Source organism: Cucumis melo, chromosome 8 (genome assembly GCF_025177605.1).
Source record: "Cucumis melo cultivar AY chromosome 8, USDA_Cmelo_AY_1.0, whole genome shotgun sequence".
Lineage (NCBI taxonomy): Eukaryota > Viridiplantae > Streptophyta > Magnoliopsida > Cucurbitales > Cucurbitaceae > Cucumis > Cucumis melo.
The window spans coordinates 31,439,014-31,511,102 of record NC_066864.1 but is presented as its reverse complement, the minus strand read 5'-3'; the positions used below and the strand labels follow the sequence as shown (position 1 = coordinate 31,511,102).

The 72,089-nt window shown below is 32.1% G+C and overlaps 8 protein-coding genes and 1 non-coding gene across 12 annotated transcripts; 8 read left to right on the top strand and 1 right to left on the bottom strand.

Annotated features, from left to right (window-relative positions):
- The first annotated feature begins 15,590 nt into the window (after positions 1 to 15,590).
- TRNAV-CAC (transfer RNA valine (anticodon CAC)) lies at positions 15,591 to 15,664 on the top strand. The gene has a single exon. It is a non-coding gene; the product is annotated as a tRNA-Val (tRNA).
- A 3,684-nt stretch (positions 15,665 to 19,348) lies between these two features.
- LOC103491744 (uncharacterized) lies at positions 19,349 to 20,978 on the top strand. The gene is made up of 2 exons (XM_051089235.1): positions 19,349 to 19,491; positions 20,756 to 20,978. Exons 1-2 carry the CDS (start codon positions 19,349 to 19,351, stop codon positions 20,976 to 20,978), a joined length of 366 nt encoding a protein of 121 aa, XP_050945192.1.
- A 3,234-nt stretch (positions 20,979 to 24,212) lies between these two features.
- On the top strand, positions 24,213 to 24,638 carry LOC103491739 (uncharacterized). The gene has a single exon (XM_008451804.2). The coding sequence runs from the start codon at positions 24,213 to 24,215 to the stop codon at positions 24,636 to 24,638; it is 426 nt and encodes a 141-aa protein (XP_008450026.2).
- Positions 24,639 to 24,964: 326 nt separating this feature from the next.
- On the bottom strand, positions 24,965 to 35,255 carry LOC103490577 (uracil phosphoribosyltransferase). 4 transcript variants are annotated; one of them, XM_008450156.3, is made up of 13 exons: positions 35,009 to 35,236; positions 34,819 to 34,914; positions 34,526 to 34,604; positions 33,902 to 33,960; positions 33,557 to 33,634; positions 27,947 to 28,028; positions 27,774 to 27,822; positions 27,461 to 27,522; positions 26,852 to 26,919; positions 26,520 to 26,575; positions 26,385 to 26,432; positions 26,209 to 26,281; positions 24,965 to 25,525 (listed from the first exon to the last, which is right to left on the bottom strand). In XM_008450156.3, exons 1-12 carry the CDS (start codon positions 35,147 to 35,149, stop codon positions 26,230 to 26,232), a joined length of 870 nt encoding a protein of 289 aa, XP_008448378.2. In that variant the 5' UTR covers positions 35,150 to 35,236; the 3' UTR covers positions 24,965 to 25,525; positions 26,209 to 26,229. The 4 variants fall into 4 exon arrangements, with proteins under 4 accessions (XP_008448378.2, XP_008448370.2, XP_008448394.1 ...); XM_008450148.3 differs by lacking the exon at positions 24,965 to 25,525 and having other exon boundaries at positions 25,993 to 26,281; positions 35,009 to 35,255; XM_008450172.3 differs by lacking the exon at positions 24,965 to 25,525 and having other exon boundaries at positions 25,993 to 26,281; positions 34,819 to 34,900; positions 35,009 to 35,158.
- A 2,198-nt stretch (positions 35,256 to 37,453) lies between these two features.
- LOC103490570 (uncharacterized) lies at positions 37,454 to 38,543 on the top strand. Its single transcript, XM_008450134.3, has one exon. The coding sequence runs from the start codon at positions 37,677 to 37,679 to the stop codon at positions 38,457 to 38,459; it is 783 nt and encodes a 260-aa protein (XP_008448356.2). The 5' UTR covers positions 37,454 to 37,676; the 3' UTR covers positions 38,460 to 38,543.
- A 1,984-nt stretch (positions 38,544 to 40,527) lies between these two features.
- Positions 40,528 to 41,154, top strand: LOC103490565 (uncharacterized). The gene has a single exon (XM_008450121.2). It carries the CDS (start codon positions 40,528 to 40,530, stop codon positions 41,152 to 41,154), a length of 627 nt encoding a protein of 208 aa, XP_008448343.2.
- Positions 41,155 to 45,304: 4,150 nt separating this feature from the next.
- On the top strand, positions 45,305 to 46,479 carry LOC103490554 (uncharacterized). The gene has a single exon (XM_017045079.2). It carries the CDS (start codon positions 45,464 to 45,466, stop codon positions 46,355 to 46,357), a length of 894 nt encoding a protein of 297 aa, XP_016900568.2. The 5' UTR covers positions 45,305 to 45,463; the 3' UTR covers positions 46,358 to 46,479.
- A 5,075-nt stretch (positions 46,480 to 51,554) lies between these two features.
- On the top strand, positions 51,555 to 51,965 carry LOC103491729 (early nodulin-75-like). Its single transcript, XM_008451794.2, has one exon. The coding sequence runs from the start codon at positions 51,555 to 51,557 to the stop codon at positions 51,963 to 51,965; it is 411 nt and encodes a 136-aa protein (XP_008450016.2).
- A 6,017-nt stretch (positions 51,966 to 57,982) lies between these two features.
- On the top strand, positions 57,983 to 58,585 carry LOC103490537 (uncharacterized). Its single transcript, XM_008450084.3, has one exon. It carries the CDS (start codon positions 57,983 to 57,985, stop codon positions 58,583 to 58,585), a length of 603 nt encoding a protein of 200 aa, XP_008448306.2.
- Positions 58,586 to 72,089: the final 13,504 nt, after the last annotated feature.

Below are 72,089 nucleotides of genomic sequence, written 5' to 3'. Positions count from 1 at the left end.
AAAATAAAATTCAATTTTCAATTTAACTATAACCCCCCCTCTCTCTCTCCCAATTCAATTTTCAATTTAACTATAAACCCCCTCCCTCAATTCAATTTTCAATTTAACTATAAACTCCCCCCAATTCAATTTTCGATTTAATTATAAATAACCCTAAACCATTCGAATTTCAATTTAACTACATTAACCCTCCCAATTAAATTTTGAAATTAACTATAAATCATAAACCCTAAACTCTTCAAATTTAAATTCAACCACAAATTACACACATTCTATACAAAAATACATTTAACAAACAAAAATATATTCCAAAAGAAAATCCTAAAACAATTTTCCTAAAAAAAAATCCTAAAACATAAATTTAAACTAAACAAATTTTAATTTTTCACTTACCTAAAGTGGTAGACGGTGGCGGAACGACGGCGAGGGACGGTGGCGACGAAAACGCTTCGATCTCCTCTCTTTTCCCCTCTCGGTTTCAGTTTTGTATTTTACAGAATTGAAACGATTATAAAGGAGATTTCCCGACGCAATGTCGCGACGTTGGGAAAAAGGGAATTCCCGACGCTCATTAAACGGTTTTCCCGACGCGTTACCGTGCGTCGAGAAAACTCCCTATTCCCGACGCCGTTCCCGACGCACTGTGCACGACGTCGAGAATAATGTGTTTTTTAAAAGTGTATTCCCGACGCCTCTCCTGATGCAGTGTTCATAGCATCGGGAATACACTTATTCCCGACGTTCTTTATGCCGACGTCTTTTGTGACGTCGGGAATCCTTCGTTTTCTTCTAGTGATCGTGTAACAAATTAAACGATAACAATAGTCAAATCTAAACGATCATACACCAAATCGCGTTACCAAATATATTACGCGCATTATTGACAGGACATTTTTAGTATTTTACACGTTGGGCCTCTGGACTTTTTCCATTTTCGAAATTGTTCTATATAGTGTAAATAATTTGTCGTTTTTTTATATTTTTGAGAAAAACCCTAAATAAAACTAACATATACAAAATATGAAAAATCATAATTAAAATTAATGCTTTGAAAACTAGAAAAGCTCATATTTTCATCCACAGATTGCATTATTTTTAAACTATTAAGTACCTTAATTATCAATTAACCCCTAGAGATACCTTCTACTCATAAATAATTAAAATTCATATTTTCAAACACAAATTAAAACCAACTTAAAATCTTCATTAGAATAAGTTATGCCAATACCCTTTGATAGCTAGAATGTTTATTTTAAATATCAATACTATGTTGTAATAGCTAAAATCTTTGAGAAATTGGGTTATTCAAATAATGCAAATACTACATGTATTAAAAATCAAGAAAGATGAAATTTACGGTAATTGATACTCTTGGTTTAAATTCTTCCTCCTTGGGCTGCTGCTTTGTCTTTGACCCTTTGTGTGTGAAATTTATGACTATTGCTATCTGAATTTGACTCTTTCTCTTCTCCTCTGAATCCGAGTGTTGTTTTTATTATTATAATTAATTAAGATAAAGAAGACAGAATTTGATCAATTAATTATTACATCAATTCATTAATCTCAATTGCTTTTCCTTTTCTCTCTCACTTTTTCTTAAGTTTCAAAAAGATTAGGCTATACGGTCGGTGACACTCAAACTTTTACGGTAAGAATTTTCTTTAATTAATTATATTTATACTATTTTCTTTCGCCTTTATTATTATTCAAACAATATTTTAAAATATAACAAAATATTTATAATATGAGAATTTGAATATAATTGATTTTTAAATATTTACGTTGTGGTTTATAGTTTAATGGAGTTCGTCTCTATATTATACTAAATACGGTTAAACTCATAAATATGTAGACTAGTCAAGGATTGGAATTCCATATTACTAAACAGTTGACTTGACTTAAACAATGTGAGATTAGATTAGATTTAAAAAGTTTCTTGTCTAGCAATCGACCATCGATAATGTTTTGGTGAAAATATAGCTAAGGAAAACATCATATACTATACTTTACTTAATACTTGAGATGTGAAGATTTTCTAAACAACATGCCTTTCATAAATGTTAAAAAGTGAAAATTCAAACATTATGTGTGCATAAATTATCTATATTATAAGTTACTACTTAGTTATTATTTTCTTTTTCTTTGAGAGAGATCATATCAATTAAGGAACTCATTTTGGCAACTTAGTGTTTATTATTTGCAACTCAATTTGTCTAAGTTCAAATCTTAATTAATAATGTTTACATGGGAAGTTAAATATTTCTTGAAACATTGAGTATGTGTCAAGCCAAAGATTCCAACCATAATCTTCCATGCCTAGGTTATGTTCAAACAAATTTGATAACTTTAACAATTCAAACATGTTTTTCATTGGTTAACGGTATTTGACATGATTTTTCTCTAGGAGATTTGTATGGATGACCCAAACATAGGGCAAAAAATGTCATATCACCTAGTTTATAAAAAAATCGTCGAATGACCATCTATTGACATCAGACTTGGGTGAAATTACCAAAATATATACTCGCACACATGTAGAAAGTGTAGGAATAGAATTCCTAAAGCGAAAGCTTATGAACGCCCGTGCGAGTGAAATTCAATTTATGAAACCAATAAATTCAAAGAAAAATAATAAACATGCTTCTCATGGAAAATGTGAAAATAAACTGACCTTTGTAGAACCAATTCTTCTTCCAAGCTTCGTGACACCACAAAATCTTCCTCGTTATTCTTCAAGTAAAGAATCACAGAGAGTTGTGGGCTTCTGTAATTTTGGTGAGGGAAGAAGCTTTTGAGAGAATTTTGTTTTGTTGGGATACATAGAGAGATCATAAGATTGTGTTGTGCTGTTCTAAAAAGAAAAATCTTCCTTTTTTTTTTCTTTTAAAACAAATCTCAACAATGGAGGGGGAAGTTATCAAATAACTTCCCCATCCTTGCCACGGAGGGAGTTATTCTATTCTATTTAAATATATTAATATATATATATATATATACATATATATGTATGTATTAATTAAATTAAATAAAATCAATATAAATTTAATTAATATATATTATATCTCATATAATATAAAATTAATATAAATTTAATTACAAATATATTATATCTCATATAATATAAACTTTATATTATATCATATATAATATAACCAATGATTTAGATCTCTCATATAATCTATAGTTCTAATATGAATCGAATTCAATTTTAACCTATAGTTTATTTATGAATCTCATTCATATTATTATTATTATTTGAATCATATTCAAATATTAACTTCTCTCATAAAAAACTTTACATTATAATGTATCAAATACATTATATTAATTGTATCATATACAATTTATTCCCTTTAATCAATTTGAACAATTCAAATTAAACCAAAATAAATTTGATTCTCATTTATCCTTATTGAGCTAACAAGGGGACCTTATGGACCTACAGATTGAAGCTCTACTGAAATGAGATTAATTAATTAAACTCTTTAATTAAATTTAATCTCTATTCATTAACTATTAGTCATTCCACTAAAGACTAATAGTTGCACTCTTCTAACTGTAGATATATTTTTGTGTCCATTAGATATAACCAATCAACAGTGCAATGACCCTTCACAAATTGCTCGTAAGTACAGCTAGGCTAAAAATTACCGTTTTGCCCCTGTAGTTACATCTAACTCCTTAAGTACCATTGATTCCTCTAATGAACAATAATTATAGTCCTATTATAACTGAACTCCTCTCAGGCCAAGAGAGGGTGTGGCGCCACATTGTTCAAGCCCTGAAATCAACCCTTAAGAGAGCAAATTCTCTACTTACTCTATCTATAGAGAAGGAGTGAATTCCTTCTTGTGTAGCTGCGTTCCCAGCTCCCCAATCAGACGAATCCTCAAAATGGTAGGCATATTGAGTCGGCTACATAGGCCACTCTCACCCATACAAATCAAAGGATCGCCTACATAGGCAGGAGTTCACAACTCACTCAAGATTCAGGTCAAGTCACCTATAGTCATCCTGGTGAAATGTAGTCTCAACTAGTAACGGTGTTAATAAGAGAGACTATTCATTTCATGGTCCGGTCTTATACAAACTCTTTGTATAGAATACCCCCGCTCTAATGTCTCGACATAAATGATTAGGATCAAATCATTTGTAGCACTTTAGAACAATTGTAACAACTACAAAGCAGGCCGTATTCGTAGTGTCACCAGGATAAGGTATCCAGCCTTATCCATTTACTACAGACCATTTAGGTTATCACTTAAACATGATCCACTTGTTTGTCTCCACATACATGTTTAGGTTACAGAAGATAACCTTGGATGTTAGTTTATTGGTTTTGTGAGTTAATGCAACTAAATATCAAATAAAATAAAACACTTTATTTTATTAGATAAATAAAAAGTTTGTATAATATATACAATTACAAACTACAAGACCACGAGATTTAGGGCATCAACCCCAACAGAAAGTATCTCGCTCTCGCTCTTTCTTCTTTTTCTCACTTACAGATCATTGCGTTCATCATCTCGATCTTTCTCAGTCTTAGTCTCTTTTGCTCTCTCTTCATTTCGTCACTCACAAAATTACTTTTCTCTCACTCTTGCTCATCGGAGTTGGTCGCATTGAAGCTCATGATTGCATGGGCTCACCGTGTTGGAGAAGAAGAAGAAGACGTTTGGAGAGGAAAATAAGCCAGACAAGAATAAGAAGACATGCAGTGGAAAAGAAGCCAAATAAGAGAAGATGGGCAAAGGAAATAAAACCGAAAGAGAGAGAGAAAGATGAGGCAACAATGGAGAACAATAGGAAAAGGAAAAAAATATATCAAAGAAGAAAAAACAATATCGTAACTTCACACGACCATGACATCAACAAAGGGACATTTAAAAAATTAGGTCATTTGTCATTTTAGACCTTTAAAATAATCTTTTTGGTGCAATTTGCATCATCATAATTATTATACTTATATGTATATATTTGAGTACAACGACATAAACAAGAAAAATTGTCAAAAATAGCAAAATGGACAAAACGTTTATACTTCAAAGAAATCAAGTGCAAGGAATTTTTATCTTTGAGTTGTTTTTTTTCCTACGAAGTGTAAATAGTTTGTTTTTCGTTTTTATTTTTTAGAAAAACGTTGTAAACAATGAAATTTCATAATTAATTATAGAAAACTATACAATACTGTCAACAAAATCACAAATTACTTCTTTTCCACAAAACAATCCTTAAAAGAAAGTTATAACACATATATAAATCTAAGTTTGTTGTAATTTATTTTCCCCCTTAATTCAGCAAAACAAAAGCTCAATATAATCCACAACAAATCATTAATCTGGAATAAAGTATTTGACAATCATTATTGTATTACAAACCACACCTTCATCAAATACCAAAGATCTCCAAAAAAAAAAAAAAAAATTCAACATTTTAAAACGTCTACAACTAAACTTACTAAAAATAACACCAAAATCTAATTCTTTCTTGAAACTTTACTTGAGATGCCAAAATTTAATAAAAACAATTGATCTATGGTTAATAACAAACTCAAGAATAACGTTAACTAAGTGAATTTTAAAAAATTAAAAAAGAATAATGTACTTTTGATGCATGCAAGTAAATATATTGTGTCAATTGTCACGCAGTAGAATAGTGGACTAGAAATAACGATTAACTACTTGAGTTTTGGGTTTTGGATAAAGTAAAGTATGTTTGATAGAATGAGATTCTATCTAAAAACCAATTAGCAACGAGAGGAGTAGCTCAACTATGTTATAAAAAGTGAATCTCTTTGATTTTTTTAGGTGGGACGCAACATTTCAACAAAGTAAAATATTGTATAAAAGTGTAAAAGTAATTATAGATTATAAGGAGTCAATTTAGATGAGTTTTTTCTTTTTTATAAGAAAGAAAACGGAAAATAGACAATTCACAATTAAATATACAAACAAGAAAAGAATAATATATATATATATATATATATATATATATATATATATATACATTTTAACTTTAATAGATTAGGGTAAAGCTCAAACTTGTTACTTAAATATCTTGCTTTTAAAATTCTTTCCTCAAATAGGATAAACAAGAAGGACAAAAAATTGCAAGTAGATTACATCATACACTCATGGATCCAAGGTCTTTTAAATATGTTTTTTGTTTGCTGCTTTTTGGGATCTTGATTCCCATTCTCTTTATTTTGGAACCAAATTTCAAACCACCAACAATCATCCAAATGATTAAAATAATCTTAATCTTCATAAGAAAGAAAATAATCCTATGTTATCTTTTAGATTTTCTGTTCTTGGAATTTATATTTTGGGTTCCCACTCGTCAACCAGATTCACTATTCAGAAGTTTTGATTTTTTATTTGAATTCAGTTACAAATTTTAAATATATGAACTATGTCATTAGTGTCTAAATTCATAAACTAAATTGTCACTTTAATGAATGTTTAGTGACAAAAATATTTTTTAAATTTTTTTTCAATAAATATTTAAATGATAAATAAACATTTTATGTTTTTAAAACAAGGTCAAGTTTGCTATTTATATTATACTTACATGGGTGATTTTTTTTTTGTTGATTATTATTATGTGTCATGAATTTTTTTACGATATAAATATAATATTGATTTATGTCTCGTGTCATGTCAAACTCAATATATATATATGAGAGATGCTGACGAAAAATTTATGTGGCAACGGAAAATTTAAATACCATAGGAAGAATATATCGAACAATATTTAGATAATTTGTCATCTGTTTTTTTTTCCTCTTTTTGTTAGGCTTATACATAAAAACTAATCTCACGAGAAAAAAAAAATTACAAGAAATGTTAGGTTATAGGACTCATTCAACTTTTGAATTGTTATAAATGTTGTTCAAGAATGACAAAATCAAACAAAATATTGTAGATCTTTTATTGTCGATACACTGACAACTTCCCAAATTTATCAAGATAAGAAATAAATTTGAAAGAAAAGAAACAAAAATACAATAGTAAGAAAAACCACAAATACACTATAATTAATACATACTATGCACTCCCTTCAATCTTTTAATTTCTTCCTTCAATCTTCTAATTTCTCCCCCAAAAAAGAAATCATCTTCTGTAAAACATCACATCTTCTGCATGCAACCACTCCACTTCTCCAGATACGCGCGACCTTCCTTTTTTAATCGGTTTGCACCACCGATTGTTTTTCACCAGAATCGTTCCTAAATCTCTTTCCACCGATTTTCAACCTTCTGATCGTTTGTACTATTGTGTTCATTCTTCAACCTTCCCTTGGATTTTTGCAGTTAAAATTTCGAAAACAATATCCTTTGCTACGTTCTTTGTTCAAATTTATGTTTCTGTGACCATGTGTAACGACCCAACTCCTTATACTAAGTCGAAGCCATTACTAATTTTAAAAGACAAATAAAATTTATAAAGTTTGGATAAAATGAAACAAAACCTCAAAAATTTAAATTATTTAAAAGCCTAATCAAAAGTAATTTGCGATATGTGTAAAGGTAAAATCTTAACTCGGGCTCTATCTAATTTTAAAGAAATAAAATAAAAAATAAGGAATAACTAAAATGCAAACATTTAAGGTCTGAACTGGGATATAAAGCGGAAGCAAGGGATCCCTATGGCTCGCCACGGTCACTTCTGGTCACTCGCCAGCTTGCCCTTGCCCTTACCTCTGCCCCTGCCTGAAAAATGAAATGGAAAGAGTGAGTATAAAATACTCAGTAAGGGACCCATTACTAGTCCCATAGGTGCCTGTTAACTTCCTATTAGAGTCCTGAAAATGGTACCCAAGAACTGGCACGTTCTCAAACACGTGCAACATGTGATCCCGTAGGAACAAAATCTGGTCTTCGGTGATCCAAAGGAACACCTAGGACAAACTGGTCTGTAGCGTACCCGGAGGAAACACTAAGACAATCGGGCTGCGAGGATCCCGTCGAATCATTGGAATCATGTCTATATCAATGCCATACTGACGGTCCCGTCGGACTACGCAATCCTAAATAGGTGGTGATCCCGAAGGACACCCATGCAGGTACGACTCTAATAGGGTAAGCTAACATGCACTCTAACCATAACATACACGTAACATAGCATCATCACGTTATCATGTCACATCATATCATCATATCAAATCACATCATCATGTCAAATCATATCATCAGGTTAAGTCATACCATCATGTAATATCATGTCCTCATTAATTGCCATGCCGTTATGTAGTCTAGTCATTAATGTGCATAACTAAGAATGCATGCGATCTCTTAATTCTACTCGTAGGGCTAGTAGTAGAATCTCTTACCTAGAGATTTGCTCAACGAGTCCTAACCACAAGGACACGCTTTCCCAGCAGTGAAGTCCTACTGGTTAGAAACACAAATTTTTCATAACTTAATCACCAATCGACCAAAGACTCCAAACATTCCATTGAAGTAACTTACCTTAGGTCGAGGTTGCGATGCTTGAGCCCTTAACTGGAGAAGTCCCACGCTCCAAGCTCAATTGATCCTAGATGTTTCTTAAAAGAAATAATTTAATTTTAACCCCAAAATTAAATTATTTGAGATCCAACAAATTTTAAATGTTTAGTTGGGTATTCCAAAACCCAATCAACTTACCAAACTAGGTGAAAAGGACCGAAGCAGGTTGGCGGCTCAAAGACAGGCGAAGCGACTAGGCGGCTCGGCTAGAAAGCAGAAAACGGCTCGAACAGGCGACTCGCGCGTGTAGGACGGCTCGACAGGCGACTCGCACGTGCGAATCGGCTACTGTGTAGGCGCTGGCGGGGGTCAGATCGGCTTCACGCGGTGAAGAAAACACGGGCGCGTGGGTCGAGTTTTTGGTCGAAGGCACGGACGGCTCGGGCTCGGCTGTCCAGGTCGAAGACGCAGCTTCCGGCTGTCGTTCGACCACGGCGGTTAGTTGATCGTCGGCGGCTACTCCTCTGTGAGACAATGCGGCGGAGTTCTACGTGAACGGCTTGGGGATGCGGCTCCGATTCATGCGTGATGGTTGGCGCGGGGACGATCCGGCTGAATCCGCGACTGGAGCTCGGTGGCGTACGGCGGCTGCTGGTCGTCGGCTACTCCTTGGCAAGACGACTCGATGCACCACGAACAGCTGGAGACGAAGGCGACGGCTGACGCTGGCGCATGGTTCGGCTACGGCGCCGGCTTCACAAGGGAGGCGGCTAGGGTTTGGCGACGGCTAGGGTTTGCTCTTTCCCTTTTTTTTTTTCCTTTCTCAAAGAAGAAGGTGCTTCACTTCCCCATAAGCCTATTTAACCAATAATATACTACATTTATTATTATTTTCCTCCTTTTCCTAGTCCTTTAAAATTCCAAAACAACCAAATTTTCTCTCTCTTCATTTAAAACTCACCAATCTCCTTTAATTTCAAAATCAACCAATCCATCACTCCCTTTTATATATATATATATATATATATATTCCAAATAAAATATCACATTATCTTAAACCAAAATAATTCAATTTTTCTCTCTCCTCAACTCAATTATCTTATCTTGAACAAATAACTCTACCAAATTTAATTATCTAAATAAAGAAATTATTTTATCCTCAAAACTTAATTAATTACACCACCAAAATTTCATGAATCAAGTTTCCTCAAATACATCCAATTAACACAACTCCCAAGCACCACCACCATTAGGTAATGTCTAACAAAATCACATAATCACAAATCAAATAATATTAAACATCCAAAATTTGGGGCATTACACTATGAGCGTTCCGTTTGATTGTCAATATGGTCTTCCGGCGAATCTTTTAATTTCGTTTCCCTTGATTCTGCATTTTTTTCCCTAGATAATTAATATTTGCATTGTATTTGGCATGATTTTAGGGAGGGTTGAGATTTGAATCTAAACTTAACTATTTGCATTATATTTGCCAGAATTTTAGGGAATGATTGGTATTTACATGGGCTTTGAAATTTGAATCTTTTAGATGATTTTTCGTTACTTTTTTAATATTTTTGTTAATAATTAATTATTGCATTATCTTTGCCATTATTTTAGGAGGTATTCACTTTCGAATGTATAATTCCAAAATTTCAAAAATAAAAATTTAAATATCTTTTCATTAATTTCTTATTTTTTATGATAATAAATAATTACTGCATTATATAGTTTTGAATCTATAATAGTTTGAATTTATAATTATTGCATTAAAAAATTAAATATTTAAAGGTAAAAATTGGAATAATTAGGGAATATAATATGTTTAGGGATCTCTGAAAGAATATAATAATTTTTTGATTTAATTAATAATTATCATAAGTGAGTGTGTTTACAAATACACTGTAATCGGATATGTGATATTTTATTTGATTTTTCGATCTCATGAAATACATTGTATTTATATTTGGACAGTTCTCATTTGTGGAGGGGTAATTTCGGCCCAAAAAAGTGAAAAAATATTTAAGGCAGTTAGTTTTGCCATAAATAAAAAAAATAACAGTTTGCTATTTTTCTATTTTCTATTCTTATATTTGTCGTTTCTACGAATTCCCCTAAACAAAATCCTCTTGGTGGTGTTGGTGTAGTTGGTTTCACGCTAATCTCACACACTAGAGGTCTTCGGTTAGAACCCGAACTTAGATGACGACGGTGAAGATATGGTATGGATAAAAAGCAGAATGGGAGGACACCATAGATGATTGTAAAGGTGGCAATGTGTAAAATTTCACAATCATTAATATAAGCATAGACTTCATTAACAATAATTGTGCGATAACATTTTTGAATGAGTAAAACCATTTTTTGATGAATTTGAAGATGATAAAATTTGATTTTAATAGGACATCTCTACATCATGCCTCTCCGTCTAGGTTTAGAAAATTTGTCTACAAAATGATGATCATGGTATTGATTCTTACTCCACCTAAAGTATTGGAATTACAACTGTCCCACATTGAAAATGTTTTAAAAAAATAAAAAATGATGGGTTAAAAGCACTAAAAAATAAACATAGACATTTAATTTTTTGAAAAAAAAATACAAGACAACGGGATATATCAAGAAATACATCAAAACATCTTAATTAGGTTGACACTTTTTTAATTTTAAATCATCCCGATATGAAATATTTTAAGTTTGATGTTAGATCTTCCATGTTAGGCTATAATTTTTAAGTATGGTTGTTGGTAATTTTGTCCCTTTGAGTTTTACGAGTTATTTCCTCACATTATTGATTTTGTCTAAATTACTTTCCTTGTTGGAAAAATTCTATATTTTTATTCTTAAGGATTGTTTCCCTATTATTGTATGAGAGTAAGTTAATAGGTCGTTTTACTCTTTTTAGGGTTACCATTTTAAACAAATATTGTGCGGTTGTGTTCGTAGAAATTTTTCATAAATTTCAAAATTTGCTCTTGATATGGCAGATAATTCGTCACTTCTCTTCTTTTTGTTTGCGATTTATTTATATTGTCTTCCCAATTTCTTCCGCTTTTTTTTTTTATCTATTTTTATTTTTATTCCAGATTTCTTCAGCTCCTTCGTTCATTCTTTTGGGTAAATAAAATACAGATTTCTTCTAAAATTCTTTCTTCTATTTTTATTCATCTTATTTTTCTTTCTTCATCTTCTCTTTCTTTCTTACAACCCTTCTTCCAGAATATTAAGATCGTTTAAATGTCACTTTAATTTGATCTAAACGATCATTTAAATTTGAAGCATTTTTGCCATTGTTAAAAAGAACCACATAATCGTGTATCATTTTCTACACAATTGAGGATCCACTACAAGAAATCGAGATTTTCCCGATGCCGAAAAACGTCGGGGGAAGTGAAAAATATGTCGGGAAAGGATCTCCCGACGCAGTCCTCGGCATCTGGACAAACGTTGGGGGAAGTGAGTCGGGATAGGCTTTCCTGACGCTGTGTTGGTCACGCGTCGGGAAAACCTCTCCCGACGCCGTCTTTCCCGATGCAAACCACGACGTTGAGAAAGCCTCGTCTGCTTTTCCGATGTCATGTACTGCGTCGGGAAAGCCTCCCCCGATAGGCTTTACCGTGCAGCTTTGTTAAGGAACCATTTTACCGACACTATACTGAAAGCTCGAGAAAAGCACTTGAAAATGTTCATTAAACTTGAGATTTTTCTTGTTTGTCCAATGTTAGGCCAACCCTATGATGCACAGACGCACACATATTCATTCAATGAAAGTTGTTTCAATAAAAAAAAATCATTTAAGATATATTTGTTTTGAAAGTCATTGACTGACTTAGCTACAGGGTGACAAACGGGATCCTGAAAAAGTGAGAATGGAGAGAGAAGGACTTGAAAGATAGAAAAGAGAAGGTTGGCGGTGAGCTACGGACGGAGGAAGGCTGAAGCTGAAGTTGCAGTTGCGGCGACAGACGGCAACGAAGATGGAAGGGACGGCGGCGAGCTACGGACAGCGACGGTTTCTCTCTTCTCCGAACCCTTTCCCTTTCGTTTTCAGTTCTGTGTAAAACAGAAACGAAATAAATAAGCAGGGGGTCTCCCGACGCCATAAGTAGTACATCGGGAAAACCTAGACCTTTTCCCAACGCACTACTTACGGCGTCGGGAAAACCTAGGCCTATCCCGACGCACACTTACGACGTCGGGAAAACCTAGGCCTTGAGAATACCCCTTATTTCCCACGTGAGGCTTTTTCTGACGCACTTCTTATGGCGTCGGAAAAACCTAGGCCTTTCCCGATGCCCTACTTGCCTTTTCCGACGCACACTTACGGCGTCGGGAAAACCTAGACCTTGGGAACACCCCTTATTTTCCACGTGAGGCTTTTCCCGACGCACTCCTTATGGCGTCGGGAAAACCTAGGCCTTTCCCGACGCTCTACTTGTCTTTCCTGACGCACACTTACGGCGTCGGAAAAACCTACGTCTTGGGAATATCCCTTATTTCCCACGTGAGGCTTGTTCCGACGCATTACTTACGGCATTGGGAATACCCCTTATTTCCCGACGTCTTGTGCCCGACGCATGAATTGTGCGTCGGGAAAACCTCTTATTCCCGACGTCTTACTTTATGCGTCGGGTGAACCTCTTATTCCCGACGTCTTTTTTGACGTCGAAAAAAGCCCGATTTCTTGTAGTGATTGTTTATCATTTTCTACATGATCGCGTATATTGATCACTTAGTAGAAGATCAATTACAAGAAACATTTTTTCCATCATTAAAAAGAACTACGCGATCGTGTATCATGATCGTTTAATTAGTAGAAGAATTACACGACACATTTTTTCCACCATTAAAGAGAACCACATGCACACGTGTAATTCTATTTTCTTCTAAACTATCATGATACGCCATCGTACAATTTTTTTTCAATGATAGAAACACAATCGTGTATCATGACCATTTAAAAGAAGAATTACATGAAACATTTTTCCATCATTGAAAATAACTATAGGATTGTGTATCATGATAGTTTAAAAGAATAATTACGTGCGTGCGTGTGGCCAATTAATCGCTTTTTGACTGGAGTAATTTTTTATTTATTTCTAATCATGAGTTTGTGAGCTTTTTTTATTTTCAAAATTATTCTATATAATATATAAATATTTTGCTGGTTTATTATATTTTTGAAAAAACTTCTATTTATGAGTTGTAATATATATTTTAATAATATTTTAATATGGTTGGGTTAACCCAAATTTTAAAAAAATTAACCCAAATCCAACTCAATCCATAAAAACGTAAAAAGCTCAGTCGGATTGAAAATAAAAAACTAATCCAACCAAATTTGGATTGGGTAATTCAAATGGTTTGAATTGTCAACTTATTTAATATCTCTTTCTAAGGTGGCATTTCATTTATTGTATAAACAAAGGAATCCATATTTATGGAAATTTAAAATAAAGGTTTATAGAGAGAAAAAATTGTATTCTAAAAAACAAAAGGGTCCAATACCAATACAAAAAAAAATGGCTAAGCTGTTTATTATAATCCCAGTGGTTTTTGTTTCCGTTTCAGTATTTTTAGCGCTGTTGAATTTACTTTGCGGGACAGACGGTGGCAGTTCCAGCGGCGGTGGAGATGGTGGAGATGGTGGAGGCGATGGTGGCGGCGGATGTGGCGGTGGTGGTGGTAGCTCTGCCTGTTGAGGTTCGTTTTATTGTATATTATATATGTATTAAACATAATTAATTAGGACGTTTTAATCTCAAAAGATTTTAATGAATTTGTGTTAATTAGTAATTCGTTTAATTGAAATAAATTTGAGACAAATTGGTTGTGTGGAGAGCTTAGATAACTCCCAAATTGTTTTCTACGCTATTTTTTTCTTCTCTTATGTATATCTATTTGTTTGTTTGTTGTTCATAAATTAGATTATTATTCTTTTATCTTCTTTTCTTTCTTCCATCCACTTTTAAAATAATTTTTTCACTCTATTTTTGTTTTCCCATTGTTAGAAGGGCCAATATAAAATTGACAAAATTGCTAAGGAATGATCCATGCGACCAAAGCTCAATTGCAAATGTATGAGTCTTGCAAGATGATAGTATCATAGTAGGTTTGGTGCACTGCATTATTTCCTCCATGATTAATCAATATTCATTCTTTTCTTTTCGATTTTATTCCTATTTTAAATTCACAAATAAGAGGAAGTGTTATATTTATTTAAGTATGATTTGATGAATTACAATGTCTAAATAAACATCTAATTATTTTACAAAATCATTTGGGCTAAAGTAATAAGTAGAGTACGTACAATAAAGTAAAAGTTTGAAAACAAAGAATTAAGAAAAATAGGGTTTCTATTTTATGTTTGATAATATATCTATAAACTAAAAATAATTATAGTTATTCAAATATCTAATATCAAATTATTATTAACCAATTAGACAAAATGAAATCTAATGACATATATGAAAAAGGAGGGGTGTGAATATAAACAACATTTTAAAAAAATTATAAATATAGAAAAATTGTCAAAGTTTATCACTGTTTAAAAGTTTATTAGTTGGATAGACTTTCCTATATTTACAATTTTTTTTTTTAAAAATATTGGTATATTTAATTATTATTCTTAAAACTACAACCCATTATAATTCCTCTATAGAAAACTTTTAAAGAAATCTCAAATATAAGGTTGACTGAATAACACAATTTTAGAAAAAAATATAACGAAATGAAATTTTCAAAATATATCTTTCGAGAGTATTAATTTCATATGAAGTGTCAGTTTCGCAAAATCATTTATTTTGATCTTGGATTCCAACAAATGGATGGAAAAGAATTAAAACAAAAAACCAATTAGACAAATCCTAAAAATCTAATAAATTCAACCCACACAAATCTAACTTTTGATTCTAAAAATAATAAATCAATGAGAGTTACTAATTGGAACTTAATTAACAATATTATAGCATTAATTCTTTCATAAATATATTAAAATAGATTATTGTAAATAATATAACTCTTAAAAATATTAAAAAAAGTAACAAAATTTCATATTCTAATATCAGAATCCAAATCGTAGATATGAAGTGAAAATTATGAAATAAAAACAAAGTTTTGTTATATAGTAAGCAAAATAGTCTGGGTGGTGTAGTTGGTTATCACGCTAGTCTCACACACTAGAGGTCCCCGGTTCGAACCCGGGCTCAGACAAGTTCTTTTTCTTTTTTCTTTTTTTAACGTATTAGGTAATTCGAGAAATTGGGACATTACAGTTTGGCTATTATATTGTATTCTTACTTCTTGCCTCTTGGTCTAATTAAATATGTTTACTGTTATTTTTGTTAATTATCATGAAAGAGCTGGTGGCCGTACTTGTGGTGACGACGGTGAACATATGATATCTATCCATAGCCAACACCAGAGACAGACTTTAAAAGTGGCTGCGGTGGGCATAATGTGTAAAATTCCACATTCATAATATAAACACAGACTTCATAACTTCACATTACTTAAACAATGATTGTGCAATAACATTTTCTGAATGAGCAAAACCATTTTTAATGAATTTGAAGATGACAAAATTTGATTTTAATAGAACATCTCTACAAGATCCCTCCTCCTAGGTTTAGATAATCTATCAACAAAACCATCGTGATATTATTGATTCTTACCTCACCTAAAATATTGGAATTATAGTTGTTCCATGTCGAAAATATTCCAAAAAAAAAATGTTGGGTTACAAGTCATTTAATTATTTGGAAAAATTTAACCAAACAATAGGGATATATCAAGGAGTACACCAAGACATCTCAACTAGGTTGACACATCTTTAATTTTAAATCATCCCGATATGAAACATTTTAAGTTTGGTGTTAGATCTTCGATGTTAGGCTATAGTTTTTAAGTGTGGTTAGTAATCTTGTCCTTTGAGATGTTTTACAAGTTGTCCCTCATATTGTTGATTTTGTCGGAACATGTTTAATTTTCCTTGTTGGAAAAATTTTGTATTTTGAAGGATCTTTTCTTTCTCTAGCTCAGTACGTTATTGTATGAGAGTAAGTTGAGAGGCTGTTGTACTACTTTTTAAGGTTACCACTTTGAAGAAATATTGTGTTGTTGTCTTGTGTTGGTCGTAAATTAAACCACAAATATATGTCAATTGTATATATTGTTTATGAAGCAAGAAGTCTTGCAGATTAGTGATGTGTTTTCTTCAAGATCATGTTGAAGAGCTTTATTCGTTTACATGAGAAGGAATTCTCAAACTTACGAGGGTGTCTAAGTTCATCATGTACCAAGTGTCTTCCTTTGATGTTAGAAAGATGGATGAAGTTGTATATAATTTGAGAATTAAGGAGTCTCACACTCAATGAGCCTAAATATCTTTTCACTAAGTTAAGTTGTTCATAGGTCACTATAAAACTTCATACAAGTAAAATCACTAGTAGAAAAATGACCTACAATGACAGTTAAATGCTGTCATAGAAAGATTTCGTGACAATTATTTGCAGTTATTGATGCAACAATCATGAAAAGTATTTTATGGCAGTTCTACAAAACTGCCACGAAATGTATTTTTCATAACAGAGAATAAATGTCACGAATTTCTTATTTTATGATAGATTATAACTGTCATTATTTAAATTTTATGACAAATAATAATTTTCATTGCTTATATTTATGATAGATAATAATTGTCAATGTTTATATTTTATGACAGAAAATAACTGTCATTGTTTATCTTTTATGATAGATAATAAATGTCATTATTTATAGTTTATGACAATTATTAACTGTCATTATTTCACCTACCATGACTTTAATTAACTGTTAAGAAAACCTTTTCCATGACAATTTTTTTAAAAAAAAATTCAAATGTCGTAATTTTATTTTAGTTCCTGTTTTTCTTGCCCTATTTTATTTTAATCCATGTTTTTCTTGCCGCACTGCCATTACACAGACCAATACAATCACAAAGTACTATACAACACACCCAAATGGAAAGAAATGATGAACGCTTTAATATATATACTTTAATATATGTTCAGTTGTTCGTAAAGTGTTTGTACAATGAAGCAATAAAGATATATGTTTTGCCGCAAATATGACTTAATATTCCAATGGATTCTTGCAAAACCTAGTACGAAAAGAAAATGATGATTGTAGCTCAAAATAAGACTTCTTATAAAGACAGGAAATAGCTCAAACACCCACAACAGACAAAGCAACAATCAAACTTTAAAGTCATTTAAACTGATAATAAAAAAAATATAAAATAAAATAAAATCTCCTAAAAGTAACATTAAACATAACAATAACTTGTTGTAAAATGACACTCATAATTATTGTGTAAATGTAAATCACTTACTTGGTAGCTTCACCACTATAGCAGATCAAATTCGTGCAAGACCTAATATATAAAAAGGCATAAGTTACACACTTTAAATCAACACTATCGATAGTTGTAATCTACAATAGAGAGTTTTGAACTACAATAGCATACAATAAATGTCAAAGAAAATTCACAACTTCACATTGAGAGTGTTGAACTACAATAGAAACCAATATTAACTCTATGAGAACAAGAACATACCTCCATAGGCAAATAAATGGGCTTTGCATAATTACGAGCTTGTATAGTTGGTATAGATGAAAATTTGAGTGCCACACCATATTTTTCACAAAAGCATTTTGCAACAGAGACTCGGATTTTCTGATCATCAAGAGTAAACCTAAAAATAAACTAAGAATAGCAATAAATTTAAAAAATTAAAACAAAAGTGTCATTCATTCCTTGCTACCACACATTGTTCAAAATTTTCAGACCAACACAGAGAAACATTATAAATTAGTAGGCCACTATAGTTTAGTTTCTCATCTTTATTTTGTTCCAAATACTCTGAATACTTTAATTTTTTAATTTTTTTAAGAAAAATGGAATGAGGCTCATGCACAAAAAAAAAACAAAAACACAAGGATAAAAATAATAAACCGAGATCAATTTATACCTACTTAGAGATTAGAAAGTAATAGATTCGAGGGATATATTGTAGTCGTGTTCCTTATTTGTAGAGATGTGTTAGCTTCATTCATGCCAAATAGACCATAGGAAAATGAAGTTCAGCCAAAGAATGCTCTTCTCCTTTTTGAAAGGGTAGCCATTGAAAGGTAGGAAAGTAGGTCTCGAGAGTGTTGAGGAAGGGTTGTATGCCATCTAATTACCAACGTTACAACCCGTCTTAGCTTCAAAGGTCTCAAGATAATTCAAGGCGAATCCAAGAACTCTGATTTTTTACATTTAATTTTTAGCTGAGAAGCAACTTCAAAATCTCTAATCTCAACAAACAAATTATAAATCAAGCTCTGACTAGTATAAAAGAACAAAATTATGCCTGTCAATTAAAACCAATAATTCTCCTTAGTTGATTAGCTCAAGCTAGTTATTGTATGTTAAAAACTAAAAGCTAGCCTATAGAGGAGATGGACTCCAGGTGTCATATAATTTCTGCATATGAAAATTAAATATGCTAATCACTTCCTTAAAATGAATAAGTGTCTCTTTTCATGGATATTGGAATCACTGGTTAGGTAGAAAAAACAAAAAATATGTACGATAACATATACATACATGGGTTCATAAGGCAACTTCACGTACAATAATTCAGTAACACTAACACATACCCCTCCTGACAAAGCATCGCCAATTTGTATTGGACCTAAAGTAGTTCCAGGAACAGCAGATTCCTACAAAATGTCAACATTTTAGTGCCCCAATTTTTTTATCAAGCCATTCTACATTAATTCCTATTGGATCACAAACAAAATATATAAATGATCAAATCATAGAGTATAATTGCTGACATCGAAAATACAGGTCCATAAAGAGAAAAAAAAATGCTAGAAGAAACAAAGACGGCATCGGAAAATCCCCTATACGGCATCGGGAGTAATGGTATTTCCGACGCCCTACGATGCGTCGAGAAAACCCCTTATCCCGACGCCGTTCCCGTCGCACTCTGCATGACATCGAGAATAAGGTGTATTTTTAATTTAATTTGACCTATTCCCGACGCCGGTTGGCCGACTCGTGCTTCAGGCGTCGGGAATACCCTTTTTCCCGATGCCACTCCCGATGCAGTGTGCATGGCATCGGAAATACCCTTATTTCCAACGTTCTTTGTGCCGACGTTCTTTTTGGCGTCGGGAAATCCCCGTTTTTTTGTAGTGCTAGATTTTGTTTTTCACCACCTTGTTGCATTGTAATTCTCGTGCACTTTCTCAACTCATATATATACTTGATGCAATTCATCCACATAAATATTTTAGTGCCTCAAGTTTGAGATATTTTGTGATTCATCGAGATGTTTATTTTATCTTCCTCTCAATTTTTTCTTCTCCTTTTTTTTTTATTTGGATTTTATGATTTATTGCGGCAACATTTGTTTACAATTTCGTAGAATTTATTTTAAACAAGTGTTGTACTTATTTTATTTTTCTAGTTTATTTTACCTTGTCATGGATATTAAACACCAAAATATGTCCGTTCTATTTTACTTTTTTATTCTACTTGTTCTTCTGATTTGTTTCAAGATTTTAAATTAAAAAATAAATAAATAAACGATGGGGAGTCAAGAGGAGATGAGAGACGTTTAAGTTTTGAAAAAAACAATATTAGTTTTAAATTTAAGTGTGTTATTTATAGTTCTATGTTAATTTTATTTATATATTCAAGTTGTAAGTTTACGAGTCTAAATAGGTTGATAAAATAATAAATTTATTAGAAATTAGCATAATATGTAAAAGAAAAGAAAAAAGTTATGAAAGGATATGATTCATAAGACTTCGTACATGGAGGATCGAAATTTTCATTTCAAAAGATTAGAGAGATCCAAATTAAAAAAATATATACATACCTTGAAAATGAGTGATGATTTGATAGGTATTTAGCTTATTTTATTAATTTAATTAGAAAACTTGGAAAAACTGAAGGTCCAAATTTCAGAAATAATTTAAAAAGAACGACTTCTATAAGTCGAAATGATTAAATTATATGTTGAAGAAAACCAAAAGAACAATTCCGTTTACGTGTGAAATGCAACCTTTGAATTTCAACTCCACAGTTATCCAATCTCTCTCTTTGTGGGTCACTTGGTTTCATTATAAAAAAGAAAAAGATGAAAGTTCATAACAAAATGAAAGCTTCAAGTTCATACCAAAAATGTCCTTTCCTGCGCCACTTATTATAGTCATAGTGGTCAGTGTTTTCATTTTTATTGTTAGCACTGTCATGACTTGTCTCAGCTCAAAGAGCGCTGGTGGCGAAGGCCCCCGCCCTGATATAGAAGCCAATTATGGAGCTGGAGGTGGGGGTCCTGGCGACGCCGGCGGATGTGGAGGTGGGGGTGGTAGTGGAGGAGGCGGGTGCGAGGGTGGTGATGGAGGAGGTGGGTGTGGGGGTGGTGGGGGTGATAGTGGTGTCGGTGGGTGTGATGGGGGTGGTGGAGGGTGTGGTGGTGGCGACTAATCGCCTTCATTCGGTAGTGGCTGTTATGTTTGGAATCGATCTCTCCTGTATGAGTGGAGACTATTTGTTATATTTTTGTTGACATTCAATGTTCTCTTTTATCCTTCGTGTTGGTTTATGTTGTCTCCAACCTTCTGTACGTTCTCCACTATATGGGATTTTTACCTTTTTTGGTTGTTGTCTTGCTGGGCGTGGTTTCCCTTCTTTGGTGGTGTTGCCGTGTTTGTGGATATTTTCTTCCTTTTTGGCGCCCTGGGTGAAAAGGAAAACCATGTGGTTATGTCACTGTAATTGAGGAGTTGATACCGATCAACTATGATCTTCGTGTGAAGTTCGATCTGTCCAACCTGTCGTTACATTACACGACAATGGAGTAACTGCAAAAGAACTAGTGATTGTGAGAGTTGTGCAACTAGGTGGGTGAAAGGAAGGTGAGTTGTTGCTAATGGCATCAGATAAAGGGACAACCTGACTCCACATATACTCATCTTCAGAAGCATCAAAGGAGCCTAATTAACCTATTCACTTGTAGTCAATTATGTATAAAATTGACATTTTCCAAGTATTGTTTCTATGCAGTTTGCAAACACTTTTCTCACACCGGAGAACTTTCTTTCACATTTAGATGTAGTCTTCTGCATATTATATCCAACTCCGTTAACAATTTTGTGTGCCTCTCTCTCTTTTACTCTCATAGCTATTCTTATCTTTACTATTGTCAGTAACATTATGATTAGGGTTTAGGGTTCCACCTATTTTTCAAAATTAGTAATTTGTGTTAGCAATTCCTTCAATGTTGAAAACGAACTTGTGTGTGTTTTGTATTACTTTTTGTGTTTATTTGTTACTTTAATTGGGGTCTGTACCAAAGGTCGGGACATTCCTTGTTTTAGTCCCCCCAAAGGGTACTTACCACCTTCTCCATCATGGGAAACGAAGGAATTGCTAGTGATTGTGAGAGTTGCGATGACTAATTCCTCGATTTTGCTGTTAATTAATGTATAATCTGTTGGTTACTTATAAATTTAAATCTAGGGGCTAAATTAGAAACAATATTGAAAAAATTGTGAACAAGTTAGACATCTAGGACTCATCAACCACGGTATCAAAATTTTAGAGATTTGTTACTCAATTTTAAAATTTTAGAGAGTAAACTTGTAATCTTACGCATTTATATAATAAATACAAGAAAAATTCCTATAGATAGAAAAAAAAATTGAAACTAATTTGACAAAACACTTAAACTTGTCATAGAGATTTTAATAGATTTTGCTATATTTTTGTAAATAATTTTTTTTTTTGTTATACTTGAAAATGCCTATCAATATAAAATTAAGCATTATTGTAATATCTAGATTAAATAATATATTGCAGAAAATAAGATTTGAAACCACACTAAGTTTCTTAAAGATTGAAAATTATTTGTATATTTGTATGTGAGAAAATTTGGAAATATAATTAATTTTTGAAAATTGATTTTAAGGGAAAGAATTAGGGGTGACCATATCAAAAACCAAATCAAACCAACTGTTTTACATATAAGTGATCCCAAACCAACGTCATATAAAGAACAAAACCAATGGACGGGTTATATTTTGATTATTATTGGTTTGGTTCCCAGTTTTTGACATTTTCTTTTATTCTTCCAAATATATATATATATATAGAACAATATCATACAAAGAGATATAGTATTGTGATTGGTCAATGATCAAAATCCATGGATGGAGAGGGATATAATAATATAACACCATTCTTTTTCGAACATACAGACATTGTACGATCGAGTCAGTTGTTATATAATTCAATTATTAATCAAAATTTCCAAACTTACTTCTCATTTCCATGAACTTCATAATAAACTTGACCATATCAAAACAATATATTCTCAAAACAATCTTATATTTATACATATTCACTCGATGATAAAAACGAATTTTATGAAAGATTACACAGAAACCAAAATTTGTTTTAACAATGCATCAGATCTATGATCTTGAAATTGGTTATAAAAATTAATTTTATGTTAATTACTTAAATTATGTTTATATTGGCCACGACAGCAAAATTTAGAAAGAATTTGCCTAACAATGGAAAACTCTCATTTCGTCTAATGCTCTCTTAAGATATGTTTGGAAGTTATTTTAAAAAGACTAAAATCTCTATTTTATTTATTCTTATTTATTTATTATTATTGTTATTATTATTTGCCAAAAACTCAGTTTTAAAATTGCAAAATCAAACAATAAAGCTTCGTTTGATAATTACTGTTTTGTTCTTTTTTTTTTTTTTTTTTTTTGGTTGTTTGGTGTGCCTAAATTCTTTGAGGATGAAAGAAGAGAATTTATATTAATGGAAGTTAAAAGGGAAAAAGTAAAAAAGAAAAAAGAATCCATTAAGAGAGACTATGGTCTAGAGTTGACTGACCCATTATCTAATTGTTTTTGAACTATTCGCTTTCATTCCCAAATCTGTCAACCTTAGTTTTGTCAACTGAACTAATGATTTGGAATTTCCATTTTCTCACAATATAGAAGTTATATGTATGTTCTTGTTCCCATTATTGAAAACCTAATATGAAGAGAATCCAATTTTCTTTTAACACGTAATTGCTAATTTTGACAGTGCAATCAACAAACACAGTAACACACTGCATTTAAATTTATATTAACAAACACAGTAATCCAATTCACTTTCAATTTTGTGTTAAATAGATTTATAAATTTAGAAAAGAAAAATGAGAAGTCGACCAAATTTATTACTTTTTAAAAAAATCATGGTTGCAATAAACACAAATTTCAAAACTTATTGATTGAATTTGTAATTTGGCAAAAGAAAAAAAAAATTGAGTACAACCTTTGACTTTACCTTTTTTTTTTTTTTTTTTGCAACTCACTCCATTCTTCTAACTTTGGAAAAAAACAAATAAGAAAAATAATTTAAAGCACAGAATGCACCAAATTTTCTGATTAGAAATAAGAAAGGTCAAAACTGAAACAGAAGGGTCAAAGATTGTGTACAAAATTAAGAAAATTAAACCAAGATTTTCAAAGTACAGAAGTATATATTTGGAGCTTCCTTCAACAACCCAGCCATCCCCCAAGTCTTCTATTATCATAGAGATCGATAATGGTTAGAACAGCATACATCATATTTCCCATTGTTGTTGGAGTTTTTATAATTTCTAATATTGTTATATTTTTGTTGTGTTTATTTCGGCGGAGGAGGAAAGTAATGTCTAAGAGAAAAGATAAAATTGGAATATATCTCGAAGGTGGAAATACAAGTACAACAGACAGCAATATGTTTACTGGCAGTAGTTATGGAGGTTGGGGTTGGGATTGGACTTTCAGCACTGTCGGAGATACAGTCAACGGTGAAGGTGGCGAGAATAGTCTTGAGGTTGGAGATGGAAATGGTGGCCTTGCTGGAGGCAACGGCGGAGGTGGCAGTGGAGTAAGTATTCATGAGACAGGTTGTGGTGGAGGTGATAGCGGAGGTAGAGGGGTTTCTGAACATGGAGTTGGTGTGAGTTCTCATGTGGATGGAGGAGGTCATAGTTATGGAGGCGGAGGAACAAGTTCTAATGATCACGGCGGAGGTGGAAGTGGAGGTGGAGGGTTTTCTGATTTTGGAGGGGGAGGATCATCTATTTGGTGAACTCCAAATTCTGTTTAGTACAAATGAGAATCATTATGTTATCGTTGTAAGACCATATACCAAAAAACAAATTTCTCATAACAGCGGGAATGTAAATGGTTCATTATAATAACAAAAAGACCATATACCAAAACTGCCGTAGAAATCAAACTTCTTGAATATCAAACCAACAAAATTATAATAATAATAATCATAAGCGCGCATATTACTATAAACCAACTCAGGTTTTTCTTCCAATCACAAACTTGGGAATGGGTCTAATTCTCATTATGTAAAAACAGAGCAAAACACCCAAGTCGCTCATGTTAAAAGACAGTCAAAGGATGTAGCCAAAAGGCACAAGTTTTTGAAAGGTCAAACAATGTGACTTCTCAATTTAATAAGTAAAATATTTCCAATATTTCTCGTCCCTATAAATTACAATTACAATCAACAGTTGATGTTAAACTAGAGATATTCCATAATTCAGAGACAATAATACAATATGGTTCAACCAGCATTCATCATCTTACCCCCTTGTCTCGGCTTCCATCTTTAAGTATTATTATCCTGAGAAGAGCTTATAATAGCAAAACTAACATCCAGGGACGCATCTACCATGGTGAGGGCCAAATTGACGTAGTAGTAATTAATGATAGGAACAATACGAATACAAGCACCTTCGCCAGAGATGGAGCTGTTGATACCGGTGGTGATTCAGGTTTCAACGGCAAATGATGCCGGAGGTGGTGATGGTGGCTTTGGTGGGGAGATACTGGAGGTGGTGGGGGGTGGTTGCGGAGGTTCAACTAGCTATTGGCAACGGCAAGGAAGCATATGATTTGTAAAGAAAAACTAGATCCTAATTCTTTTTTTTGTAAACAAATTAAGCTCTCCATTAATAGTCTCTGTAATAATCAACAAGTACTTTGATTAAGAAACAAAGTCTTTATTGAGTAAGATGACAAAAGAAGAAACTTAAAAAAGAATCAACCCCCACCAACATATTACATACAAGAAGTTCTAATCTTAAAAAGATGATGCTAAACTAATAGTTACGAAACATACAAGGAGTTCTAATCTTAAAAAATAAATGATGCTAAACTAATAATTACGAAACACTCTATTAACGCACGCCTACAAAGAAGAATTAAATCTAATCAAATCCTTAATATCACAGACCCAAAGGTAAAGAGACAAATAGCATTCACAAAATTAAATTAATTTTTAGAAACTTGCCTTCAATTCAACAATTTTTTGTAGATTTCAGAATCATTTAAAACATTATAAATAAACAGCCATATTATTTAAAATAATAAAAAAAGGAAACTAAAACTAAAAACCGATTAGGTCCAGACATGCAGTTAGAAACTAGTTAATTGAACTCATCTTTTATTATAGGGTAAGATATCAAAGGCGAAGAATTGAACGAGTACAATACAAAATCCAGAGAATATAGCTTTTGCCTAATTCTACTATACTGCCTTTGATTGACGTAACTTTAAAAAATTATCAATGCTTAGACGCAATCTTACAATCGCCTAATAACCAACTTGATTTTTAACAAGTCAAAATAAGAGATGAGAATTACTGAAGCTCGATGAAACAAATTTCATGTCCCGAAGCTGCGATCTCCAGCATCTCCAAGTCCAGGAATTATAAACCTGCAAGGATCCAATTAGTCAACCTCAATACCGAATGGAAGGATTTCAACCTACTTTTGAACTCCCAAGTATCAGATTCAGTCAAGTGGGAATAAGAACAAACCCTTTTTCATTAACTGTCGGGTCAATAATGCCGGTGTATATATGTAGCCTACAAAATCACAAAACATATCAGAGGATCAATAGAAGACTTGACTTTGTGTAAAGATTGAATCAAGAAGGGTGGGTGATTGATTACCCTGGAAACTTCTCACTGAGCTTTTGAAGAGCGGGAGGGGCAGCAACAGCAGATATCTGCAATATGACAATCCCAATAAAGTACAATATAATAGATAGACTTCAGATCTTCAGAGTTCAGATAATCACAATGAGAGAATTAAAAGCAGAATATGAGATTTCGTGAGATTCATTTAGATAGCCATCATCGAGGATACACAATATTCCTTGGTGACTGCAGCTGCAGTGCAAGCCCATAACCTATGGAATTTTGTGTGCACACCCAGTCACAGTAACGATAGTTACTAGTTCCTAGAAACATGACATAAGCAAAAGATCAGCTAATTCCAGTACCACTTTTATTTGCTTGTTGCCAATTCCACGTTCCTTTAGGAGATCAAGAGCTGCCACTATTGTGCCACCTGAAATTATGATGATGCGCAGAAAAACATATTTAAGTAAACAAAAGAACTTGTCAATTCACCGGTATATTAAATAATGGTTCATAATAAGATCTAACTCTAGACACTTCCAACTTAAACGGATTGCTATAGCATTCTCAAATATTGCTTCTAGGCGAGGTGAATTGACAGGTATGAACAGAAAGTAAGGACAGGGGGGACAAGGAACACTGGGTCAACAGGAAAAAGATGAAAAGTATAATTATAAAGATATCAGAATTACTTTCTGATCAATTGAAGCACTTGCATTACAACCAAAACAAAGAAAAAATAACCATGAACTGGCTCATGGTTACATAGCTGTAAATCCACGTTGCTTTCAGAGCTATGAAACTAGACTGAGAGGCAACAATCCATACATTCCAATAAGCTTTACAATAACAATTTTGGTAGCTCAAGTAGTTATCTCGTGGAATAAGTGGGGTAGACATCAACTAAACTAAGCAACCTAAATTATAGGAAGAATGAAAAAAGGAGTTCCATTAAGTAGTAGAATACTAACCAGTTGCAAGCATGGGATCGACCACAAAGATTCTACAACCATCGGGAAAATTTTCAGGTAATCTGTCAAAACAATATACATGAAGTAGTGAAAAGTTATATGGACTCTTGTCATAGTTAGAGAGGTCAAGGCATTATTCATCTAGAGCTTTATTAGTAAAGCAAGGAAAAGTATACATGGCTTCACCTTGGGATCGTATAACAGAGATGACAATACAGGGTAAGATATAAAAAATACAAGAGAAAAAACATGAAAAACACAACAAACAGGTGCCAATAAGAGAGTAATATCTTTAATAACATAGAAATCTTACTTATTAAGATATACAGTTGGTTGAAGAGTCTCCTCGTCCCTGCTTATCCCTTTAATTTGAAAGAAAAAAGATGAAATTAAAAAGGGATGAAAATAGTGTTCATATCGATGTCACTGAATATCAGTTCTGTTCAGAACATCACTCTGCAATTTGCATCATCTTACTTCCCTTACCAAGATGGTATAATTTTGTTGCTGGCAATACAGACGATGCATATTCTGCAAGAGCTAGACCAGCTCTAAGGATGGGAATTATCTGAAAAGGAAAAAGAAAAATGAACAACTCTGGGTTATAATGCATGAAATTCTGATGGAACTCTAATCTCTTTCCAGTAAATTTTATTTTATTGCTATAGAATGGATGATTACAAACAGAAAAATTGAGTGAAACTCAATTCTTTTCTCTCTCAACTGTTTTTCCCTCTCTCAAGAAATCACAGTGAAACTTCTAACAGAAAATTCATAATCCTTCCCGCCTAAAAGCTACTAGTATTTATACTACCCCTTGCCGACCTCTAACTAATTCACACATGTAAAATGTGTGATGCACCACTACAACTAATATAACTAACTCTTCCTTCTGCTGTAAACAAATCTAATTGGGGGTCTTAACATTACTCCCCCTTTAAATTCACCTTGTCCTCAAGGTGAAGAGCGGGATACAAACGCTGCATTTCTTCATATGACTCCCAAGTCGCTTCAAGCTGTGGTAATCCTTCCCATTTGATCAAAACTTCCCACTGTTTAGTCTTGTTTTGTCGATACTCCAGAACATCTTCAGGAACTGATTTCCATTCAAACTTCTCATTAATATACTGAATAGTAGGCTGTAAATTTTCGTGTGGCCCAACTAATTTCTTGAGCTGCGACACATGGAACACAGGATGAATAGCAGTAGTATTTGGTAACTCAAGTTTATAGGCCACAGACCCAACCTTCTCCAAATTTTATAAGGACCAAAAAATTTGGGAGAAAGTTTCTCATTTCGCTTCTTCCTCAAAGATAACTGCCTATAAGGACAGATCTTTAAGAAGACATAATCTCTAACACAATATTCTACATTTCTCCATTTACGGTCAGCATAATTTTCATCTGTTCTTGTGCCAGACGCAAATGATCTTGCAAAGCACTCAAAATCTCATCCATGTCCCTTAGCATCTCCTCAACTGTTGAATTCTTTGATTGTATACTGTCATAGGATAATAAGGCAGGTGGTTTCCTGCCATAAACAACCTGAAAAGGAGACATCCCAATGGCTCTTTGGAACGTGGTGTTATACCAGTACTCGGTCCAAGCAAGCCATTTCACCCACTCCTTTGGTCGTTCACTGCAAAAGCACCTAAGATAGGTTTCAACTCCCCTGTTTACTACCTCTGTTTGCCCATCGGACTGGGGATGGTAAGCCGTACTCTTGTTCAACTTGGTTCCAGATAGTCTAAACAGTTCCCGCCAAAAATGGCTCATAAAATTTTTATCCCTATTCGATACAATGGACAAAGGAAAACCGTGCAGCCTCACAACTTCCTTCACAAACAATTCTGCCACCAATTTTGCTGTAAAAGGGTGTTTAAGAGGCAGGAAATGACCGTACTTACTCAATCTATCCACCACTACCAAAATCACTTCAAAGCCACTAGCCTTCGGTAGTCCTTCCACAAAATCCATAGATATATCGCTCCATATAGCTTGTGGAATCTCCAAGGGCACTAACAATCCAGCAGGGGACAAAGCTAGTGATTTGTTTCTTTGGCATATCAAACACTCCTCACAGTGTTTCTTAATATTTGCCTCCATTCCTTCCCAATATAGGTCATTAGATACCCTCTTATAGGTTCTCAAAAACCCTGAGTGTCCTCCAACAACAGAATTATGATAGGTATCTAAAATTGCTGGAATTAAAGAGGAGGTTTTGGTGATCACCAACCTATCCTTATACTTCAAAACGTCTTTCTGCAGCAGATATTTACTGCTTTGCTGGTCTTCCAACTCTTTCAATTCAGCCATCAATTTCTGGAACTTGGGATCCTAACGCACTTCTTTCTTAATCAATTCCAAATCCACTACCACTGGCACAGATAAGCCCTTTAATTCTACTTCAGCTGGCATTCGTGAAATGGCGTCTGCAGCTCTGTTTTCAGCACCTGGCTTGTACACCACTTCATATGAGTACCCCAAAAGTTTTGCTATCCATTTTTGGTACTGAGGTTGGATAACCCTCTGTTCCAGCAAAATCTTCAGCGACTTCTGATCAGTTTTCACCTTGAATTTGCCTCCCAATAAGTAAGGTTTCCATCGTTGAACAGCCAGCACCACAGCCATTAATTCTCTCTCATACATTGGCCGAGCTTTGTCTCTCAAAGCTAACGTATGGCTGTAGTATGCAATTGGTCTCCTCACCTGAATTAGCATTGCCCCAACACCGTAACCTGAAGCATCAGTCTCTATTTCAAAAGGCTGATTAAAGTCTGGTAGTGCTAACACTGAGAGTGATGCCATTGCCTGCTTCAATCGATCAAACGCATTCTCAGCTTCAGCATTCCATTTATAACCCCCCTTCTTCAACAGTTGAGTCAATAGTGCTGCAATAGCTCCATAACTCTATATTATACCCAGTCAGCCCCAAAAGACCTCTAACTTCTTTGTTGTTCATTGGTTTTGGCCACTTGGCTATTGATTTAATCTTCTCCGAACTCTATATTATACCCAGTCAGCCCCAAAAGACCTCTAACTTCTTTGTTGTTCATTGGTTTTGGCCACTTGGCTATTGATTTAATCTTCTCCGGATCCACTTCAACCCCTTCCCTGGATATTATATGGCCTAGATATTCCACTTTCTGCTAAGCAAAACTGCATTTCTTCTTGTTTGCGTACAGCTCATGGTCTCTCAGTATAGACAGCAACTTTCTCATATGTTCTACATGATCAGCCGCATTCTTACTGTAGATGAGTATGTCATCAAAGAATACTAACACAAATTTCCTCAAGAAGGGCTTAAAAATGGCATTCATCAATGCTTGAAAAGTGGCCGGTGCGTTAGTTAGCCCGAAGGGCATAACTAAGAACTCATAGTGACCCTCATGAGTTCTAAAAGCCTTTTTTTCAACATCCTCATCAACCATTCTAATTTGATGATACCCTGACTTCAAGCAAATTTTTGAAAACAAAGCAGCACCACCAAGTTCATCAAATAATTCCTCGACTACTGAAATTAGAAATTTATTTGGGATCGTTGCATTATTCACAACCCTGTAATCTACACAAAATGCCAACTTCCATCCTTTTTCTTCGCCAACAAAACAGGACTAGAGAAAGGGTTGGTGCTGGGCTCTATAACTCCTGACTCAAGCATCTCTTTTACCAATTTCTCCATTTCTTCCTTCTGTTGCCCATAACAATAAGGTCTCACGTTTATAGGATTAGTTCCAAGCTTCAAGTGTATTTGATGCTCTATTTCCCTTCTAGGAGGAAGTTTTCCCGACCATTCAAACACATCCTCAAATTGTTTTAATATTATGCTCAGGGAACTATCAGCCTCAATCTCCATGTTTGCCATATAGCAATTGTTGTCACACGAAGTCTCAACTTTTACCGCTCGACATTCAATGAGAATTCCTTCGTCTCTCTCCCCCAAGGCTTTGATCATATTCTTGAGACTGACCCTTGCTTTAGTCAAGCTCAGATCTCCTTGAATTTTGACAGATTTGCCTTCAACGGAAAAGGTTAGTAACAAATTCCTCCAGTCCACAGTAGTTACCCCTAAGGAGTAGAGCCACTGCAACCCTAGTATGACATCAACACCACCGAGCTCCAAGGGCAAAAAATCTTCCTCAACTGTCCAATTCTTCATACATACTTCTAACTTCTCACAAATTCCCTTACCTTGAACAGCAGCTCCTGATCCCAGAATAACACCGTAATGTGCTGTCTCTTTGATTGGTATAAGCAACTTTTTGACTAACTTCTCCAACACAAAGTTATGAGTTGCTCCGCAGTCGATTAGTATTATTACATCCTCATTCTGCAGCTTGCCCCTCACTTTCATAGTGTAAAGGTCATTTAAACCTACCACTGAGTTGATTGAGAGTTCAACAAAAGTTGTAGTAAGACCTTGCATCTAGCTTATTCAGCTCTCTTCTCTCTACCTCGAATTCTTCTTTATCATCTGCTACCACAAACATCCTTAATTCACGATGCTCCTTCATTTTACATTTATGGTCAGCCGAATACTTCTCGTTGCATCTGAAACATAAACCTTTCTCCTTCCGGGCTTGAAATTCTGCATCCAACAGTCGCTTATAGAATCCTTCTCTTCGATTTTCATTGGGACCAGAATTTCTCAATGTGATAGTTCTAATAGGAAATGTGGAATTTCCTTTAACTTCACCAGTTGCATAGTTAGTTACGGCCTTATTACCTCCAGAAGCTTGAACGGTATTTTTCCCGCCAGAGAACCCGTTTAAATTTGCTTCTCTTCTCAAGATTTCTCTGTTTTCTACCAACTGAGCCACCTCCATCATTTCGACCAATCCTTTCTGTCTCCAGAAGGCAACTTCCGCTTGAATCCATGGTAGCAAACCATTCATAAAGGTGTCCTCTACCAGTCGCTCTTGCAGATCGGATAATGGTGCTACAAGTTTATCGAACAGGTTCCTATATTCTTCCACGATGGATTCCTGTTTGATTCGTAAAAACTGAGCACAGATCGTTCCGTCTTTACTCGATCTAAACCGCACTCACATTCGTTCTTTTAAATTCATCCAACTAGTGAATTTATCTCTTTCTTCTTGTGATCTAAACCAGTTCAACGCAGGACCATCAAAACTAACAGTAGACATTAACATTTTTTCGAACTCGGTCAACTTATGAATTTGGAAGTACCTCTCGACACGGAATAACCACGAATCCTAATCTTCGCCGGTGAATACAAGCATCTTGACCTTTTTGAACTTGTTTCGGTCGTTGTAGCTTTCATCGACTTCATTCTTCTTTTCGTTTCGGTCGTTTCCGAAATTTCGGTCCGATTCCTCTGTTTTGCTCGACGAGGCTTCGTTCTCCTTTCCTTTAACATTTCCAGTATCGCGCACGGCCGTTTCTGTCATCCTTTCACTCATCGCGGATCGTTCCCGTGCATTCGTTTCCATCATCATCAATAACATTTGCTACCTTTTTTCCGACTGAAGTTGCATGAGCTCGATGTTCTTCGCTATTTCGCTCAAGCTAAATTCGATCACAGGCATTTTGCTTATTTCTTTCTTCATTCCAGCAATCTCCTAGTCGATCATCTCCAATCGTTCTTCGATGCGTGTCTAGACCATTTCGAAGCTTCGAATCGTCGGCTCTGATACCAATTTGATAGAACTCTAATTTCTTTCCAGTAAATTTTATTTTATTGCTATAGAATGGATGAATACAAACAAGAAGAATTGAGTGAAACTCAATTCTTCTCTCTCAACTGTCTTTCTCTCTCAAGAAATCACAGTGAAACTTCTAACAGAAAATTCATAATCCTTCCCGCCTAAAAGCTACTAGTATTTATACTTTCCCTTGCCGACCTCTAACTAATTCACAGGTGTAAAATGTGTGATGCACCACTACAACTAATATAACTAACTCTTCCTTCTGCTGTAAACAAATCTAATTGGGGGTCTAACAAATTCCAACAAAATATAATAGCAAAACCGTATTGCAGTCATTTTCTTCCTTTAGTGGTGGGGGTGGTAGCAACAAACTAGAAGTATAAACACTAACTAATAGGCCAGAAGGAGAGTAAAAAAAAAGTCTTACCGCCACAGGCTCTCTTGGATCAACAAACTCAACTGAAGCAACACCCATGGGTGACTGTATCTCCCCCGATACAGTAGGCTGATATGGATATAAACACAACCACGTAAGTGAATTAAAAACATAAGCAAAAAATAACATTAATAAAGGTTGAAGATTTGTGCTTCTTCCAACAGAATAGCTTTATAATTACATGCATACGGAAAATAGAACTAATAAACAATTAAAGTGGTTGTCTTCATTAAAAAAAAAAATATGTCAGTTATTTGCATTTCTTTAAGAATTTAATGGTTTCGCTTTACTTAGAAAAAGCTAGAACTTAATATTAAAAGTTGTATAAGAACTAACCAACCAATCCCTTGAAGCTTCATAAATAAGTAGCCTCCCTAACTCTGCCATTGCATTTTCTGCAGTAAACAAACCATAAATCTCCTCAAGTTCTTGATGGCATAGGCAAAAGGGGAAGGATCTATAGAGAAAACTGCCCTCCGCAACTCAAAACACACAACTCAACTAAGTCTATCATCCTAATTCTACAGTTCTTCAATTGAGAGTCATGGCTCAGAAATGAACATATTTATTGACAACTTTATCAAAGAAATGAAAGCAGAAACATTGCTTACAATCAGAAGAATAATTCAATTAACTTAAGGATTGCGGACAGAGCAGAGGTTATACAGACCTACTGCCCCAACAGAATTAAGTTATAACCACAATACAATCAGAATAACTAAAATGGCAATCTCTTTGTTATGTTTATGATTTGAACTTATTCCCTGGAGTCTGATGCTTACATCTCCCAAGTCCCAATTATGACTAAGAACTTATTTAATATCTTCATGGTTGAATTACGTAAAAACAAACATTATAAAAAAATAAAAAAAAAAACCAACCTGCGAGGCATATTGGCAATAAAAAATACACAAAACAGAACAATAAGAAAATATCTTCAAGAACAGCATCAGTACTCACTAAAAATGGGGCAAGGAGTTTGTTCATTCCTCAAAACTGAAACCCAGTGCTTGATCAACGGATGAGGCGGCACATAAACCTATAAATCCATTGATTACACTAAATTAATCAACTAATTAAAAAAAAAAAAAAAAAAAGTAAATCCTTCTGAAAGAACCAAATCAGCAATCAATAAATTTACCAAACTCTAAACAAAACATGCGAATTTTCTTCCAATTAATATCACATTCAGCGAAAAAGGAAAAAAAAAAAAGAATACAAAATAAGATAAGAATAAGGGAGAAAGTAGTAACGAGCATTCTATCCTCTGAAACAGGCTTGGCCTCCGTGGCCATGTGAGCGTTGTTCATGGCAGTAAAGCTGCGGTGGCGGATTCTGGAAGAGGGTAACTAATGGTAAAACAAAGATTGGAAAGAAATAAGTAGACAGGTTATGGGGGAAAACAAAAAAGGGGAAGTGGAAGAGAGAGGAAATAGGGGTTACCTTATTGGAATTGAGAAGAGAAGAAGGAGAATGAGGAAGTAATTTAAGAAGAGAATTAGGGTTTTGGAGGGAAGAAGTGGGGCCGAGGCGCGGCGTTCCGGGAGAACACCGGTGAGGAAGATTTATGGGGCACGAAGCCATTGGTGGAAGTAATGATAATGAATAATGATTCGATTCCGCGCAATCTTAGGAAAGATGCATTATACTGAGATAGTGAGATTCTGCCTTACGCATTTCCAATAAAAAAGATTTTTGTAAAATAGAGATTCCATTTTTGTTCCAAGAGTAATAGATATTGGGCTTCACTCTCTTGTTTTCTTGGCCCATAATTCAATCTAAGGCCCAATTATACGTTAGCAAACAAAAAAATTAATAGACGACTAAAAAACACCGTGCAATCACCCTTTTGGACACTTCTTCCTATATTTCTCAAATTAACATCTCCTATTACTACTGGCTGTTATTAGTTGTTTTTATACATCCTTATCGTTAATAATTATTTTCAATAACATATTTTTATTTGTCACTATTACCAGTCCTTCTTTTCAATCTTCTCAAATCGAAAGCTATCATTGGTTGCAACTAATTATTACCATTGATAGATGCTATTAGAGATAACTTTTAATTTGGAAAATGTATTTACCATCATTATTATGAACTATCAATGATAGTTTTGATGGTGTGATTGATATTTTATATGAATATTTTGATAGTATGATTGATATTTCTTGTCTATGGGTTGTATTCTTGATTTATTGATTATTATACGAATTACATTTTCTTGTTATCAATTGATAACCAATGCATGATTGTGAAATTTGATGCTTTAGATTAACATATAATTGTATGTTAAATCTCTAAGAAGCAATAGGTTAGATAGACTTTTAATTTGTAGTCGACAAACAAAGAGCATTATTCTATTCACCAAAGAAAAACCATATTAAATTTCTAATTAGTCTTTTCTTATTAGAAATTTAAATTTGCATTATCTTTAAAGCGGTTAACTAAATTGATTATGATGCTTCTCATCTAATTAAATTGACAAATTTAGTATTTAGAACCATTAGTTAGATAATAAATTGGGCTAGCCTTAGGTAAGGAGTTAAAAATCATACAATTATGATAATTCGATGACCAAAAATTACATTGGACGATTCCATTCCTTTAAGCAAGTTTCACTTAATTGCACTTTATTCACTTTGAATCTCAAACCACATCAAACTCCTTAATATAACTTTTATTAAATAATTAACTTTGAGAAACTAATATTTGTACTTTTTCCTTGAGATCAACCCCATCTTGCTACTTGTACTATTTCATAGTATCGATAGCATTGATCATTATAATATAAATTTTATTTGATTGACATTCATAAGAGACAGTAGACCAATTGTGACGTGCATTTATGATTATTTTGGTTTTAAAAATAGTTCAACTAATTAAAGTATAAACAATAGATTAAGGTGTACGGGCACTTCCTACATGTTGTTAAACTGAAATATATATATATATATATATAATGTATTTAGTTGACTTTGTAGGCTAAATATATAATATGATAATACAAAACAACATCGTTAGAGAGATATTTTTTAATTAATATATATACATTATAATAATTGCAAATGAGTCATGTGATGTATCTAATAACTACTTGATATATATAGTTATATATTTTGACTAGTTGTATCCTACTATATGTATATATGGAGTGATTATTTCATAATATAAACATAAATTAGAATTCAAGTGGTTTAAATGATGAGAATCTTATTGTATTTCTTAAAAAGTTTGAATTATTCCTTCAATTGTAATATTATCCCCCCCCCCCCCCCCCCAAAAATAGATGTATGAGACGCAATCAAACATCCTAAGAGAGGAAACAATTAAAAAGGATTCAAGATGGAGGGCGAGATGATTAGGTAGGAGAGAATGGAAGTATAAACAAGGGGAGAAAAGATCAACATTAAAGTTTTGTGTAATTATTATAAAGCTCTCGTGTAATTATTAAAATAATAATTACTAAATAAGAGAACCTCAATATTTGCATATAGAAATGATTGTATATTATGTTTATATGTAGTGGATACAAAAATGGAAAATTATAGCATTATTAGACTGACATAATGTAATAATATATAAGAATAGAAAATTCATAGCATTCAAGTAACATAACACCAACGAATTAATAGAAAGCTCATATAACATTAAGCATAACACATCATCATGAAATAGAAAGAAGAGAAAGAAAACTTTACAAGTAGATAGAGCTTGAAAAAAAATGTTACGGACATTACAAAACTGATCACATCAATTAAGTTGGAAGTAAAATTATGCGAAAATTAATGGAAATATATCTTTGGTTTCTTGAAAATAAAGATTTTGTATGGTAATATGAAAAGAAAAAAAAATTGAAATATGAAAATTTGGATAAAAATATTGAAATATAATGGAAACTTTAATTTTCTCAGAAAGTTGAAGAAATTTGAAATTAGGAGAGCAGGAGAAATTGGTGATACTTCTTACTCATAAAACAAGACCCCACTACAAAATGACAAAGACGAAGACCTAAACTGTTTCCTCTTCACCAAGTCCAAGTCTACAGCTCCACACGCTTTAAATAAACTCCCACAGTTAAAAGGACAAACCTTCACTGCTGAGATTAATCATGGCGATGAATGCACCCACATACCATTTCTCCCATTTCCATCCAAACCACCCTCTAACCCATTATTCCGACGACCAAAAATACACTTGCCACATCTGCAACACCGTCGACTCCGGCCTCCGATTCCGATGCCAACCTTGCCATGTCGACATCCACAAGTTCTGCTCCAATTCCCCCGAGGAATTATCCTCCTTTCTCCACTCCCACCCCCTTTCTCTGATCCCCCCTATGAACCATCGCCAATGCGATATCTGCCGTGAATTCATCAACGGCATGTTCTACCGCTGCAACCACTGCGACTTCGATGTCCACCCACTTTGCACCCAATTCCCTGAGCAGCTCCGCCATCTCATCGACGGCCGCCATAAACTCACCCTCCGCAAGCTCTCCTCTGGCCGATGCTCCGTTTGCGAAACGGATTGTTCTTCTTTCTGGGTTTATGGCTGCGACGTTTGTCGAGTCAATATTCATCCCAGATGCATTCTCAGGCCGTACGGTTCGTCGACGGGAAGCCGTGGGATATCTTATTGGCAAGCGCCGCCGTGGACCACGGCTCATCAACCGAATGGTTATGGTGGTGGTTACTTTGCTTACGGCGGAGGTCCGGCTAATTTGGGATATCCGAATAACCATGTTGGTTATTCTTATGGAGGTAACTATGGTGGACAACCACCGTCGCGGCCGAATTGGGTACCAATGTTGGGGGCTGGAATGTTTGGTCTTGTTCAAAATTTAACGGCAGGTGCTATTATTGAGTTTATTTTCGGTTCTTTTGGTGCCTAATTGTAATTCTTCATCCAATGGCGTTTTATTGTTCATCGTCTTCTTAAGTTAAAAGAAAAAAGAAGAAGCAATATTTGCATTTTATATGCTTTCTCTCTCCCTCCGACTAGACGATTTTTTTTCTTCCAAGAAATGAATCTGCCATAATTGTACGGAAAGAAGCAACATCACATGTTGTAAATTCATTCCATCAGATATTTATTATATATATAGTGAATAGGTGTGTGCAACCAAAAATAAAAAATATATTGGATTCATTTGTTGGTTTGCTTTTTAATTAGAAAATTGGACAACTTTATTTGTATATAAAAGAAAACCAAAGAGTAATGGTTTGAATCGGTTTCTTTGATGGAAAAAATCAATCAAAAACGAATCAAAAGGAGGGTATATATATATACACTTAAAAAATAAATTCTAACATTAGGTATCTAACCCTAAAATATTTGTTGTTTAGAAAAAAGAGAACAGACTCAATTTCAATCTATAAAAAATGAAATGGACACAATTTTATTTTAAAATTAAAAAGAAAAAATCAATCCAAAACAAATTTGGAAATAAAAATAAAATTTTAGATGAAAAAGAAATAATTCAATGAGGCTGCACATGGGAATCTTGAATTTTCAAACGAATTTGAGAGCAGGACAATGGGTTGATACTTATTGGTCACAAAACAAGATCCCACTAGGCCACTACAAAATGACAAAGTGAAGAAAGACCAAAACCTTCATCTAGAGTTTTCCATCTATTTAAATTACCTTCCACTTCAAGCTTAACACAGAGTTATAGAAGCTCCGACTTATGATCCAAATCTTATTTTAATTCCTAAACTTTATATCTTATTTTATTGTTGTTAAACTTTTAGAAACATGTTCTAATTTTCTAACATAAAAGAAACTCACTTTGATCATTGTCGATAGAATTATATTAACTCTTTAACATCTAGTATATAAATTAAGAAAGTAAAGTAGAATGTCAATAAATCAAATGACAACAATCAACGACTAGAAGGCAAAGTGACCTTTTGAATTCTTTAATAAAACGTCAATCTAACATAGTTTTTAATTAAAAATTAAAACCTTAGATTTTTAAAAGGAATTATATCATCCAAATATAGAAATTATCACTATATCATTCAAAGAGTTAACGAGATTCTAACTACAAGAATCAAAATATGTTTTGATGTAGATCTAATAAACTCACAAATATTAAATCTCATTGAGATGTTCTGATTTAGATCTCCACTCCTAGAATCTTTGTCAAAAAAAAAAAAAAAAAGGCTCCTAAAGTAATTTAAGAGTAGTATAAAGTGATATTTATCCCTTAAATTTATGATAAGAATTTATGGATGATTTAACAATGAGAAGTACTTATTTATTTGTGGTGTGAAATGAAATCTTTGGGGGTGTGGTTTATGAATGAGAACAAGAATTTGCTTAGAAAAACAGTATTCCTTTTCCTTTTTTCCTTCCTCAATGAATCAAATTGGTGACACGTATCCTAGGTGTACTTTGAAATATATAAAAAGATATATGAAAAGATTCGATATATAAATTTGAGATAAAATAGTATTGTAAAGGCTTGAACTTAAGATATTTTAAAATAACATCTTTGACGTAGTATTTGACCATGTTCTAAAATACTTAAGTTAATAGATAAATGCAAATTTAATTATACATCGGTAAGGACGCATTTGTAAAAGTTTAAGAGTAATATTTGAACTTTTGACCGAAAATATAGGAGTATCTTTTAAACAAAAAGAAAAGTTGAGGGTTATATGCGATAATTTAACCATTTTAAAAAAATAGGTCTTTGTTTTGGGTAATTATTTTATATTTTGTTTTTTTTTTTCTGTTTTTGTATTTTAAAGGTAAGTGCTTGTAAACACAATTTTCACATACAAATTTATAGTTCAACATTCTATTAATTGTATGCACCACACATCTGCAAGAGAAAGACCCCACTACGAAATGACAAGGAACTTCTTCCCCAAGTCTAACTCTATAGTTTCACAGCTCTTTAAATTAACACCAAGTTAAGGAGAAACTAAACCTTCAGTGCTGAGATAATAATGGCCATGAATGCACCCACATACCATTTCTCCCATTTCCATCCAAACCACCCTCTAACCCATTATTCCGACGACCAAGAATACACTTGCCACATCTGCAACACCGTCGACTCCGGCCTCCGATTCCGATGCCAACCTTGCCATGTCGACATCCACGTGTGCTGCTCTGATTCCCCCGAGGAATTATCCTCCTTTCTCCACTCCCACCCCCTTGCTATGTTCCCCCCTATGGACTATCGCCGCTGTGATTTCTGCCGTGAATCCATCAACGGCATGTTCTACCGCTGCGACCACTGCGAATTCAATATTCATCCCAAATGCATTCTCATGCCGTGCGGTTCGCCGACGAGAACCCGTGGGCTATCTTATTGGCAAGCGCCGCCGTGGACCACGGCTCATCAATCGAATGGTTATGGTGGTGGTTACTTTTCTTCCGGCGGAGGTCCGGCTAATTTGGGATATCCGAATCATCATGTTGGTTATTCTTATGGAGGTAACTATGGTGGACAACGACCACCGTCGCGGCCGAGTTGGGGACAAATATTGAGGGCTGGAATGCTTGGTCTGTTTACAAATTTGACGGCAGATACTATTGGTGAGTTTATTTTCGGTTCTTTAGGTGCCTAATTGTAATTCTTCATCCAATGGCGTTTTATTGTTCACAGTCTTCTTAAGTTAAAATGAAAAATAAAAGAGAGAGAAGCAATATTTGCATTATTTGCTTTCTCTCTTCCTCCGACTAGAGGATTGTTTTTTTTCCAAGAAATGAATCTGCCATGATTGTACGGAAAGAAGCACCATTATCACATGTTGCAAATTCTTTCCATCAGAAATTTATTATATATAATGAATAGGTGTGTGCAACCAAAAATCAAAATATGGATCCATTTGTTGGTTCATTTTTTAATTAGAAAATTGGACAACTTTATTTGTATATAAAAGAAAACCAAAGAGTAATGGTTTGAATCGGTTTTTTTGATGGAAAAATCAAACAAAAATGAATCAAACGGAGGGTACATATATATACACTTAAAAAATAAACTCTAACATTTAGGTATATTTTACTATATTAGTTATTAGGGTTCTTAATTCATAAATATTTGTTGTTCAGAAAAAAGAGATCAGCCTGTATGTTTCATTTTTTATCTAGAAAATTGTCCAGAGATAAAAATAAATAAATAAATAAGTCTAATTTCAATTTATAAAAGATGAAATAGACTCAATTTTATTTTAAAACTAAAAAAAAAAAAAAATCAATCCAAAACAAACGTGGAAATAAAAATAAAATTTTGGATGGAAAAAAAAAAAAAAAAAAAAACCAAAAGTTTTGTTCTTCATATAGGATGGCATAGGAGAGACGGTTTTATATGACTTTTTTTATAAAATCGACTGATTTAGTTTAGTCGTTCTTGGTTGATTTCAACATTCACAAAACCAAAACCCTAATAGCTAAGGACATGTGAGAAAGATTTACAAACAATAATATTTAAGTGTGTGTATATAGATATATAGATATATATATTAATCACAAAAAATAAATTAGAAAACTTAATATGGAATTAGATATATAATAATTGATTCGATATTGAGACATCCTTGTCGTTGATAAAAAATGTTTGAGTTCTCATGTGCACCTTCAACTAAAAGAAAGACGACCAAATTTTTTAGGTATTTTAGGAGGCATTAAAGGTACTGAAAATTTGATTATTATAATCTATAAGTTATAATAATTATTGTTTTAATGAAGCGAAAATGATGATGGTGATTACGGACATCCACCTAGTGGAGATGTCGAGTGTACTTATTGACCCAAAATGTATCTTTAAAAAAATAGTTCATGTATTTTAGTTGTAGATTATTTTAGTTTAAAAAAGAGGATGAATGAATTGATGAGTAGAAAATAGTAAACATAGTAATAAAAAGTGATTTAAAATAGTAATACAATAGTTAACTATAGTTAATATAAAGAGCTAAAACAAGAACTATTATTATTAGTATCCAAACATAAAGTGATTTATGATAGTCCATGTCATACACCCACTTAAGGTTAGTGGGCATAGACAACCCCTTAAATTTACCAAGAGTGTGTTGTTATTAAGTATGATTTTTATGCCTTTATACTTCTGGCCACCTAATTTTATTCGATATTATTTAAAATTAATTAATTGCTAGATTAATTTTTTGTCTTAATTTGACTTATTTTTAATATTGTGATTAACTATCTTCTTCTTTAAAAAAACGTTATTTAATTACTTTTAAAGTTTGTGGATAATTTGCTTAGAGTAAATAAATCAATTACTTAGGTGGAGAAATACCAAATATGTTAACTTTTTTAAATTTGGTTTTGTTAATACAAGCTACATACCATATGTATGCTAAAGTTGGTATTATTTCAAATTTAGAAAAATCCCACCATTTTGAATTGTTAGCCCTTTGAAGAAGCATTTTTGGCTATAAATAATCATTTCTTCTTCATCCATGAAAAAACACAACCTAAAGAAAAGGCCAAAAAAAAAAAAAAAAAACCCCCTTCTTCATCTAAATCTGTAACCTCCATACCCCTTACTTCTTTTAACATTCATATCTTTTTAAAAAAAACCAAAAGATCTACAACATCCATTTTTATCTTCTTAAATCTTCATCTTTCTCCTTTCAATTGCAAAAATTCAACACACAAAAAACTTTAACTTAGTAAGTCTAGTGTCTTGAGATTTCTATCTTTCTTTCTTTTCTTTTTTTCTTCTTCTTATTATTTTGTTTATTTTTTCTTTAAAGTTCTTTATCTTCTCTTATTCTTACTATTGTCATTATTTTATTTATCTTTCTTCGAGCTTTCATAAAAAAAAAGGAAAAAAAAAAACTAAATGATTAAATATTTGATTATTATTCTTGTTCTCATTTTTTTACTTTTTTTTATCTTATAGTTGTTTATTTATTATCTTGTGAGCTTCTTTTTATAACTTTTTTTATTTATTTACTACATATTTCTTCGTACGTTGTTGTTTATCTCTTTTTTATTTATTATTACATCTTTCCTTCGTTAATTTATATTCTTAAGTTTTATTCTCTGTACATTGTATCTTTACCTTTCTTTTTAATTAGCATTTTTATTATATTTTCTTTCTTTTTATAGCATCATTTATTGCTTCTTTAATATTTTCTCATCTTGATTATTGCTTATTTAATATGTTATTGTCTTTTATATGCTATTTAATATTTTATATTTTTTCTCTTTTGTGGTCAATTTAATATGTTATTGCTAATAATCGTTTAAGATTGTTAACATTTTAAACTATTTTTCTTTAAAAGCATCCGATAACGAAATTTAGGAAATTTGAGAGTCCGATTTCTTAGAATTCTTGAGGTGAGGAAATCGATTCTTTTGAAATCCCAGATTGATTTCCAATATGTTTTTATTAAAATCTCAATATGATATTTTATGTCTGCATAATTTATTATGATGCTTCTTTATTCTTATTTCTACTTATCTAAATTTTCTATTAAGCCTCATTTTGTTTCCTATTTAAAGTTTTCAACTCATTCTAATTAAAATTTTCAATGTTTTAAAATCTTTCTAATTTAAAATTTTCAAAGTTTTAAATTCTTTCACACAACTTTTTTTTTTTTAAAATCCTTTAGAATTTTTTTCTTTTAAAGTTATAATTTTCTTTTTATATTTTTCTAACGTTCAAAATTTAATCTACGATTTCATAAGGTTTCTTAATCAATTTTTTCTAATAACTTATACTATTTTTCTTAAACAAAATCCTACGACGGAATCTAGAAAATTTGTGAGTCTAATTTTTTAAAATTCTTGAGGTGGGGGATTACATCTTTGCGAGTACAAGATTTGATCTCAAGGAAAAAAATGATTTTAATTAATACTTTTTAAAAAAATCTCTTTCTTAGAAGGTTATTCCTAAGATGGATTTTGAGAAATTGTACTAATTTCTCACTTTATTGAGGTGAGAATTTTCTTCAATATAGTTGAATTGATGGAATGCTATCCACTTATTTTATGAGATAATTGCTTCAAATATTGGAGTCATTATTTTTTTTAAAGAAATTAAAGAATATTTTCAATTCAAGATTTGAAATTTGGCCACCATTTTCTAAAGGGTGGTGTGAGATGCTAACACGTTCATCATACATAAATGACTCACGAACTCAACTTTAGTTTTTGTAGACCATTTTTTTATGATTTTATTTTTGAATTGTTTACTTTATTTTGGTTTCCAATCATACCGACTGGTGGCAACACCTATTTTATTTTAAAACTAACCGAACGTCAACAGCTCCGCGTCGTCTCGGATATGTGGTGACAATACCCTCTTTGAGTGCATATTTTCAAGAGGTCTCTCTTGGATTTTATAGTTATTCCGTCATATACTTTGAAAACATGATTATTTTAATCTCTATTAATAAACTTTAAATACAAATTCTTTTTCACAAAGTTAATGGGAAATTGTTATTGTATGTTGTGTGGTGCTAAAATTTTGATTGTAAAAGGAATAGAAGAATTAATTAATAGAACATTATAAAGATAAGAAAAATAAATAATAATGTCTTCAAAATTAGATTAGGTAAGATGAAATTAAGCAATCAATTTATTCCTCAAATTAAAAATTACTCTGCAATAATATTTTTTTTCCCCAAAGGATATCCTACCAATATGTTAATTAAATATCTTGCATATAATTACATTTAATTTGTTAATTCCACACTATTACATGACTTATATGAATTTAAGTACATAATAATAACAACAATAATTAATAACCAAGTCAATATGTTTTTACTCATTCTTCCCACTTTTATCAAGTTGCAAGTCAACTACCAAAGTCTTCTCATTTCCAAAAAAATAAAAATAAAACGCGTAATTCTCCGTCTATAACAATATCTCTTTAAACTCATCTCTCAAACCCCAACCGCCACCATGGCTCCGGTACCCACCACCACCACCACCACCAAATTCCATTTCACTCATCCAAACCACCCTTTACAACTCCACTCCGACCACCACCACGATTACATTTGCGGCGGCTGCAAAACCTCAGGTTCCGGTAGCAGGTTCCGATGTCATTCCTGCAACTTCGATCTCCATGATTACTGCGCCAATTGCCCTGAGAAACTCATCTCTTCCTCCGTCCACCACCACCCCCTCACTCTCGTCGTCCGTAATCCTGAGGGCGCTCGTATCAACGACCGAATCTGCGACATTTGCCGGGACGCCGTTGACGGACTCTTCTACCGGTGTAAAGACTGCGAATTCGATGCCCACCCACTTTGCACCCAACTTCCTAAAAGCCTCCGCCATCTCATCGACGACAAGCATTATTTGAACCTCCAAAAGCCGCCGTCCGGTGGCTGCGCAGTTTGTAAAAAAGATTGTTCTTCTCTTTGGGTGTATGGATGCCAGATCTGTAGAGTCTATATTCATTTTGACTGTCTTTGGGAGCCGTACGATTCGCCGCCGAGTCAACAACCGAGTGGGGGAGGGAGAGGAGCGAGTAGTTCTCGTGGGATACCGCCGCCGTGGGGGGGTGGGGGACCACCTCCATTTCCCGGCGGAGGGTTTTCTTGGAATAATGGTGGGTATAATTATTATGGTGGGCAATTTGGTCATTGTGGTATGGGAGGAGGGCATTATGGGCATTATGGGCATTATGGCTACGCCACCCCTTACAGCGTTCCCGACTACCCTTATCGACCGGCGACAGAGACGTCGTCGGGAAATGGGGGAAAGCTTGGAAAGTCGATGTTTGCTCTGGTTGGTAGATTGACCATTGGTGTGATGTCTAGTTTTGTTTTTGGATTCCCTATTTTCTAAATTAGGTTTCCATTTTCATCTTTTTTTTTTTTTTTTTTTTTCCTTTTTATACCGTCTCAATTTCTATTTCTATGGTGCTCAGCCCACCCAAATGTTATATAATCAGAATTTATATTCTTCAACTTTAATTTTAGGTTCTATCCTCTTTAACTAATGGTTTTGTATTTATTTATATGGTGTGAAGCTTATAATTAATTTAACCTAATTAAATGGACAAATAATCAATGATTAATTATCCTATAAATCTTTTACGTCAAAACACAAATATAATTCACACATCTGAATTAAAACGATAATTATACATATCTAGTATATGAGTTGGAAAAGTGAACGTCAATCCATCAAATGACAACAATCAAAGTTCAGAAGGTATGGTGATTTTTATGGATTTTTTAATAAAAAATCAATTTATCATCTAGTCCTTACCTAAAAATTAAAACTTTATATTTTTAGAAGTGATTATCTTATTTAGTCTAATCATCCAAATATAGAAATGATAGGTTAAGTTAATGAAATTCCAATGACCAAGCTATGCTTTGATTTAGATCTCTCATCCTAATTAAAATCTTAATAAACCCGCAAATACTAAATCTAATTGAGATGTTTTTGATGTAGATCATTTCTCCTCTAGAATCATTGTTAAAAGAAAACGAACTCCTAAAATAATTTAAGGGCAGTATAAACTGATGTTAATTTAGGGATGATTTAATGATATGAGAAGTTATGAATTTGTGGTGTCTATAATCAGGGGTTGAAATGAAATCTTTGGGGTTGGGGCTTATGAATGAGACAATAATTTGATTAGAAAAACAGTGGGTCTCCTCTTTTCTTTTTCTTTTTCTTTTTCTTTTTCTTTTCTTTTTTTTTTTTTCTTTTTTTTTTGTCTCAACTAATCAAGTTGGTCACACATATTCAAGAACTCATCTTAAATCAAGTTGGTCTTAATGAATACCAGTTGGAAAGAAAATAACGTTGTATAGGATTGAATCCAAGACATCTTGAAAATAACATGTTCAAGACCTCATCTTAAATCACACCATCTTCTAAGAAACTTAAGTTGATGGATAAATACAAATTTAATCACACATGTTTGTAAAAATTTAAGAGTAATATTTCAACTTTTGAAAATATAGGAATATATATCTTTTAAACAAGGAAAAAAGTCGAGGGTTATTTGCGATGATTTAGCCATTTAAAAAATTAGGTCAGACTTGGGCAACTATTTTGTTTTGTTTTGTTTTTTTAGTCTTTTAAAAAGTAAGCTTATAAACATATTTTTCACATCCAAATTTTGCATTTTGTTATCTATACCATTTGCTAATAAGTTAAAAAAATCAAGTTAATTTTTGAAAACTAAAGATAGAAGTGCATATAAGAAATGAGAAGTAACTAAGGTTAATTTTTTAAAATGAAAAATAAAAAACAAAATGGCTTACAAACCGGGTTCTTTTTTAATTCTTAAATTTTCCTGAACCATTGATAAAGGTAAATAACAAAAGGCAATACAATTTGAGCTCCTCACGTGTTGGAAAATTGTTACTAAATAATTTTAAAAGAACCCGAAAATTTATTGAATATTAGTAAAAAATATTATTTTAAAACTACTAAAAGTGCACATACTAAACCAAGTCGTATCTCTCGGCAAAAGATTGTTTTAAAGTTGAATAAGTTCGTATATTATTTATGAAATTTAGAAAAAATAAAAATTAAGACCTAATAAATATAAACATGTTGATGACAAAGGTAGCGTGTAACTTAAGCAATTACATCTCTCGTAAGTGTATAGAAATTGGTTTTGGAGACTTCTTTCTCTCCCAACCATTTCTCATTTCTACTTTTGATTCAATTCTCAAATATCTCTATTCGGAGAACTATAAAAAGTGGGGAAAGTTATAAAAACCTCTCATAAGGTAGGATCCTAGTTAGGATTACGTTCTTAAACTTTTAAAATTAAAATTTATGCCATTAAGTTTGTCTAAAATTTAAATTTGGGTCTTCGTTCATAAATGTATAATCAATACACGTTTGATTATTCAATTTTTATTATTTGTGGGTCTATTTTTCATAATTATTGTAAGCTTAAAGATTGAATTTTAACGTTTTTAGAAATTTAGGAGCCAACTATTGTTATTGAAAGTTCGAGGGTATAATTTCAACTTCTACCATATTTTAAGATAGTTTTTACATTTTACCAACAAAAATATCTCTATTTAGAAAGCATTTGTAATCAAGTTTCTACTAAATCTTTTATAACACAATTTCTTAAAAGTTAAAAGTTTATTAACTTTGACTTACAAATAAATTTCGTTGAAATATAGTCGAGAAAGTGGATAAGACTAAAATTGTTTTATTTATTGTTAAATTATATTTTTTTAATATTGTAAACGACAAAAGTCTACAAAATATAGTAAAATTTCATATTTCATTAACGATAGACACTAATAGATCCTATATTTTATTCATTACGTTACATTTGATAAAATGAAGATTTGAAAAATACTGTTATTAATTTTCAAAAAAGCTAAAATAATTTAAGCTTCATTTTTGTAATAATTCATCCCAAAATTTTCCATCATTTACTTCATTTGTTGAAATGCCTAAATTCCCCCAAGTTGAAGAACAATATTTTGTCAGTTTAAAGTTTAGCAATTGATAATTCTAATTCTTAAAATAAAATCACTTTTTAAAATATTTAAGGTATGAAAATCAACTAGCTAGCGTATGTGTGTGTGTGTATATATATTCTAAAATCATTACTTGAATCACACTCTTCTATTGCCATCACGATCATCGGAGTTATACTTTGTGATATTAAACATCTTCAATTTTATCTTAAATGTGTGTGAAATGAACTAATAAATCCCCACATGACACAAAAGAAAATTGTAGATTTCAAATTCACATTGCCTTTTTCTTTTCTTTTTTTTTTTTTAATAAGAAAATCAATCAAATTGTTACCCTCAAAATCACAATATGTTCCCATTTTCACCTTCAAAACATTTAATTTCTAGTTAGGGTTCATTTGCATTGAATTAAGAAAAAAGAAAAAGTTTTTCAAAAAATTCATTTTTTTGTTTAAACATTTTTTCCTAAAAGAAATACTTTAGAATCTATTTTGATTGCTTCCAAACACTTCGATTTTTTTTCAAAGTAACTTATTTTCTAAATTAAACACTTAAAAATGTAATTCAGACACACAATTAATGGAATGATTTGGGAAGGAAAAATTTATTACAAATACCTTTGGAAAAATTAGAATTTTAAAACGTGTTTGTTGTAGCTTCCTAAACGATCCTATATAATCAAAATTGTTTACCTTAAAAATTTGATCTTATTAAAAAAAGTTACTAAAAAATAAATATTGAGAGTTAGAAATAATAGAGCATATTGAAAGGCCTCTACTCTATCACATGTTAACAAAAATGTAGTGTAAATATAATATACCTTTTTTACTATGGAAATCCTCCCTATCCAACTCTATAAACTTTCAATTTTAATAATAATGAAAATTTTCTATATACATATATAAAATTTAATGATAGATTTTTAAGGTTATAAAAGAAGATATTGAACTGAAAAGTGAAAGGAGACCAAATAAATGTGTCTCTGTTTGATGACTAATATATATATAATAGGTAAACTATACAGATAAGCTATATAGTTTGAAAAAAATTATGCATCTTGATCCACCCGTCGCAACATTGTTATTAGAAAGTCTAAAACTTGACAATATCAGTTCATCTCGAGTAAAATTGTATCGATAAAGTCTAGAAATTGAATAATTTTGAACTTTCTCGGTACAATTTTATCTCGGATGAATCGAGATCAACCAAATCTTTTTAAAATAGCTAAATTTTCTATTACAATCTTGCTAAATTTTTATTGTAAATAAGATTTTTATTGTAATCTTTCAACATGCAATTATAGAACATATAGAATAAAAGATTTGAGAAATTGTATGAGAAAAATTTTCCAAAATGTGGAGAGAAAATTAGTTAAGATTTGATATAAGATTGGGAAAGATTGGAAAAGACAAAATAGTTATATTCAAATTTGAAAAATTGGCATAAATATCGATCTTCAGATTTTTTTTTCTAGATAAATAGTTAAGATTTGGAAAATTCTATAGAATTGTTAGTAGATCTTCGTCTAATATCCAGCAGCGAGATGCATCTAAAAACCCAAAAACAATAGATAAATTTGAAATTAAAACTTTAAATATCATGGAAATCTAGTTAGTCGACCCCGCTCAAAATAAACAGAGAAAAGATATTTAAACGATTTTTAAAAAACAGTACTAATTTTACGAGACAAAACCTATTAAACGCGGATTTTGAAACTTTTCCAAAAATATGTTTTTGTCACCTTTTTAACTCATAAAAAATTTGCATATATTTAAAGATACTTTTTAATTAAATAAATAAAATTTCAAGTAAACAAAATAGTTTTAAATTAATTAATATATTAAAAAAAACATGGAACCAAACTAAAAAATTTATTGCTTGAAAATTAATCTAATTTACTTTTTTCTTTTCTAAAACAATTTCCTTGACCACACACTTTTCAATTGTGGGACAATTATTGTAGTCATGTTTTGTGATTTTGAAACAAGTAGTCATGATTATGTTTTTTCTTTTTTTCTTTTCTTTTCTTTTCTTTTCTTTCAAGAAGGTATAATTATCTTCAAACTTCTTTTTAGAGATAATACAGAAGCAAAAATAAGAAAAAATAAACTAAAAGCTTTACACATTATGTGAAACCAAGCATATATATACAAAATCATTATTTGAGATTATAAAAGAAAAGAGTAACAATTCACTTAAAACTTTAGCTTTATTCCAAAAATAAATCCGCCGCAAACGTTGAATTATTCCAAATATTTTTTTCCCTCTAATTTAGAAAAAGGGAGCTGCTGAATTCATTTCTATACAACACAAAGGTGGATGCAATTTTATTTTTGGAATGATTAATTGTCAAAAAGTATAGGGGCATAATTAACACAAAAATATCCTAAAGTTGCCACACTATATTTTCCTGATTTTATTGTAATATAGGATGATAATGGTTTTGAAATTTCTCAAACTATTATATGTATATAGTGCCTTTCTCTGATCATATATGTTACAAAACTCTAAACCTATAAACAACCCTAACCCTTGCCATATTCATATCTTTGTTATTTGGCACAGTCCAAAACATGAATAATCCATATGGTTATTACAGCCATGGATATCCTTATCCTCATAAAAGATCATATCCTAAGTACAAAGCAGCAGTTCCTCCTCGTCGTCCTGCTGGATACACTAGCTATCATGAATATGAGGATTATTATCCTTATCCTTCTCGTAATTATCAAGGATACCCTAAGTATGATGCACCAACAACAAAAGCTCCTCCTCCTCATCAATGTAGCTATCATGAATACGAGGATTATTATCCTTATCCTTCTCGTAATTATCAAGGATACCCCAAGTATGATGCACCAACAACAAAAGCTCCTCCTTCTCATCAATGTAGGCCAAAAAAAGAGGGTTCTTTGACATCCATGCTTTCATCTGTTGCTGGAAGTATTGGTGCTTCTTTCATCTCTTGCCTTTTCTTTAATTAGCTCAATAAAGATCTTTTTCCTTTTCTAGATTAGATCTAGGGTTTTTTTTTTTTTTTTTCTTATTGAGGGGTCAGGAGGTATTAACGGGATATCTCAATTAGAGTATTGTTTTTAAAGTATGTAATATATCTGTATTTGAAGTTCAATATTTGAGCATAGTCCAAACAAGAGCCCAAATCTCTTGGGCATTATGAAGGCTGGTTAGGGCTATGCTGCCCCCTTACAACATTCCGCTTACCCTTATGTGGATCTTAATTGTGGAGCGCTACCGACATCATCGGAAAATGGGAGAAAGCTTGGAAAGTCAATGTTTGCTCTCTGTCTTAGATTGACCGTTGTCGTGATGTCAAGTATGTTATATTTTTTTAGTTCTGTGTTAGGTCTTTATTTGAGTTTCGTTTTCATTACTTAGTATTGTAAAAAATATACTTAAATTTACGGCAAATATCAATTCATAATTATTCCTACAACTTTTGTCTATGAATTAGAATGTTGAACCGCTAATTGTATCTATTTAAATTTGCATGTGTACCATTTTAATTATATAATTTTCTAGATTTTGCTTCGTTAAAATTGTGAAAAACTTACGTAAGTTGATTAAAATTTTAAATTTTTATAAGTTAATCAATTTAAATATTTTGTATTATGATTACTTTTGAGAATTATATACACATCCATTCTCAAACAATTCAATTTTTTAAAATGTTTATTTTACAAAATAGACTAACGTAACTTCATGAACAATTCTAAAAAAGAGATTCCTTATTAAGAGTCTAAATTGATACATTGGCTGAACTATGGATTCTAAAATATTGGTCTTTGTAGTGAAAAAAAACAAAATGGAGACTAATTGGTGAAGACAATAATTACTATTTGATGGTTCAAAATTATCGATTGTTAAGTTAAAAAAAAACAATATTAATTAGTAATTTGAGTATAGTTGAGGTGGTTAAGTCATTAATTAATCATGAAACCACTTTTTAAATTTTAACTATAATTGCACTGCCCCTTTTTATCCATATGAATATGAATATTAATAAAATTTGATTTAACCAAAGGGTTGATTGTAACCGATAATAAACTTTTAAGGGGATATACAATTGATCAAATGGATAGTTAGAAGTGTTATTGTAATCAATTGGCTAGTGTGGTTTGTGCAATTTTTTCTAAAATTTATCAAATACTATTAACGTTGATTTAAGAAAAAATTAACTACTATTTTATAAGAGACGCAACCTAACTATAAAATAAGCGTTAATTTTATTATTTTGCTTAATAAAATGTAGTGAAAACCACTAATAAAGCTCCTCTTAAAGTTAGAAAGAAATAGAAAATCAAAACCCCACCCATTTTAAATGAGAAACCTTTGACCATTGAGACTAGGGATGTTTACGGTTCGATTTGAAGCTAAAATCGCATCGAATCGCAAAATGTAAAAAAATCTCATTTGAAACCACACCAAATCGTTCATCTGTGTCAAACCAAATTGAAACTGAACCACTTGTACTTACCTACATGATTATTTATATATGTAAATTTTTTAAAATAAAGCTGTTTGGTTTGATTTTGAAATCGACTTAATTTCTTAAACCAAACCGAATCATATGTATTCGGTTTTGGTTCGATTTTGCTTCAGTTACGGTTGGATTCGGTTTTTAAATATGTTTTGAACACACCTAATTAAGAGTTAATGAACTGTAAATATAAAACCTTTTTTAGTATGGAAATTCTCCCTAACAAACTCTAAAAGCTTTCCATCTTAATAATAATTAAAATTTTCTATATATATATATATATATGTAGAAAATTTAATGATAGATTTTTGAAAGTTAAAGAAGATGTTGAACTGAAAAGTGATAGGAGACCAAATAATGATAGAGGGTATAAGAGTGGTCTAATGAACTTTGTTACTTTGGCACTTTGCATCCATCTCTATGTTCCAATTAAGAAACAAAGTGATCAGCGACAAACTTGACTTTGTGATTGTTGTTGTTCAAATTGTTGGGGTTGATGCCCTAAATCTCGTGGTCTTGTAGTTTGTAATTGTATATATAATACAAACTTTTTATTTATCTAATAAAATAAAGTGTTTTATTTTATTTGATATTTAGTTGCATTAACTCACAAAACCAATAAACTAACATCCAAGGTTATCTTCTGTAACCTAAACATGTATGTAGAGACATACAAGTGGATCATGTTTAAGTGATAACCTAAATGGTCTGTAGTAAATGGATAAGGCTGGATACCTTATCCTGGTGACACTACGAATACGGTCTGCTTTGTAGTTGTTACAATTGTTCTAAAGTGCTACAAATGATTTGATCCTAATCATTTATGTCGAGACATTAGAGCGGGGGTATTCTATACAAAGAGTTTGTATAAGACCGGACCATGAAATGAATAGTCTCTCTTATTAACACCATTACTAGTTGAGACTACATTTCACCAGGATGACTATAGGTGACTTGACCTGAATCTTGAGTGAGTTGTGAACTCCTGCCTATGTAGGCGATCCTTTGATTTGTATGGGTGAGAGTGGCCTATGTAGCCGACTCAATATGCCTACCATTTTGGGGATTCGTTTGATTGGGGAGCTGGGAACGCAGCTACACAAGAAGGAATTCACTCCTTCTCTATAGATAGAATAAGTAGAGAATTTGCTCTCTTAAGGGTTGATTTCATGGCTTGAACAATGTGGCGCCACACCCTCTCTTGGCCTGAGAGGAGTTCAGTTATAGTAGGACTATAATTATTGTTCATTAGAGGAATCAATGGTACTTAAGGAGTTAGATGTAACTACAGGGGCAAAACGATAATTTTTGGCCTAGCTGTACTTACGAGCAATTTGTGAAGGGTCATTGCACTGTTGATTGGTTATATCTAATGGACACAAAAATATATCTACAGTTAGAAGAGTGCAACTATTAGTCTTTAGTGGAATGACTAATAGTTAATGAATAGAGATTAAATTTAATTAAAGACTTTAATTAATTAATCTCATTTCATTAGAGCTTCAATCTGTAGGTCCATAAGGTCCCCTTGTTAGCTCAATAAGGATAAATGAGAATCAAATTTATTTTGGTTTAATTTGAATTGTTCAAATTGATTAAAGGGAATAAATTGTATATGATACAATTAATATAATGTATTTGATACATTATAATGTAAAGTTTTTTATGAGAGAAGTTAATATTTGAATATGATTCAAATAATAATAATAATATGAATGAGATTCATAAATAAACTATAGGTTAAAATTGAATTCGATTCATATTAGAACTATAGATTATATGAGAGATCTAAATCATTGGTTATATTATATATGATATAATATAAAGTTTATATTATATGAGATATAATATATTTGTAATTAAATTTATATTAAATTTATATTATATGAGATAAAATATATATTAATTAAATTTATATTGATTTTATTTAATTTAATTAATTAATATATATATATATATATATATATAGAAAGGGAGAATGAAACTCCTAATCCGACCCTTGAATGTGAATTCATGTAATGGGTATATATATATATATATATATATATATATATATATATATATATATATATATATATATATATTAATATATTTAAATAGAATAGAATAACTCCCTTGTTATTTGATGGGGAGTTATTCTACGTGGGAAGGATGGGGAAGTTATTTGATAACTTCCCCCTCCATTGTTGAGATTTGTTTTAAAAGAAAATAAAAAGAAAGGTTTCTTTTTAACAGCACAAAAACAATCTTACGATCTCTCTGTATCCCAACAAAAGAAAATTCTCTCAAAAGCTTCTTCCCTCACCAAAATTACAGAAGCCCACAACTCTCTGTGATTCTTTACTTGGAGAATAACGAGGAAGATTTTGTGGTGCCACGAAGCTTGGAAGAAGAATTGGTTATACAAAGGTCAGTTTATTTTCACCTTTTCCATAAAAAGCATGTTTATTATTTTTCTTTGAATTTATTGGTTTCATAAATTGAATTTCACTCGCACGGGCGTTCATAAGCTTTCGCTTTAGGAATTCCATTCCTTCACAAATTATGTACCATTTTGGCCACATGTTGAATGCATCCATCGTTGATAAACTTTGATTGTTTGTAGTTTGAATGCATCTATTTCTACATTCAAATTATGTGTTATTTTTTTACTTGGCCGCTTATTTCTACTTTGTTATTTTGTTACTTTATGTTACCATTTTATCATTTTTGTTGCTACTCTATTCTTTGTCATTTTTGGTGCTACTTTATCACGTTGTCAAGTTGTCATGTTGTATTGTGTTTCTTATTTCAGGTTATACCATGTGAATTGAATTCTCAAACATTGGTCGTTTTTAGATATTGGGAGAAGAATTTGAGATGACTACTTATTTTGGTGTTACACATCTCACTGATCTTGAGTTAGGCTATATTTTGGTTGGGAGAATGAAATTTTTTTGGTATAGGAGATTTATGAAAAGTTAGAATGACACACTTTGGCTTAGGAAAATATATATTTGAGATTTGTGAAAACTTAGCAATCCTCAAATGTATACATACTACCAATGTTACGTTGTTGAATTGAATATTAGTTTTATTTTTAATATAGAAGCTTATTTTTGTTATATTTGTTTCTCGATTGGTTTAATTATTGTTGATTAACTTATCGATTATAATTTATATTATATAAAATTATAAACCACTTATGCCGACGAAAATGACGTCGGCAAATATATGTTTTTTTACTGCATTTTGAAGAACAATTATGCCGACAAAACATGTATTTTTGTCGGGATAACTTATATGCCAAGGTAGTATTTTTCGTCGGTAAAAACGCATTATGCTGATGAAATTGAGTTTTGTCGGCGATACTTATATGCCAACACAACAATATATATCGGGGAGAAGTTACTTATACCGATGAAACTCAATTTCGTCGACAAGAACTTCTCCCGACATGGATACATCAATATTCTTGCCGATACAAAAAAATACGTTAAAATAAATTAGACTAACGTTTTTTAGATTTTAGCCGTATTTGTGAAGGAAAAAAGTGAAAATTTTTGTCGTATAATTATATTCAAATTTGAAAAATTGGCATAAATGTGGGTTTTTAACCGTAACAATGTTTGTAATCATGTTTTTGTCATTTTGAAAGTAGTCATGAGTATGTTTTTTTTTTTTTTTGTTCTTTTCTGTTTTAAGACAACACAGAAGCAAAAATAAGAAATAAATAAATAAATAAATAAATAAATAAAAGATTACATTATGTGAAACAAGCATTTACAAAATCATTATTTGAGATTGTAAAAGAAAAAGAGTAACAAAAAGGAAAGATTCTCACTTAAAACTTTAGCTTTATTTATTTATTTATTTATTCGAGAAGGAATTATATTTATTTTTAACTTTAGCTTTGTATATATGTAATGTGTAAAGAACAACAAAAAAATGAATCCGCCGCAAACGTTGAATTATTCCAAACTATATGAAAACATTACTAAATATACTATGAAAACACCCATTACATATGAAAACACCCATTACATATCACATGATAATTACTAAATACATTATATATTAAAAAAAGATACAAGATCATGAAAAATTATGGAATTTAAAAAAGCTTAGGGTGAATATACCACATTATATATTTGGGAAATATACTATAAAAATATTGAAAAACAAAAAAAATAGAGATGCATTATGTACAAAAAAAAAACTCATTCCTTGTCCATATGGTGATGCAAAATTAAATTGAATATATTGTAAGAAATGCATATAAATCAAATAACTTAATAATACACACGTACCGTTGAGGAAAAAAAATAAAATTTAGGTTAGGTGATTCTATAAATATCTTTACAAAAATGTATTTACAATTTTTACGAAGTGGTTATTGCATCAATTTCAAGGGTATAAAAATATTACTCAAGTCACCATAACACGACAACACTAACCCAAAGGCTCCATTTTTCTCTCTTTTTTCGTTTCTACTCATCACAGACAGAAATACCTCTGACAACAATGAATCTCTCCAACGACGACCACTACTCCCACAGACTCTCCTCCTTCCTCCACCACCACCCGCTCACTCACAACATGATTCACAACCCCCACCATCCGTCTCGAACCCACCTTATTTGCGACGTTTGCCGTGAAACCATCCACAGCAGTTTCTACCAATGCAAAGACTGCCACTTCTATGTTCACTCATTTTGCACTCGCCTTCCCAACAGCCTCCGCCACGTCAAAGACCCCGACCATAAGCTCCGCCTCTACAAGCCCTCCTATGGCCACTGTTCTATCTGTAAAGTCAATATCTATCTCAATTGCCTTCGAACATCGAGAGCCTGCCCGACTTCATGTTCACGTGGGATACACCACCATGCACCTCCACCCTGGTCGATGGGGCCGCCATCCCAACCGGATCATTTTCATGGTTGGGGATATCCGGATTACAATAGTCATGTTCAGTTTGGATACAACAACAACAATAATCATCAGCATCATCATCAGATGAATCATGGTAATACGTCGTCGACCTTGGGATCGGTGTTGGGGAGTACAATGTTATCTCTTGTTCAGAGTTTGGCATTTGGTGCTCTCAATGATTTTATTTTCGGTTAATCCATTAGTTTTTAATTAATTTTTCTTTTAATTTGTGATGGTCGGTGTGTTTTCATTTCTTCATTGTTTCCCTCTTCAGTAATTCTCTTCGCCCCCTCTCTTTTCCCTTTCATCGTAGAATTCTAGAGTTTGAGGTTGTTTAAACTATTTGAGTTTTCTTTTTCCTTTAACGTATATATGTGTTTAAAGTGGAAGGTTAAGTTGATTTATCTATGCATTGTTTTTTCCTTCGAAATTTTATACTATGGTTTTCACGTTTCTTGAATGGATAATTGATTTTTTAGTAGTCTAAAAGTAATTTTATTCTAAAAAAAAAAAAAAAAAACTATGGTTGAGAGAGAAGGTGAAGAATACAAAAGTAATCTAATTTGGTTTACGCAGGAAGCAATGAGAATTTGGTAGAAAAGTTTGTCTAAAATAAATATAAAAATAACGTGGAGATGAAAGAAAGTGTAAGTGGTGCATTCTGTGTAAAGAGGATTGCCTAGCTGCAGCCTCAATCCAAACCGGTGCATTTTGTGTACAGAACAAGACTTCCAGGTAAGTGCGAAGGAAGGCACAAAGCGGAATGATGGGAAAGAGTCCTAGAATACCTTGGAACATCGACCACTCATTTTCCATCTCTTGCAACTTTGCACAAAGGATGTGGGAAAAACTTGAGAATCTGATTAAATGGAAGAACAATAACCAAAACTTGGTTTCTCTTTGCAAGGATCTTTGTTCCTTAAGAGAAAAACAGAAAAGGCATGGTCTCCTTCAACTCTATTGTTGTGGCCCATGGTCCATCTAGATTGAAAGAAATAATAGAATATCCAAAAGCCATGAGAAGTCCTTTGCTGAGATGTGGGAAGATATTCAAACTCTCATCTTTCGCTTGCTCCGGGACTAGCAGATATATATCTCCTCTCTTTGTAAATTATATAGCATTAATTTCTATTCACTACAAGAAATAATATCTATGATAGCTAACAAAAAATGCTATAATAGACTTTTTATAGCCTTTTTCGAAAGTCCTGACAGCCTATGTTATTAAAAGTCTTGAGACTTTTCATAGCGTTTTTCCAAAGCTATAATGAGTGCTATCATAGAGTATGAAGATATGACTTATATACGTTGCTATAAAAACATTTGATAGCGTTTTTTATTAGAGCTATAATAAGTTTATATAGCTTAAATAATGTGCTATCTTTGACATATAATAGCCTGTTTTCAACGCTATATTATAATATTTGTAGCTATAATATTAATCTCTAATATAGTATTTACTGCTGTAATGAAGCTATAATAATGTTATTTAATCATTTTCAATTATTATAATAATTACAATAACCTTTTGATACCATGGCTATATAAATCTTTCTATAATTTTAACTTATAGCTATGAAAGAGATAACTTTTTTCTCAAAAATAATTTTTGAATTAATTAGCTTTTGATAAATTTTAGTTCAAGGACTCAACTTTAGTTAAATCTAAAGACATAAATACTTCATAACACAATGAATACTAATAACTTCCATTCATAATGTATTACAATTACAAAATAAAGTAGTCAATAATTTACTTAATTAATGTTGTGGTCTAAATGTACCAACCACACAAATTAACCCTCAAAATACATAAATTAATAAATGTATCAACCACACAAATTATCCCTCGAAATACAAAGTTCATCATAAGTGTACAAGATTATATGAGCTAACTGTCATCGTTGGTTCATTAGTCCTCTAGTTAAGACTCCATTCCATTCACCTACATAAAGTTATAAAACATATATCAATTTATGATTATGTAGACACCAAAGGTCAGATGAGTGCAGATGAAGCAGAAACTTGTTTGGTGCAAAGACATACTAATTGAAATTGATCCCTGCAAATCAATAAAAAAACCATATTATAATTTATTTCCTTCATTTTACATTATGGCTCCTCAAGTTTGATATATAAACCTACAAAAGTAAACAAGATTAAGCTTCTCCTTTACTATTTCCAAACTTTTGTAATCAGATATAACTAAAAAGAGATTGCATATAGGATATCAGTAAATACCCAAGAACATAGATATCGATCAGAGGGGAAGCATGAAGCTAGTCTTCAGAATTCAAACAGTTAGGTGGAGATTTACCAACCACGTTCATAACGACATGGAGGATATGTTGGATCCTTTTCTTTTTTTTTTTAACTAAGCAGCAGGAGAAACAAATATAATTTTAACTTAAAGGATGAAGCAAAATATCATTCCTTAAAGATTCATCCTAAGGAAGTTTCACATTTTCCTAACTACTATTAACATTTTTAGATTAGCTGACAACAAAATTTGGTACATTAACGCACCTTTCACTTTGGAGTAACGTTCAATGACATCATCTACAATTCTGTCAAAGCTTGGTATAAAACCATGGAGACTTGAAAGACCAATTTAATCCTGGATAATCCATAGAAAATACGCTATAACCTGACAATGCTAATTGTTTTGCAATTTCTGAAACACAACACTGAAAAAAAATCAATATCTATTATGGTATACAAAATTCCAAACTAGGTCATTTATACTACTTGACAGAACCCACATATGCCTTTAAAGAAAAATGTGTAGGTGTCTCCATAGCCATGTCAATAATACATCACTTTAGAATTTGGATGTTTCCCTTTCTCTTATTCCTCTTCAGTTGGTTGTCTTTTTTGAGGTTCCAAATGACTGGCCAGAAGACAAAATACACAGTGCTTAAATATAAATTTCCTACTATGGTATATTCCTGAAAGGTTTCATTTCATCCACACCCTACATGAATATATAAAATATATATCAATATATAATTATGAAATACTAATAATAGTCAATTGAGTAAATAAATGTAGATAAATAAGCTTTGAAAATAACATCCTAGTAATTAATTTTTCACCCCTCCCCCTCAAGAAAAATATTACACAAACTCAATCAAATTGTTCTTCAAAAAAGAACACAAACTCTCCAAGCAAAATATCACAACATATCTCCCGATGAGCCATCAGTTAATCCTGAATAGAAGACTGGAATATTGTTCAGCATAGTATCAAAAGCATTGGTTTTAAATTATGAACGAAAAAGCAAGACAAGAAATAGACTTGCAAAACTATACAACTTATTAATTCAAAATGTGGCAGAACAAGAAAGTTAACTTGCAAAACTTCTACAAACCCATAATACAAAATGTAGTTGTCTAAGCCCAATAAAGTTCTTGAAATTATAAGTAAACTATGAAAGCTCTTCATAAATTTAAAAAAATGAAAATTTTCAAATTTGAAAGCTCACATATGAAAAATTGTTTAAAGATAATAATATACTCAGTAAATAAATGAAATCGTAAAAAGGAAGTAATGCCATCATAAGTAAACTATGTAAGATCATTATAGCAATCCTGCTTACTTTTTCAGGGTTGACGAATGTCTCTTAATATACACCACAATACATCAAGTCTATTGTAAATAAAAAAAGAAGTGGATGAGAAATCTCCACAAATCTCTCATCAAATCTTATAAACATTACAATAATTAAAGTCATCAAACTAACAAAACAAACTAAGCCATCAAATAAACCAAACAAATCAAAGACTTCACTTACATAACAATTAATCTTACTTAATAAAATCTCTCAACCTTGAAAACTACAAGAGCTATTGGAATGAGAAACAAACCATTAGCAAATAGAAGAACCAAAAAGTAGTCAAAACTTGGGGGCTAAGATTCATAAGAAACTTAAAGTAATGGAGCACGAAAAAAGAGCAAAAACCAGTCACTTAATAACCAAATCCAAATTGATTAAATTTGGTTAAAGAACAAATCAAACCAGAATTAACAAGCTAGTTTCATCCTTTGCATAGGAAATGAGTAATCTAATACCTCATATACAAAAGCTTATCCAAAGGTGGAAGAAGTTTTGTTGGAGAACTTCACTAAGTCACTCACAAACTCGTCATCCACCACTGAATTTGTAAAGGAATAATCAAAATACAAATGAATAAGAAGTTATGCAGTATTCGATGTTCTTACATATAACGAAAATAAAAATGAAGCAAACCAAACCATAATAAACATTACCACAATTCCAACTGGGAGCCTAGACAACTAGAACATTACCTCAAGTATAGACCTAAGTTTTATATCACAATGTCATTCTCACATACTTAATGTATACTACATATAATTCAAAACATAATTTGTGACCTAAGAAGTGTGAAAGTTTGCAGTGTTGTAATTATATTAACACAGACAACAAAGTATGTAAACAATAAATTTCATAGTTGTTCGTCAAGTGCAGTCTCACCTCAGTTTTCCAATGTAAAAGCTAACTTGATCTCAAAATGTTTTCGGCATCCATTGAGATAATATACTCTGTGCTAGAAAGGAAAAAGTTTCAATACAATAAATTCAATTAATTCAAAAGGAAAAAATGAAAAAGAAAAAGAAAGAAAATTAAAAAAGAAAAAAGAAATTGAAAAACTGTATCGTAATGAAAATTTACATTCTTCTTCTTCACATAGACACAGTATTTCCATCAAACAGATCATCAATCAAACCTTCAATGTCTTCAGGTTGATACTTTACGAAATTCTCCGATTGTCTTTCGGAATCATCACCGCTGACACAGATATCCTAAGCTCCGATTGAAGCTGCTCGTCACTTACTACCCAACTGCTTTGCATTTTGTGTATTTCATCGAACATCGCGTTAAAGCTTTTGAATCTCTCCTTCAATATGCGCTTCGATACACCAGCAATCCTTCGTGGCTTAAACACTGCAACACCTTACTCCATGTTTCTCTCTAGTAATTTTTATGGTATTGTTGAAGATTTGTCGATCGTTTCCGGCACTAACAGTCCCCCATCAAATCAATAATTTCACATGACCCTTTCATTTTCTATACTATGTATCTTCTGTTGTTCATCAGGAAAATGTACCGAAGAGATGCATCGCGGTATAGTTTTGATCTCATTGTGAGAGTTCTCTAGGTCATAGAAAATTTAGGGGTTTCTGAAATTTGGGAGAGGAATGATTTTTAGAAAGGGGTTTCTAAAATATTGGGAGGGGACTGAAAGGGAGGGTTTCTGAAATTTTTGGCTCTAAAAGGAGGGAAAGGAGGAAACCTTTTTAGTTTTTAATTTTATTATTTTTTTCTTTCCATCTTTCAATAGCTCTATTCAAAATCGGCTATCTCCAAGAGCTATTAAAAGGTCAATTTTTTGTAGTGATTACTTTGAATCTTTAAGCTTTTGTTTAACTTAAGCATATTTGGGCTTATCTCTAGTCCCTGTTTTTGTATCGTTGCTTCATGTACTTTCTTTCTCATTTATTAATGAAGCAGAAATGATGAAGATACTAAGAAGGGTGTATATCTAGTGGAAGTGGAAAGATTCCGGTGCATCACCTACTGACCTATCCGTACGTATCTTTTGAAAAAAAAAAACAGATAGTGTAAATGGTATTTTAATTTCTTCCCTATTACAGAAAGTGGCATTTCACTACTACAAAACTGGGTTTACTTGACATCTTTTACCTATCAAGTATTTGTTTACTTGACGCTTTTCAATGTGTCAATTAATCATGCATCAAGTAATCCAGTATCAAGAATAAAATGGATTTACTTGACAGTTTTTAAGCATCAAGTATAATTATACTTGATAGGTAAAAAACGTCAAGTATATAAGATTTCTTGACATTTTTTATGCGTCGAGTAATCCAATGTCAAGAATAAGAGAAATTTTGTTTTTGACAATTTTTACATGTCAAGTATTTATGTGCTCTTGACACACTTTGCATGTCAAGTTTTTTTTTTTTCAAATGAAAAATTATATATTTTAAAATATCCATATAATTTATCTTACACCTATTTTGAAGTCCAACAACATTAAAATACACATTAATTGAACAATTGAAATCAACTCAAACTTTCCATCGAAAAAATTGTATATATATATATATATATATATATATATATATATACATATATATTAATGAACCATACATATAAGTTGGTCATTACATACTTAATTACAACATACATACATACGTGTATATATATATATATATATATATATATATATATATATATATATATATATATATATATGCAACCCAAACTTCTAACAATAGCCTAAACTTTCCATCTAGCTATGTCGATATAAACAAAATATATTTACAAAGATAAATAAAATTACTAACATAAAACTCTAAAACATTAAATATGTGCTGCTTGACAGGTATCCAAAGTGGCAGCACAAGTATAAAAAATTCCTCGAGTGTCTAGATCTTTGTAAGGTACAAGGACTATAATAACTTGAACCAACACATCTCTAGGAGGCAACACCAATCTTTTATCATCCCCATGAACCATAACCATATAATCTGCAAACAATTTGTAAAAACTAGATTAACCTGCATACATATGCACTCTAACAAGTTACTTAAGGGCTATACAAATGCAAATATCAAAATATACCGCTCTATCTTATCCAAAAAAAAAAATAATAAATAATTCATAAGGCCCAAGAATTTTTGCCAGACTAGAGCTTTCTCTCCCTTTTTGTTTTCAAAGTATATGTTGAACTAATGAATATTATTGGTCATTTAATTAACTTGACCAAAACAATAATTTAAAAAACAATAAATAGTGAAAATGAAAGAGATGCAATTATTTTTTAGACCTAAAACAATGCTATAACTTAAATAACTACTAAAGCTAAGCAAAGAATTATAAAATTGAAAGTTTAAGATGAGTTTGAAAAGAAATATTAAAAAGGAATAGAATGCAATAAGAAGGCCAAAGAATGCAAAAACTTAGGATTCTACTTTCGTTTTCTTGGTTAGATCTTTTGGCAGTTGCAGCGAGGACCCGTAATATTTCTCAACTAGCTCATAGAAAAAGGAAAATAATAGTATTTATTAATAAAAACATGGGAAAGAAAGAGACAGGAGAGATAATCTATAAGATTGAATTGTATATTATAAGCATCTATATTTAAAGTTGGTATTTGGTTCTCTTAAAATGATAAAAGTTATACAAACCATAAATGCTTTTTGGATATTATTACTATTCATCACCACGGTCTTCATTCTACATTCAAATATCACATATAAAAAGATCGAATGAAACAAATCTTAGTCAGTAAATAAACTAAGCACACCTTTTCTGCAATTCCTAGCGATACCTTCTCTCCATGAGATAGAGAATGACATGCTTTGTAACCAGATACAAACCAAATATACTCAAACCTGTGGAAGTATACTTGTACCACCTGGTAAGTATTTGTGTCACAACAAAGCACATCAAAAGAAATGCCCAACATATACATACATCATACATACATCATGGGAAAACAAAGAGAATAAAATATCTATACATACATCATGGGAAAACAAAGAGAATAAAATATCTATAAAGATAAGAGGACATAACCAACCTGGCCCACTTTCCAAGATTGCTTATGAATTGATCAACGATTTTTGGAGATACATAAAATGGTCCTTTGTGTGGAGGTTGAATTCTGATGGTTCCAATGTCATCTTTGGCAGCCTGATTTCAATTTCAAAGATCAAACATAATAATCATAAGCAATTCAGAAGATAACCACGGTACTCATGTATTTAAAATAAGACTTATAGAAAGAACTATTGTGCAATGTTTTTGACTTAAGTTTTGCACAATAAGTAGTTACAGCCTACTCTTGACTCAAGTTTTCGACTTAACTTTTGCAAAATACATTGCTAAACTTTAAACTTACCTTTATTATTTTCAATAGGCACAACTGAAGAAAAAATATGAAACACAATAGTTTTCAACTCATGTTAGCAATGAATGAAACATAATAGTTTTTGATTCAAGTTTTGCTAAACAATTCAAGTTTACCTTCACTCTTGACTAAGCTTATCAATTTCTTCACCTCGTTTCTTTGAGTCATCTCAATTTCTTGATTAATTGGGCTCTCTCGATTTCCACGTATATCTACAAGTCAATAGGTTGAAGTATAAAATTCTAAACTAGGCACAACTGAAGAAAAACAATATTTTCCTCGAGAAAAAATATTCAAGCTAAAAGAGAAAAACTTGAGTAGTTACAGCCTATTTTGGTCTCAATATTCGATGTTTCATCAATGTATTGCATTGCTTGTTGAACCATAGCAGTTACAGCCAAAACGAAAAAGTAGAAACTTAGATGTAGGAAGTTTGAAGTCGAAAAGATAAAAGAGTGTACCTGAATGGGAGGTCTCTTTGATGAAATTCAATGCACAACTTAACTAATAACTTAAAACGATACTTGAATGAAAACAGTAGAGTTAAACAAGAAACATTAGTGCAGAATAGTTCAAATCAGAAATGAGAGCTGAAGACGACACTAAGAGCTAAAAGGGAATATAAGTTCTCCTTTCCCGTGAAATGGTTAAAAGTAGCAAGTAAAAAATACCCAATTTCTTTTCTGCAAACCTGTGCTAGTCTTATATCCCTCGAACTAAACCCAAACAACTAATCAAACTAAACATGAACAAACCATAAGTTAGATTATACTTTTATTTAACATTACATTTATAAGATCAACTCAACTGTAAAAGAGAACACAAACTTGAAACTGAAACTAATTCAAAATTCTGAAAATCAAACCTAATAACATCAATTATTTCAGGCGACAAAAATGTGTTGCTACCCATGCAATAACCCTCACAATTTCTCACAAAATCATATTCATAGAATGAGTATCAAATGCCTTAAAAATTCATAACCTGATAACAGAGAAATGGTAATGTGTTACAACTTTATCTCAATTATTGATCTCTTCAAACCCACTTTCTGGAGCTCTTGCATTTCTCATTAATGAAGTTAGAACATCGGAGAAGATTAAAAAAATAAAAATAAATAAATAATCAATTGAATAGTTCAATAGCAAGGAAAAAAAATTAAAGCTCAAGAGTTTGGAACACAGAAGCAAGCAGATTTAAAGTACCAAAGAATGTGAAGCACCTGAAAAAAAATGAAATTTACATGTTTATATACAAGAAAGAAGGAAGCTCAAGTTTTTATTGAAATTTACATATAAAATGCTCGGTAGGATTATTCTACTTTTGTCTATGACCAAGATTAAATAAGATTTTATAAAGGTTTCTAGCATTAACCATCTAAATTTCCAGAACAAACAGATAACAAAAACCCCTAGGCAATTGCTAAAATATATCAAATATCAAAGAAGGTAATCATAAACTATTTAGTAATTGACGAAAAAAGATTAAGGTCGCACCGAAAATTGAAATATAAACATTATTACATGTCATATCAACACATCTCTAGTGGAATCCATTGACATTAACACATGATTCACTTTAATTTTATTAATGTAAATTTATAGTGTAACCAAAGAAAATACGGTTAAAGTATATAGCAACACTAACTAGAATTTTCTAGAGATATTAAATGAGTAGATTAAAATTCTAGAATTATGTAACCTAAAGAAGAAACCCAGAAATATATTAGATTTTTTAGGATAAAGAATTCTAGAGAATTCTTTTAGATAAGGATAAGAGAGAAATATTTAGAAATATCTAAATAAATATCTAGAATAGGTAGAACTCTAGAGAACTCTTTTGGCTTGGGCTCCAAGAAATTCATGCCTATAAATAAAGGTGTGATCCTTATTTGTGGACCAAGCAAAATCAAAGCAAGTAAGCAAAGTGAGGAAGGGAGAAAGAGAGTTAGTAAGAAACTTTGAGTGAAAGTGAGTGAGTGTTCTCTCTAAAGGTATCCATCATTTGTAAATTGTCTTAATAAAACTTTCTTTTTTCCAAGTGAGTGTCTTTTCACTGAGTGTCAATTTCTTCAACAAATGATATTAGAGCCAGGTTAACTTAGCCTGCAGTGTTGGAGCTCTTGCAAATCAAGTACAGTTTGGGACTGTGAAGCTTGTTGTCTGGGACACAGCTGATCATTGAGCATTCACCATTACATGATGATTGGAGATCTTCAAGTTGTTGGAGGAATCAAGAAGCTTAACACTCAAAATTACAAAACATGGTTCACATGCATGAAGTTATATCTCCAAGGCCAAGACTTGTGGGATGTTGTAGGAGGCACTGAAGTTAATCCGTCAGAGGATGCTGCTGCTTTAAAGAAATGGAATATCAAGGCAGATAAGGCCATGTTTACAATTAAAACTACAATTGATAAAGAAATGTTGGAGCACATTAGTATTATGGAGACACCAAAGAAAGCATGGGACACGTTCGCCTCACTCTTCTCAAAGAAGAATGATGCAAGGTTGCAGTTTTTAGAGAATGAACTCCTGTCAATTACTCAAAGGGAGATGACTATCAACCAATATTTCACCAAGGTAAAATCTCTATGCCGTGAAATCTTTGAATTAGATCCTACTTCAGCAATTTCATAATCAAGAATGAGAAGAATTATTATTCATGGTCTTAAATCAAAATATAGAAGTTTTATTGCTGTTATTCAAGGTTGGGCAGTCCAACCTTCTTTGATTGACCTAGAAAGTATGCTAGCTAGAAGCATTGGCTAAGCAAATGTCAGAGGTCACAATAAAGAGCAATAATGAAGAAGCGCTCTTTAGTGGTCAAATGAGAGGTCATTCAAAGTTTCAAAAAAAAAGTAGGGTCAAAAGGAGTTGAAGAGACTCCAAAGAGTTCTCAAGTAGGGGGAGCTAGTAAAAATAATCGTCTACACGGTCATAGAAAGAAGGGTGAATGCTACAACTGCGAAAAGATAGGCCACTATACGAGAGAATGTCATTGCAAGAAGAAGATAGCAGAAAGCAATGCAGTCACCTCCCAGACCGAAAGCATTAGTGTAGAAAATGGGATGCAGAAGCATGTTGTGCAACGACAGATCCCAACCCCCAGTCGACATCCAATGTGGTGGAAAATGAAGTGTTAGCTCTCCATGCAGAAGAGGTAAATTATGAAAATGATTGGATTGTTGATTCGGGATGTTTAACCATATGACAGGAGATAAGAGGAAGCTACAAAATACAATAGAGTACAAAGGAAGCCGAGTTGTTGTAAATGCAAACAACTCGAAGTTGCCAATAGCTCACATTGGCAAAACTATGATAGTGCCTTGTTCTAATTCCACTTGATTGGAATTAGAATCTTAAAGTAAGTGGTACACCCTAAATGAAGTAAATGGTGTCAATATTTTATGTGCCTAGTGAAGGAATGGAATTCCTAAAGCGAAAGCTTATGAACGCCCGTGCGAGTGAAATTCAATTTATGAAACCAATAAATTCAAAGAAAAATAATAAACATGCTTTTCATGGAAAAGGTGAAAATAAACTGACCTTTGTAGAACCAATTCTTCTTCCAAGCTTCGTGGCACCACAAAATCTTCCTCGTTATTCTCCAAGTAAAGAATCACAGAGAGTTGTGGGCTTCTGTAATTTTGGTGAGGGAAGAAGCTTTTGAGAGAATTTTGTTTTGTTGGGATACAGAGAGATCGTAAGATTGTGTTGTGCTGTTAAAAAGAAACCTTTCTTTTTATTTTCTTTTAAAACAAATCTCAACAATGGATGGGGAAGTTATTTGATAACTTCCCCATCCTTCCCACGTAGGGAGTTATTCTATTCTATTTAAATATATTAATATATATATATATATATATATATATTAATTAATTAATTAAATTAAATAAAATCAATATAAATTTAATTAATATATATTATATCTCATATAATATAAAATTAATATAAATTTAATTACAAATATATTATATCTCATATAATATAAACTTTATATTATATCATATATAATATAACCAATGATTTAGATCTCTCATATAATCTATAGTTCTAATATGAATCGAATTCAATTTTAACCTATAGTTTATTTATGAATCCCATTCATATTATTATTATTATTTGAATCATATTCAAATATTAACTTCTCTCATAAAAAACTTTACATTATAGTGTATCAAATACATTATATTAATTGTATCATATACAATTTATTCCCTTTAATCAATTTGAACAATTCAAATTAAACCAAAATAAATTTGATTCTCGTTTATCCTTATTGAGCTAACAAGGGGACTTTATGGACCTACATATTGAAGCTCTAATGAAATGAGATTAATTAATTAAACTCTTTAATTAAATTTAATCTCTATTCATTAACTATTAGTCATTCCACTAAAGACTAATAGTTGCACTCTTCTAACTGTAGATATATTTTTGTGTCCATTAGATATAACCAATCAACAGTGCAATGACCCTTCACAAATTGCTCGTAAGTACAGCTAGGTCAAAAATTACCGTTTTGCCCCTGTAGTTACATCTAACTCCTTAAGTACCATTGATTCCTCTAATGAACAATAATTATAGTCCTACTATAACTGAACTCCTCTCAGGCCAAGAGAGGGTGTGGCGCCACATTGTTCAAGCCCTGAAATCAACCCTTAAGAGAGCAAATTCTCTACTTACTCTATCTATAGAGAAGGAGTGAATTCCTTCTTGTGTAGCTGCGTTCTTGTGTAGCTGCGTTCCCAGCTCCCCAATCAGACGAATCCCCAAAATGGTAGGCATATTGAGTCGGCTACATAGGCCACTCTCACCCATACAAATCAAAGGATCGCCTACATAGGCAGGAGTTCACAACTCACTCAAGATTCAGGTCAAGTCACCTATAGTCATCCTGGTGAAATGTAGTCTCAACTAGTAACGGTGTTAATAAGAGAGACTATTCATTTCATGGTCCGGTCTTATACAAACTCTTTGTATAGAATACCTCCGCTCTAATGTCTCGACATAAATGATTAGGATCAAATCATTTGTAGCACTTTAGAACAATTGTAACAACTACAAAGCAGACCGTATTCGTAGTGTCACCAGGATAAGGTATCCAGCCTTATCCATTTACTACAGACCATTTAGGTTATCACTTAAACATGATCCACTTGTATGTCTCCACATACATGTTTAGGTTACAGAAGATAACCTTGGATGTTAGTTTATTGGTTTTGTGAGTTAATGCAACTAAATATCAAATAAAATAAAACACTTTATTTTATTAGATAAATAAAAAGTTTGTATTATATATACAATTACAAACTACAAGACCACGAGATTTACGGCATCAACCCCAACACCTAGAATGAAGAAGAATTTGGTGTATTTTATGTGAAATTTGGTGGAATTAGATAATGTATTTTATGTGCCTAGAATGAAGAAGAATTTGGTGCCAATATCTCAATTGACTTCAGCAGGCAACTTTGTCGTATTTGGACCTGACGATGTCAAGGTGTATCATAATCTTAAAGTAAGTGGTACACCATTGATGGAAGGACAAAGGATGGACTCCATCTACGTTATGTTAGCAGAGACCACCTATATGAACAAGACGCGAAAGAATGAAACAGCAGATTTGTGGCATGCAAGACTTGGTCATGTTAGCTACAGCAAATTAAAGACAATAATAAACAAGTCCATGTTGAAGGGGTGGCCACAACTTGATATCAGAGAAGACATGGTATGTGAT

Coding starts and splice junctions, on each gene's coding strand:
- LOC103491744 (XM_051089235.1), top strand. CDS start 19,349: ATGCTAGAAGAAACAAAGACGGCATCGGAAAATCCCCTATACGGCATC. Junction 19,492..20,755: donor TGCATGACATCGAGAATAAG/GTGTATTTTTAA, acceptor GACTTGTCTCAG/CTCAAAGAGCGCTGGTGGCG.
- LOC103490554 (XM_017045079.2), top strand. CDS start 45,464: ATGGCTCCGGTACCCACCACCACCACCACCACCAAATTCCATTTCACT.
- LOC103491729 (XM_008451794.2), top strand. CDS start 51,555: ATGAATAATCCATATGGTTATTACAGCCATGGATATCCTTATCCTCAT.
- LOC103490537 (XM_008450084.3), top strand. CDS start 57,983: ATGAATCTCTCCAACGACGACCACTACTCCCACAGACTCTCCTCCTTC.
- LOC103490570 (XM_008450134.3), top strand. CDS start 37,677: ATGGCGATGAATGCACCCACATACCATTTCTCCCATTTCCATCCAAAC.
- LOC103490565 (XM_008450121.2), top strand. CDS start 40,528: ATGGCCATGAATGCACCCACATACCATTTCTCCCATTTCCATCCAAAC.
- LOC103491739 (XM_008451804.2), top strand. CDS start 24,213: ATGTCTAAGAGAAAAGATAAAATTGGAATATATCTCGAAGGTGGAAAT.
- LOC103490577 (XM_008450148.3), bottom strand. CDS start 35,149: ATGGCTTCGTGCCCCATAAATCTTCCTCACCGGTGTTCTCCCGGAACG. Junction 27,823..27,946: donor AACAAAATTATACCATCTTG/GTAAGGGAAGTA, acceptor TTCAAATTAAAG/GGATAAGCAGGGACGAGGAG. Junction 26,920..27,460: donor CGATCCCATGCTTGCAACTG/GTTAGTATTCTA, acceptor TCATAATTTCAG/GTGGCACAATAGTGGCAGCT.